Source organism: Balaenoptera physalus (genome assembly GCF_965194825.1).
Source record: "Balaenoptera physalus genome assembly, chromosome: X".
NCBI lineage: Eukaryota > Metazoa > Chordata > Mammalia > Artiodactyla > Balaenopteridae > Balaenoptera > Balaenoptera physalus.
The window spans coordinates 123,522,407-123,594,495 of record NC_138903.1 but is presented as its reverse complement, the minus strand read 5'-3'; the positions used below and the strand labels follow the sequence as shown (position 1 = coordinate 123,594,495).

The window sequence follows — 72,089 nt, the reverse complement described above, 5'->3', positions numbered from 1 at the left end:
AAAATGGGCAGAAGAGCTAGAGACATTTCTTCAAAGAAGAAATACATGAAAAGATGCTCAACATCACCAATTATTAGAGAAATGCAAATCAAAACTAAAATGAGGTACCACTTCATGCCAGTCAGAATGGTCATCATTTAAAAATTCTGCAAATAACAAATGCTGGAGAGGGTGTGGAGAGGGTGTGGAGAAAAGGGAACCCTCCTACACTGTTGGTGGGAATGTAAGTTGGTGCAGCCAATATGGAAAACAGTATGGAGGTTCCTCAGAGAACTAAAAATAGAGTTGCCATATGATCCAGCAATCCCACTCCTGGGCATCTATCCAGACAAAACTATAATTCACAAAGATACATGCACCTCTATGTTCATAGCAGCACTGTTTACAATAGCCAGGATATGGAAACAATCTAAATGCCTATCGACAAATGAATGGATAAAGAAGATATGGTACATATATACAATGGAACACTATTCAGCCATAAAAAAGAATGAAATAATGCCATTTGCAGCAACATGGATGCAACTAGAGATTATCATACTAAGTGAAGTAAGTCAGACAGAGAAAGACAAATACCATATGATATCACTTATATGTGGAATGTAAAATATGACACAAATGAACCTATCTATGAAACAGAAACAGAATCAGGGACATAGAGAATAGACTGGTTGTTACCAAGAGTGAGGGATGGGGGAGGGATGGATTGGGAGTTTGGGATTAGCAGATGCAAACTATTATATACAGGATGGATAAACAACAAGGTCTTACTATATAGCACAGGGAACTATGTTCAATATCCTGTGATAAAGCATAATGGTAAAGAATATGAAAAAGAATGTCTATATATGTATAGCTGAGTCACTTTGCTGTACAGCAGTAATTAACACAACATTGTAATTCAACTATACATCAATAAAAAATAAATAAATAAACATTGTTTTTGTTTTAGGCCGTCAGTGTCACTTGAAATTTACCTACACATTTAATGATTTCTTTGTTCAATTAATTGTTTTCCACTTCTGTTTCTTTCCTCCTTCCCTACCTTCCACTGGAAACATCAAATGTTTTTTTTGCTGGTTTAAAAATTATAGATTCTCTTTTGAAATTTTAGTGGTTATTCCTAACTTACTAAGATGCATGCTAGTATTTTTTCCCATAAGCTTATTAACCTTATTTATAGTTGTGTCTACCTGGTGACCTTGGCATGCTCTCAGTTTCCTCTAAGCCCAGAATCTAACATAAATGTCATGCACATGAGAAGGGCTCAGTATTTGTTGGAATCATGTGTAATCTCTCCTCTAGTGTCTGAGTAAGTACTTGGCAAATTAACTCAGTATAGTTTAGAATGAGACAACACAATGGAAAGGGATTATTTGCCAAATACTTATTAGGAATTCTAGTATCGTTGCATCCTGACCCAGGCATCCTAGTGACCCTGTCTTCCAAAGACATCAAACATAACCCATCCTCAATATCCCTATCCTCATGGCACAATGGTCAGCTTTCTTACTGCCCTGTATTGGATACTAAATGGTCAAAGCCAAATGAGGCAAGCACATCACCATTACAGACATGGGTCCCGTCTAACATGGCAGAGGGGAGAAACCCACCTACTAAGGAATGTAATCCAAGTACTTTGCTCATGTAATGAATTCCAGCTGAATAGTTCTTGGAAAATTTTTGAAAAGACTGGATTAGATAGTATCAGTGGACAGTATGAAAGTTCCCCATGAGAAGATCTCAATGGGAAGTTAAAGGAAATGGGGAAAGTTAGTTTATCTCATCCTCAGGAAATCTGGACTGAGATTCAAGGATATTAGGATTCCTTCCTTCTCTCTCTCTCTTTTTCTTTCTTTCTGTGCCTGCATTCTCTCTCTTTCTTTCCCTCCCTCTCTCTTGGATTTTTACTTCTTCAGTTTTTAATCAATAATGCTTGCCTCATATCTATGCCACAGAAAGATTAAGATTAATAAGTCATATTCAGCTACAAAAAGCACTTTCTGAGCCCTGAAAGATTGATTTTCACCACTCCTCACCTCCAGGATCCTTTGTTGATTGCAGCCTTGGACACAGTCTGAGTGAACACTCACGTGCCCCATAGCCAAGCAGCAAGGGAACTGCCAAAGCAAGAGACTTCCCCCTGGGGCACTGCATACCCCGTGACCTAAGGGGCTTTCAAGTGCCCCTGCTGTGCCCTTCCCCCTTTTCACACTTCAGAGGTGGACACTCTCCCATTTTCCTTGGGCCTCAGTGCTCCCTTCTACGTGTCAACAGAATAAGTTCCCCCACCATGTTTTCTTATAATTCTAGAAAATAATATTTTACATTTGTATGAACAGCTTTATAATGCTGTCATATTAGGGAAAACACTTCAAATGCTTTCGGTCACTCCATAGTCATATGCTTACTGTGCCTCTTTCCTTCTATTTTTTTCTTCTATTCATTTATTAATTTTCTTCCTCTCTCCTTCTTCCCTCTCTCTCTCCTCCTCCTCTCCCTTTCCTTCTTCTTTTCTCCCTTTGCTTCTTTTATTTTGTTCCATATATTTATTTTCTTCATAATAACAGACAATAAAATGTTAACATTTACTGCTTCTTCAGTTGTATTAACAACCATATTAGCAAAACTTCACATAGGCAGTATAAGTTAATCATCAAAAGAATTCTAGGCAGTAAATATCATTATCGTCATCATCAATCCTAATCTGCATATGTAGAAAATCAAGCTCAGAAAGTCAAATTCAAGAGAGTAAAAAAATCAAGCTAAGTAACTTGCCAAAGGTCCAAACTCGTCACCAAACCCAGGCATGTGCAACTGCGAAGTCCTTGGTCTCAACGCCGAGATATCTACTCCTGATCTCTGAATCTCTTTTCCATCATATGCCATTTGTCATGTAGGCAGTATTTTAAGAACCAACTTGTGGTAGACATTTTTAATGTCAGCATGTCAACTGCATTTTCTATTTAATGTTTGTAAGATTTCCTACAGATGGCCCCATTATTTTAGGTATCTCACACCCAACTGCAAGATAATGAGGAGGCTGATTTCAGCAAATGAATACATGTAAAATTTTTTTTCCTTAGTATGTGTCTGTCAACTACAATAAATTATTCACGGTGCTACTTATAGCCTGACTTAGATTTAAAGTCCAGTTTGGGTGCCACAATCATGATGCTACTTAGAAATAATATTTGAGGGTATGTTGTCACATGCCTCCCTGTCATTTTCCATAGAAGGTAGTCATTTCACAGAAACTATAGCCATAAGCATACACAGATTATAAGACATTCTCAGTCAGGTTTGGCTTCCTTCCATGTTGGTGCCTCCAGGATTGCATATTTTTTAAAAATTCTGTGGTGTTGGGAGACATTCTAGAATGTTCCTTCTCCCACATCTACCATATCAAGTCTAGTAGTTTTTACTTCTTAAATTCACCTTTTCCTCTATATCCGAACTGCTATCACCCCATCCTAGGCCTCCTTGTCTCTCTCCTGGAATACCAAAATAGCTGCCTAGATGGTCTCTGGGTTTCTAGAATTGGACCTCTCCAGTCTGAACTCCACCCTCTAATCTGAAGACATTTTGAAGACCAGAGCTGATCTAATCTGTCTTCTGCTTAAAAGCCATCAAGTTTTCATAACAAGTTAACAAAAATATACCCAAATTCCTAAATATGGCATACAGGGCTCTTAAAATATATCCCTGAACATTCATCTATCTCATTCCTTCCTTATATTAACTGTATGGAATGCCATCCTCAACCTCTCTCCCTGAGAGACTCCTGGAGTTTAAGCATTTTCTTTTTAAGTATTCCCTGATATTCCCAAGTTGAACTGACCACTTGCTATATTTTGTATATCCCATAACTTATAGTAAACTATTATAGTAAACACTCTACTGAATACCATTTATTTGATTAAGTCAACATGAACTGTGGCCTCCAGTGTGTCTCCTGTAGAGTTTGTCTCTAGTGTACTGTGAGCTCCTTGAGGGCAAAGTGTAACTTATTGGCCTATTTACCTAGAGTCAAGCACAGAACTTTGTATATTAGTTAACCATTAGTAATGTTTATTGAATTTAAAGAAAAAGGTAGTATAACACAGAATTTAGAATAAAATACGACCTGACCCTAGTGCAACAAATAAAACCATCCCCAGAAACTACTGAAACACTCTCACATCTTTCACTTCTCTTTTCCTCTTTATCATCACTGCTACCTTCCTAATTTAAATTCTCATCATCTCTCACTTGGGTTATTGAAATAACCTGGATACTGATCTCCATCCAATTTTTCCACTCCTCCCCCAAACCATCCTCCACACTATCAGACTGATCATACCAAAACAACTTGCTGATTATGTCAGTCTCTGGCTTTCACACACTTAGTAGCTCTCCACTAGCCTTTGGATGAAGTTCAAACTTCTTAGCTTGATCTATAAAAAGCCCTTCAAAACTTGGCCACAGTGTATATTCCATAATCTCCTGTAACTCCTCCAAATATACAAACTCTTTCATAGCTCTGACTAGTATCCATGCAATTCTCTCTCCCTGGAATATTTGTAACTATTAACATCAACGATAAAAGCTTACTCATCCTTCAAAGACCAGTATAAACACCTCCTCCTTTCTCTTACTTTCTCTTACCATCTCCATTCACTTCACCCTACTCCAGAAGAATGAATCATTTATATACACATCCATTATACCATACATTGCATCACTGTATTTGTGTATGCATCTGTCTTTCTCACTGGACTGTAATCTACTTGAGAACAAGGGCTGTGGACTACCCATTTTTGTCTTTAAGGTGAAGTGCAGTACCTAGATGACAACTGGTAATTGGAGTTTGTGGCACGTTATATGCACCCAAACTATTCAGCAATGTATACTGTAATGTGGTGAGGGTACAGGGTATGTAAATATATATATATATATATATGATATATACCATATATATATATATATATATATCTCCTGTGAAGTATCTATCTTGTACATAGAGTAAAATTAATGCTGAAATATTCCAAAGTATAGGCTATATCTTCCAATGTAGCTCAAAATTTATGATTATTAATTTCATGTAAATTGTCTTATCTAATTTATACCATATCTTGTAGACAAAGTACCATCTCAGAAAACCAGTTATGTGGCTGCTGAATGACACTGGATGGAATAAAAGTTTCATTTGTAAATGAACATTTTAATCATGAACACACTGCATATCCTGAAACATTTCTGCCTTTTTCTGTTAAAACTTGAATTAAGATGATAAATGTTGTCAATGGAATTGTAATCATTGATTTATTCAACGAGTATTTGTCAGTTACTAAATGGCAGGTACTCAGGTTTTGTGACAAAGCATAAATAAAACTACAATGGCCTCTGCCTTCTTAGAACCTATAATCCAGAGTGTAGAGTAACAATAAACAAACATACATTATTCAATAATAATTATAAAAATTTTTATGATGGAGAAGTCCAGGGTGTTATGAATGTATGTAACATCTCTGAACCTCAATTTCCTCATTTGTAAATATTCACAGTACTTTTGACATAATAATAATAATACCAATTGCTATTTATAAAAACCCCTTCTATCTGTTTACTGTTCACAAATAGTTTCACATCATTCATACATTTATTCTTGCAACAAATATTTATTGAAAGTCTACTCTGCACAAGGGATTATCCGAAGCACAGTGAATATAATGGTAAAGCCTAACTATACATGTTAAATAATCATACAAGTATGATGAGCACTATGAAGAAGAAAGTCCTGCCAACACAGAATATGCACTATTTTAAAGGATGATGGTAAGTAAAAAGGGCAGTCACCAAATAGTGTGATAATTTAACATTGGCTACTTTAATAATGAGAGGTTTAAAAATACTTTCTAATGGTAATTTTTTTTCTTTAATTAATATGTAGGCACTGCATGATTCCCTGGAAATCCTATATGCTCTAAAATCCCTTTCCCAATTAAAAGTCCCATCCCATCTGTTTACAGAACTCAGGTAGCTATTTGATAGAAAGCAATTTCATCAGATTAAACTATGGTATAAAGAAATCAATTGTCAGCCCTTCCAGAGATAACTGTATTTTAAAATGATTATTTATACTTTCAAATTCCTATATCTCTAACTGTGATAGGTGTGGCTAGGAACATTTTGGAAGTCAGGAGACTCCCTAAGAACCCCCAAACCATGCCCAGAAGAAGACAATCGCCTTTACTGCTGGCACAGGAGGGCAGTGCTTTAAAAGAAAGAGGGAAATCAATGTAAAAGAAATTCACATTATACATTTATTTTTACAAATTATTTCCAGAGTACCCTAGGTTCACCCATGAGTCCATTCTATCATCATAGTTGTGCACAATTGGAATTTATGGCATTGAAGAATGTCGCAAGATCCACAAAGAATAATGACCTTGAAGCATTTCACGATCCACAAAGAAAACGGCAGTGATAATCCCTAGGCACTATTCAGCTACTTTGGAACAATTTTCAACAACAATGGCTGAGATACAATTGGGTTTTAGAGTAACTTTCAGCTAACCAAAAAATATTAAGTCAAACACCTGATTCCCCAAGCAGTCTAGATAACTGGGGTTTTATGGTATGTTAACATAAACGTTAGACAATTATTTCCCCCATATGTTTCCCTGTTTTAAAACCCCCAGCAAAAGTCTTTGTAGGAGCTCTTGAAAATGTTCCTGAAATTTGATCCCATTTCAGTGGCTCTTATCTAAATTGTCTTTGCTGATATTGTTGTCTTATATGGCGATCTTGTGTGCCAAGTATTTTTCTCATTTCAACTGTGTCACAGTTTCTTTTTTATTTATTCAATTTAAAAACAAACTCTTCACATCATATCACAACTGATAATATCAGGTTGGCAATTAAAATATTGGCATTCTTTAACACTTAATGTGATTCATCCATTTTCGACTATTTTCAAAACTCAGCATAGTATGAGTAAGTCTTCCGTAGATACTAAAGAACAGTGTTCAATAAATTAACAGCTTAGGATGCCTCACATTTATCAGCAAATCTGGTGAGTTGTATATCTGCCAAGGAGATGCTGGGTTATGAAATCACCAACAACAGCTGTTGCAGCAATAGTACTTTTTCTTTTTTTCTAGTATATACTGAATAGCTGTTTTTCTCTTCAAAGGCAAAAACTGGACCAAAAAAATACAAGAATCGAATGAGAAAGAAAATGGTGGTTTTCAATCTGACATCTTTCACTTCTATCTTGGCATGCTTTCTTAATATTTAATATTGATGACATAATTTGTGGATATTATTAACACTGGTACCTAACCTTTTTGATTTGAGTTTCTTTCCAGAGCATAAAGGTTTTGAGAGTTTTAGACAGTTCTTAATATCAATTTGAGTATCTGGAAGCCTAACATATAAAACTTATATTTTCTATGTTTTGGCAAATTATTTTAACAAATTATTTTTAAGTAGAGTATGTATACTCTCTAGCTATTGTTATACTAATAATTAAAATTACACTAACAGCCTACCTTTTGAACTTTTAATGTCTTTTATTGCATTTTAAGATTTTGGGGAATTGGAAAGGGTTGCAAAGATGAGATTTATGGGAGGAGCTTCAAGATGGCGGAAGAGTAAGACATGGAGATCACCTTCCTCCCCACAAATACATCAGAAATACATCTACATGTGGAACAGCTCCTGCACAACACCTACTGAATGCTGGCAGAAGACCTCAGACCTCCCAAAAGGAAAGAAACTCCCCACGTACCTGGGTAGGACAAAAGAAAAAAGAAAAAACAGAGACAAAAGAATAGGGACGGGGCCTGCACCAGTGGGAGGGAGCTATGGAGGAGGAAAGGTTTCCACACACTAGGAAGCCCCTTTGCGGGTGGAGACTGCGGGCAGAGGGGGGAGCTTCGGAGCCGCAGAGGAGAGCGCAGCCACAGGGGTGCGGAGGGCAAAGCGGAGAGACTCCCGCACAGAGGCTCGGCGCCAAGCAGCACTCACCAGCCCGAGAGGCTTGTCTGCTCCCCCGCCAGGGCGGGCGGGGGCTGGGAGCTGAGGCTCGGGCTTTGGTCGGATCCCAGGGAGAGGACTGGGGTTGGCTGCGTGAACACAGCCTGAAGGGGTTATTGCACCACAGCTAGCTGGGAGGGAGTCCGGGAAGAAGTCTGGAGCTGCCGAACAGACAAGAGACTTTTTCTTGCCTCTTTGTTTCCTGGTTCGTGAGGAGAGGGGATTAAGAGCGCCGCTTAAAGGAGCTCCAGAGACGGGCGCGAGCCGCGGCTATCAGCGCGGACCCCAGAGACGGGCAGGAGACGCTAAGGCTGCTGCTGCCGCCACCAAGAAGCCTGTGTGCGAGCACAGGTCACTCTCCACACTGCCCCTCCCCGGAGCCTGTGCAGCCCGCCACTGCCAGGCTCCCGTGATCCAGGGACAACTTCCCCGGGAGAACGCACGGCGTGCCTCAGGGCGCTGCAACGTCACGCCGACCTCTGCCGCCGTAGGCTCGCCCCGCATCCGTACCCCTCCCTACCCCCGGCCTGAGTGAGCCAGAGTCCCTGAATCAGCAGCTCCTTTAACCCCATCCTGCCTGAGCAAAGAACAGACGCTCTCAGGTGACCTACACACAGAGGCGGGGCCAAATCCAAAGCTGAACCCCAGGAGCTGTGCGAACAAAGAACAGAAAGGGAAATTTCTCCCAGCAGCCTCAGAAGCAGCACATTAATCTCCACAATCAACTTGATGTACCTGCATATGTGGAATACCTGAATAGACAACGAATCATCCCAAATTGAGGTGGTGGAATTTGGGAGCAACGATATAATTTTTTTTCCTTTTTCTCTTTTTGTGAGTGTGTATGTGTATGCTTCTCTGTGTGATTTTGTCTGTATAGCTTTGCTTTTACCACTTGTCCTATGGTTCTGTCCGTCCGTTTTTGTGGGGTTTTTTTTTTGGTATACTATTTAGTGCTTGTTATAATTGGTGGATTTGCTTTACGGTTTGGTTGCTCTCTTCTTTCTTTCTTTCTTTTTTTAAATTACTTTTTAATTTTTTTAATTTTTAAATTTTTTTTATTTTAATAACTTTGTTATTTTTTCTTCTTTCTTTCTTTTTTTCTCCCTTTTATTCTGAGCCACGTGGATGACAGGGTCTTGGTGCTCCAGCCGGGCGTCAGGCCTGTGCCTCTGAGGTGGGAGAGCCGAGTTCAGGACATTGGTCCACCAGAGACCTCCCAGCCTCACATAATATCAATCAGCGGGAGCTCTCAAAGAGACCTCCATCTGAACGCTAAGACGCAGCTCCACTCAACGACCAGCAAGCTACAGTGCTGGACACCCTATACCAAACAACTAGCAAGACAGGAACACAACCCCACACATTAGAGAGAGGCTGCCTAAAGTCATAATAAGTTCACAGACACCCCAAAACACACCACTGGACGCGGCCCTGCCCACCAGAAAGACAAGATCCAGCCTCATCCACCAGAACACAGGCAAGAGTCCCCTCCACCAGGAAGCCTACACAACACACTGAACCAACCTTAGCCACTGAGGACAGACACCAAAAGACAACGGGAACTACGAGCCTGCAGCCTGTGTAAAGGAGACCCCAAACACAGTAAGTTAAGCAAAATGAGAAAACAGAGAAACACACAGCAGATGAAGGACCAAGGTAAAAACACATCACACCAAACAAATGAAGAGGAAATAGGAAGTCTACCTGAAAAAGAATTCAGAGTAATGATAGTAAAGATGATCCAAAATCTTGGAAACAGAATGGAGAAAATACAAGAAACATTTCACAAGGAACTAGAAGAACTAAAGAGCAAACAAACAATGATGAACAACACAATAAATGAAATTTAAAATTCTCTAGAAGAAATCAATAGCAGAATAACTGAGGCAGAAGAACGGATAAGTGACCTGGTGATAAAATAGTGGAAATAACTACCACAGAGCAGAATAAAGAAAAAAGAGTGAAAAGAATTGAGGACAGTCTCAGAGACCTCTGGGACAAAATTAAACGCACCAAAATTCGAATTATAGAAGTCCCAGAAGAAGAAGAGAAAAAGAAAGGGACTGAGAAAATATTCGAAGAGATTATAGTTGAAAACTTCCCTAATATGGGAAAGGAAATAGTTATTCAAGTCCACGAAGCACAGAGAGTCCCATACAGGATAAATAAAAGGAGAAACACACCAAAACATATTAATCAAACTATCAAAAATTAAATACAAAGAAAAAATATTAAAAGCAGCAAGGGAAAAACAACAAATAACATACAAGGGAATCCCCATAAGGTTACCAACTGATCTTTCAGCAGAAACTCTGCAAGCTAGAAAGGAGTGGCAGGACATATTTAAAGGGATGAAGGGTAAAAACGTACAACCAAGATTACTCTACCCAGCAAGGATCTTATTCAGATTCAATGGAGAAATCAAAACCTTTACAGACAAGCAAAAGCTAAGAGAATTCAGCACCACCAGACCAGCTTTACAACAAATGCTAAAGGAACTTCTCTAGGCAGGAAACACAAGAGAAGGAAAAGACCTACAATAACAAACCCAAAACAATTAAGAAAATGGTAATAGGAACATACATATCAACAATTACTTTAAATGTAAATGGATTAAATGCCCCACCAAAAGACATAGACTCGCTGAATGGATACAAAAACAAGACCCGTATATATGCTGTCTACAAGAGACCCACTTCAGACCTAGGGACACATACAGACAAAGTGAGGGGATGGAAAAAGATATTCCATGCAAATGGAAATCAAAGGAAAGCTGGAGTACCAATTCTCATATCAGAAAAAATAGACTTTAAAATTAAGACTATTAAAAGATACAAAAAAGGACACTATATAATGATCAAGGGATCAATCTAAGAAGCATATATAACAATTGTAAATATTTACGCACCCAACATAGGAGCACCTCAATACATAAGGCAAATGCTAACAGCCATAAAAGTGGACATCAACAGTAATGCAATCATAGTAGGGGACTTTAACACCCCACTTTCAACAACGGACAGATGATCCAAAATGAAAATAAATAAGGAAACACAAGTTTTGAATGATACATTAAACAAGATCGACTTAATTGATATTTATAGGATATTTTCATTCAAAAACAACAGAATACACTTTCTTCTCAAGTGCTCATGGAACATTCTCCAGGATAGCTCATATCTTGGGTCACAAATCAAGCCTTGGTAAATTTAAGAAAACTGAAATCATATCAAGTATCTTTTCCAACCACAACACTCACTATGAGACTAGATATCAATTACAAGAAAAAATCTGTAAAAAATACAAACACATGGAGGCTAAACAATACACTCCTTAATAACCAAGAGATCACGGAAGAATTTAAAGAGGAAATCAAAAAATACCTAGAAACAAATGACAATGAAAACACGACGACCCAAAACCTATGGGATGCAGCAAAAGCAGTTCAATAGGGAAGTTTATAGCAATACAATCCTACCTCAAGAAACAAGAAACATCTCAAATAAACAACCTAACCTTACACCTAAAGCAATTACAGAAAGAAGAACAAAAAGAACCCAAAGTCATCAGTAGGAAAGAAATCATAAAGATCAGATCTGAAATAAATGAAAAAGAAATGAAGGAAATGATAGCAAAGATCAATAAAACTAAAAGCTAGTTCTTTGAGAAGATTAACAAAATTGATAAACCATTAGCCAGACTCATCAAGAGAAAAAGGGAGAAGACTCAAATCAATAGAATTAGAAATGAAAAACGAGAAGTAACAACTGACAGTGCAGAAATACAGAGGATCATGAGAGATTACTACAAGCAACTATATGCCAATAAAATGGACAACCTGGAAGAAATGGACAAATTCTTAGAAAAGCACAACCTTCCGAGACTGAACCAGGAAGAAATAGAAAATATAAACAGACTAATCACAAGCACTGAAGTTGAAACTGTGATTAAAAATCTTCCAACAAGCAAAAGCCCAGGACCAGATGGCTTCACAGGCAAATTCTATCAAACATTTAGAGAAGAGCTAACACCTATCCTTCTCAAACTCTTCCAAAATATAGCAGAGGGAGGAACACTCCCAAACTCATTCTACAAGGACACCATCACGCAGATACCAAAAGATGTCACAAAGAAGGAAAACTGCAGACCAATATCACTGATGAACACAGATGCAAAAATCCTCAACAAAATACTAGCAAACAGAATCCAACAGCACATTAAACGGATCATACACCATGATCAAGTGGGGTTTATCCCAGGAATGCAAGGATTCTTCAATATACGCAAATCAATCAATGTGATACATCATATTAACAAATTGAAGGAGAAAAACCATATGATCATCTCAATAGATGCAGAGAAAGCTTTCGACAAAATTCAACATGCATTTATGATAAAAACCCTCCAGAAAATAGGCATAGAGGGAACTTACTTCAATATAATAAAAGCCAAATATGACAAACCTACAGCCAACATCATCCTCAATGGTGAAAACCGTGAAACCATTTCCACTAAGATCAGGAAGAAGACAAGGTTGCCCACTCTCACCACTATTATTCAACATTGTTTTGGAAGTTTTAGCTGCAGCAATCAGAGAAGAGAAAGAAATAAAAGGAATCCAAATTGGAAAAGAAGCTGTCACTGTTTGCAGATGATATGATACTATACATAGAGAATCCTAAAGATGCTACCAGAAAACTACTAGAGGTAATCAATGACTCTGGTAAAGTAGCAGGATACAAAATTAATGCACAGAAATCTCTTGCATTCCTATGCACTAATGATGAAAAATATGAAAATGAAATTAAGGAAACACTCCCATTTACCAATGCAACAAAAAGAATAAAATACCTAGCAATAAACCTACCTAAGGAGACAAAAGACCTCCATACAGAAAACTATAAGACACTGATGAAAGAAATTAAAGATGATACAAACAGATGGAGAGATATATATACCATGTTCTTGGATTGGAAGAATCAACATTGTGAAAATGACTGTTTTACCCAAAGCAATCTACAGATTCAATGCAATCCCTATCAAACTACCACTGGCACTTTTCACAGAACTAGAACCAAAAAAATCACAATTTGTATGGAAACACAAAAGACCCCGAATAGCCAAAGCAATCTTGAGAACGAAAAATGGAGCTGGAGGGATCAGGCTCCCTGACTTCAGACTATACTACAAAGCTACAGTAATCAGGACAGTATGGTACTGGCACAAAAACAGAAATATAGATCAATGGAACAGGATAGAAAGCCCAGAGATAAACCCATGCACATATGGTCACCTTATCTTTGATAAAGGAGACAAGCATATACAGTGGAGAAAAGACAGCCTCTTCAATAAGTGGTGCTGGGAAAACTGGACAGTTACATGTAAAAGTATGAAATTAGAACACTCCCTAACACCATACACAAAAATAAACTCAAAATGGATTAAAGACCTAAATGTAAGGCCAGACACCATCAAACTCTTAGAGGAAAACATAGGCAAAACACTCTATGACATAAATCACAGCAAGATCCTTTTTGACCCACCTCCTAGAGAAATGGAAATAAAAATAAAAATAAACAAATGGGACCTAATGAAACTTCAAAGCTTTTGCACAGCAAAGGAATCCATAAACAAGACGAGAAGATAAACCTCAGAATGGGAGAAAATATTTGCAAATGAAGCAACTGACAAAGGATTAATCTCCAAAATTTACAAGCAGCTCATGCAGCTCTCAATATCAAAAAACCAAACAACCCAATCCAAAAATGGGTGGAAGACCTAAATAGACATTGCTCCGAAGAAGATATACAGATTGCCAACAAACACCTGAAAGGATGGTCAACATCACTAATCATTAGAGAAATGCAAATCAAAACTACAATGAGATATCATCTCACAGCAGTCAGAATGGCCATCATCAAAAAATCTACAAACAATAAATGCTGGAGAGGGTGTGCGGAAAAGGGAACCCTCTTGTACTGTTGGTGGGAATGTAAATTGATACAGCCACTATGGAGAACAGTATGGAGGTTCCTTAAAAACCTAAAAATAGAACTACCATACAACCCAGCAATCCCACTACTGGGCATATACCCTGAGAAAACCATAATTCAAAAAGAGTCATGTACCACAAGGTTCACTGCAGCTCTATTTACAATAGCCAGGGCATGGAAGCAACCTAAGTGTCCACCGACAGATGACTGGATAAAGAAGATGTGGCACATATATACAATGGAATATTACTCAGCCATAAAAAGAAACGAAATTGAGTTATTTGTAGTGAGGTGGAAGGACCTAGAGTCTGTCATACAGAGTGAAGTAAGTCAGAAAGAGAAAAACAAATACAGTATGCTAACACATATATATGGAATCTCAGGAAAAAAGAAAAAAGAAAAAAAAAGGTCATGAAGAACCTAGGGGTAAGACGGGAATAAAGACACAGACCTACTAGAGAATGGACTTGAGGATATGGGAAAGGGGAAGGGTAAGCTGTGACAAAGTGAGAGAGTGGCATGGACATATATACACTACCAAACGTAAAATAGATAGCTAGTGGGAAGCAACCGCATAGAACAGGGAGATCAGCTCAGTGCTTTGTGACCACCTAGAGGGGTGGGATACGGAGGGTGGGAGGGAGGGAGATGCAAGAGGGAAGAGACATGGGAACATATGTATGTGTATAACTGATTCACTTTGTTATTAATCAGAAACTAACACACACACACACAAAAAAAGAGATTTATGAATACTATTATTTCTGCTAACCAAAGAATATTCATATACAATATAGCCTTTTTCAGCTTGATGTTTTTGTAATTCTGAAAGTGATATTTTATTTCCTTTTGTTCCCTGACATGCATGCATATAGGTATCCAAGAAAAAGGTTTTAACACCTATCCTTTGCAAAGTATTGCAGATAAAACAGATTAATCAGACATAGGCCCTGCCCTCAGGAAGCTTATAGTAGTCTAGTGAATCAGACCTGGAGTTTTAATTTAGATTACGTTAACTAGTATATAAATGACCTTCGATAGTTAACATCTAGGATGAGCGTTCCTGTTCCTCTATAAAATAGGAATAATAATATTTCCCTCCTCAAAGAGTTACTGTGAAAATTAAATTAGATCACAGATATGAAGCACTACTCTCCTACACAATAAATGCTCAGTAAATAAGAGCTATTTGCTATTGTTGTTTCTGTCCTCCTCCTCCTCCTCTTCCTCCTTCTGCAACGGCAGAGGAAAACAGGGAAGCCAGAGAACGGGAAATAGGGAGGAATCAGGGATAACATTTCCAAGCAGGTGGTCTATCAAAATTGTGTAGAATTTGAACGTACGAACTTTGTAGCAAAGGACATTCCAGATAGAAGAAGCATTGTGCAAAAATGCCTGGAGTTACTGATTCAAACTTTGCTCAGAAAATCAGTGTGAATTCCATCTATGAAAACCAAATATCACTTCTGTGGCAACAATTCTTCTGTGTGTTTTGTGGGAGAGGAAGTTTGCTGAACATATTTCTGTTCTCCTTTGATTCTAAGTTGAGGAACTGAGGAGAGCAGAACCAGTTACTTATAAGCAAAGACCTCCATTCCCGCAGTCATCAGTTCACTTTCTGGGAAAGAGGGTCTCCATACCTGCCAGAAACTGAGATCAGAGCAAAGGGAATGATCAACCAGATTTTGCTGTCTTCTACTTTTGGAAAATTTTTAAATTGTCAAACATCAATCACTGACGCCATTATGTGCCTTCAAACATATTCTGTAATGAAGATTATATAATTGTATCTCTGAGTATCAGCGCTGAAGTAGCATTTATCTATGTTTCACCCCTGTTCTAATCTTCAGAGCGCTAAAAGGGATTTTATGGTTGACATAACGATTTCTTTGAAGAAGGAAGTTCACTTGGCCCCGAGGCCTTGCCAACATCAAAGAGCTTCGTCCAAATGGTTCCTTCATTGTGAACATAATATGATTCATTTGTTTTCCCCATCCTTCCTCCTGATTCTCCCCAATTGCTGAAATGGGATGTGCATGTTCTTTCATAAACACACAAACTTTCTTTATAATATATTCTATCAGCAAGCACTAGTTAAACTATTGGCTTCAAGGGTCTATAGAAGTGCATGAAATATAAAATATTTAATAATGGTGATAAACTGCACAGTCTTTCTTCATAGTGATTTCAAAATTGAGGCCATGCATCTCAGACCTAAGAAGAATATTATGACAGCGATACTCAAAATAATGCACGCTATTTTTAAAATGGGAAATGCAAAAAGGTGCTGAGGTTGGAAAAGTGTCCAGTGAATTGGAAGATGAAACAAATATAGACAACTACCTGACTGGACCACAAATATACTTTCTTTCTCCTCATCACACTTTTTCCAAAGGACTATTTTTTCCTCCTCAATTTTATCACACATATACATTTACATTTTGCTGTTTCCCCAAAACCCTCATCCACTCTTTTATAAAAATAAATTTATTTATTTATTTTTGGCTGCATTGGGTCTTCATTGCCGTGCACAGGCTTTCTCTAGTTGCGGCGAGCGGGGGTACTCTTCATTGCGGTGCACGGGCTTCTCATTGCGGTGGCTTCTCTTCTTTGCAGAGCATGGGCTCTAGGTGCACAGGCTTCAGTAGTTGTGGCACGCAAGCTCAGTGGTTGTGGTGCACGGGCTTACTTGCTTCATGGCATGTGGGATCTTCCCTGACCAGAGCTCGAACCCGTGTCCCCTGCATGGGCAGGCGGATTCTTAACCACTGCGACACCAGGGAAGTCCCCCTTATCCACTCTTTACAGAAACAGAGATGTTCCAATTGTTATTCCTCATTGAGAATTGGAGTAAATTTCACTGCAGGAACTTGCCCTTGAAGGAGCTAAAACGACTTTTTTCCTTTTTTCTTTTCCGTTTTCCCTCATGAACCGCTGGGTTTATAAACTTTGAATCTAGTGTCCGTTTCTGGCCCAATGGATAATGCTTTGGTCCTTTTTCTAAACCCAGTCCAGGCTGCTCAAGTGCCTCAGATGGTTTCTGTGAATCTGGGTAGAGCTTTGCAGAACTGAGCTGAGCTCCACATTGAAAAATGGATATTTTATAATTGTGGTTGTTTTACCGTTTCAATATAACCCTATAGCTATTACCTCTTAGACATTCTAAATCTTTGAATTGACTTTGTCTTTCCTTTTTATAGTTATAATACATTTTAAACATGTAGAAACATCCAGAGGGTAATATTACAAATACCCATTTAACTATCACCCAAATGTAAAGATTTTGCAACATTTGAGTCAGAACTTTTTGTAATAAAATAAAACAATGCAGAAAGTTTAAGTCTAATTATACTCATTGTGACCTTTATATAGAAAGTACTGTATTTTATTCATATGAATAGTTTACTAATAATATTAGCATTTACTTTGGGCTTATGAGATGTCAGGCAGTATGCCTCTGTCCATCTATTGATTAACAGATTGTTTCCTTTTCCTTATTATTACAAAAATCCATATATACATAAATATACACATATATATATGTATGTATATGTCTATGTGCACGTCATATATATTGTATTAGTTTGGTAGGGCTGCAATAACAAAATACCATAGACTATGTGGCTTAAACCACAGAAATTTATTTCTCATAATTGTGGAGGCTAAAAGCCTGAGATGGAGGTGTCAGCAGGTTTGGTTTCTCCTGAGGCCTCTCTGCTTGGCTCGTATACGGCTGCCTTCTCACTGTGTCCTCACATGGCCTTTTCTCTGTGCATGCGCAGCCCTGGTGTTCTCTCTGTGTCTGTATTTCCTCTTCTTATAAGGACAACAGGCCAGACTAGATTAGGGCCTACCCTAAGGGTCTCATTATAGCATAATCACCTCTTTGAAGATCCTGTCTCCAAATACAGTTACATTCTGAAATTACGGAGGTTAGAACTGCAACATACACATTTTGGGGGAACACAATTCAGCCCATAAGAGTTGTGATACAGTAGTCTTTTTTGTTTTTGTTTTACTTGCGGCATACGGGCTCTTAGTTGCGTCATGCGGGATCTAGTTCTCTGACCCGAGATCGAACCCGGGCTCCCTGCATTGGGAGCGTGGAGTCTTAACCACTGGACCACCAGGAAAGTCCCTGTGATACACTAGTTTTTGTGGTTGGTGGTTTGTTTCTTTTAGGGACTGTACCAGGGAATGGAATGGGATTGCTGACTCTTAGGGAATATATAACTTCAACTTTGTTAGGTATTGGCAAATTGCTCTTCAGATTGCTTCTTCGAACTTGTATGCCCACCAACAGGGTAACAGAGTCTGTTTTGTCCATTTCTTTCCCAAAACTTGGCATTGTCATACTTTAATTTTTGCCACATTGGGGGTTATGAGATATATCATTTCTTAATTTTGCAGTTCTCTGTATATTAACAAATTTGCACCTGTTTCCTATGTTATTGGCCTTTCATGTTTCTTCTCCTGTGAACTACCTGTTCTTAGTCTTTAGCTATACTTCTATTTGCTTATTTGACTTTTTCTTCTTGCTTCATATTAATTCCTTTTTTTCTTCCAATTTTATTGAGATATATTTGACATACAGCACCATGTAAGTTCAAGGTGTACAGCATAATGATTTGACTCATATATCATGAAACTATGACCAGTTTAGTGAACATGTGCCATCTCACAGATATAAAAATAGAAATTTTTTCCCTTATGATGTGAGCTCTTAGTATTTATTCTGTTAACAACTTTCATATATAACATACAGCAGTGTTAATTCTATTTATCATGTTGTACATTACATCCCTAGTATTTATTTATCTTATAACTGGAAGTTTGTACCTTTTGACCACCTTCATCCCTTCATCCAATTCCCCGCCCCCACCCCCACCTACCTCTGGTACCACAACTCTGATCTCTTTTCTATGAGATTTTTTTTCTTTTTGAAATATCATTGGGACTTCCCTGGTGGCTCAGTGGTTAAGAATCTGCCTGCCAATGCAGAGGACACAGGTTCGAGCCCTGGTCCGGGAGGATCCCACATGCTGCGGAGCAACTAAGCCCATGCACCACAACTACTGAGCCTGTGCTCTAGAGCCCATGAGCCACAACTACTGAGTCCGCGTGCCACAACTACTGAAGCCTGCGTGCCTAGAGCCCGTGCTCCACAACAAGAGAAGCCATCGCAATGAGAAGCACACGTACCACAGCGAAGAGTAGCCCCCACTCACCACAACTAGAGAAAGCCCACGTGCAGCATCAAAGACCCGATGCAGCCAAAAAATAAATAAATTTATTTAAAAAAGAAATATCATTGACCTACAACACTGTTAGTTCCTGTTACACAACATAGTGATTTAATATTTCTATACATTTCAAAATGATCACCGTAAGTCGTTACAACATGTCACCAAAAATGTTACATAGTTTTTGACTATATTCCCCACACTGTACATTTCATAGCTATGACTCATTTATTTTGCAACTTGAAGTTTATACTTCTCCATCTCCCTCTCCTATTTCTTTCCTCCCCCACCCCCCTTCCCCTCTGGCAACCAACTGTTTGTTCTCTGTATCTGTAACTCTATTTCTTTTTTATTATGTTTGTTCATTTGTATTAATTCTTTATGTTATTAGGGATGTTAATTATTTTCAGTTACGTAAGTTACAAATATCTTCTCCAAGTCAGTGCTTATAACTGAGCTTAGTTTATGATGGCTTTTGTCTTATAGAAAATTCCAATTTCAATATCAAATTGTTAGTCTATTCATTTTCATTTGCGCCTTTTGTATCTTGCAAATCTTTCCCTGCTCAGGTATAACTAAGATATTCTCCTACACTTTATTCTACATTTCTTAAAATGTGTTTTTTTTTTCTCTTTAAATTTATCTAGAATGAAGAGGTTATGGTGTTATTTTTAAACTCTCATTTTATGTTTCTACATTGATTGTAAGTTGTTTCAGCATAACTTATTTTGTAATCCATCTTTTCACGACTAATTTGCAATGCCACTTCTGCCATATACCAAATGCTCATATAACAGCTAACAACTGTTATACATATGTTATTTGTTAGTCATTGTATTTGCATTATATAGTATAATCCTTGAAACACTTGCATGAAGAAGGTATTATTTCCATTCTACAATTAAGGAAACTGATGTAAAAAAAGTCTAATATTTTCTCCAATGTCACAAAACCAGCAAGTGGAGGAGCCTGGAATTGAGCCCAAGCAGTTTGATTACCACTATTCAATGACACTTCTTTTATATATACATGAAATAGTTTCTGGAGTTTACATTTTTCCACTGGTTCACTTGATTATGCATGTGACAAATCACACACTTTTAATGATTTTTCCTCTTTAATATCTTCATATTGGTAGGGCAATCTTTCCCATCTCATGTTTTCTTCACAAGTATATCAATCATTCTTACCAATCTCGTTGTATTTAAACTCAGCTTCTTAAATTCCATTAAATCCTCCCTGAATTTTGTTGTAAGCACATTATACTGAAGATCATTTTTGAGAGAATTAACATCAGCATGATATCGAGACTTTTTACACACAAACATGCTAGGATCCTTATTTTTAAGGTCAATTTTAATTTTTAGGGTGCTTTTTTTCCTAAGACTATTTTTTAGAACAGTTTTAGAGGTTTATAACACAACTGAGAGGGAGGTACAGAGATTTCCCATATACCCCCTGCCGCCCTACACCTGCATAGCCTCTACCCTTATCAATATCATTCACCAGAATGGTATATTTTTTTTAAACAAGAATGAACCCACATTTATACATCATAATCACTTAAAGTCTGTAATTTACCTTAGGGTTCACTCTTAGTGTTTTACCTTCTATTTAGTTTGGAAGGTCAAATTTTATGTCCTTCAAACTCAGCAGAGGCATATTTAAAAAATAAAATAAATGTGTGATCTGGAAGGTTTTGGAAAACTGTCATTGCTCTCTCAGACATTACACCATATTGCTAGATCAGCAATACATTATTATTGATTTCACATGATAGTGTCAAGCTGAACTAACATTACAACATGGGATAGCATTGAAATTGATATACCTGAATAATTCAAGCTGTTATTATTCTAAGTCAGCCATTTTTTAAAAGCATAAGTATTTTAAAAATAAAGTTTCTTCTAAAATACCATATGATATCACTTATATACGAATCTTAAAAAATGATACTGGGGCTTCCCTGGTGGTGCAGTGGTTGAGAATCTGCCTGCTAATGCAGGGGACACGGGTTCGCGCCCTGGTCTGGGAAGATCCCACATGCCGCAGAGCAACTAGGCCCGTGTGCCACAATTACTGAGCCTGTGCATCTGGAGCCTGTGCTCCGCAACAAGAGAGGCCGCGATAGCGAGAGGCCCGCGCACCGCGATGAAGAGTGGCCCCCAATTGCCGCAACTAGAGAAAGCCCTCGCACAGAAACGAAGACCCAACACAGCCAAAAATAAATAAATAAGTAAATAAGTTAAAAAATTTTTTAAAAAAAGGGAAAAACAAAACAAGTTTATTAAAAAAAATGATACAAATGAACTTATTTACAAAACAGAAACAGACTCATGGACACAGAAAACAAACTTATGGTTGCCAAACGGGAAAGGGGGGGATAAATTAGGAGTTTGGGATTAACAGATACACACTACTATATATAAAATAAATAAACAACAAGGACCTACTGTATAGCACAGGGAACTATACTCAATATCTTGTAATAACCTATAATGGAAAAGAATCTGAAAAAATATATATACACACACATACATGTGTAACTGAATCAATTTGCTGTACACCTGAAACATTGTAAATCAACTATACTTCAATTATATATATACATTATTATTTTTTTATTTTTTTATAAACATATGGGCTTCTAAAATTTTCAGCAATCCTCCAAATTTAAAACTTAAATTTTTATAAATACTGTATTGCATTTATGTCAAAGCCACCAGGATGATAGCTGAGAAACAAAATTTATAACCAAAAATTGGGAACATTAATTAAACAACACCTTCCATTGCTTGACCTCATCTTAGGATGATCAACTGAGGCAGCGAGAGTCTTGAACATTTTGTAAATATGTTCACTTATGAAGTGTACAGGGAGACTGAGCAAACTTGCAAGAACCAGAGTGAGAAAGTGACTCATTTTGTGAGAAAAGAAAAACATGTTTCCCTTTAGATTTTTTTTAAAACATCTTTATTAGAGTATAATTGCTTTACAATGGTGTGTCAGTTTCTGCTTTATAACAAAGTGAACCAGTTATACATACACATATGTCCCCATATCTCTTCCCTCTTGCATCTCCCTCCCTCCCACCCTCCCTATCCCACCCCTCTAGGTGGTCACAAAGCACTGAGCTGATCTCTCTGTGCTATGTGGCTGCTTCCCACTAGCTAGCTATTTTATGTTTGGTAGTGTATATATGTCCATGCCACTCTCTCACTTTGTCCCAGCTTACCCTTCCCCCTCCCCGTATCCTCAAGTCCATTCTCTAGTAGGTCTGCATCTTTACTCCCGTCTTGCCCCTAGGTTCTTCTGACCATTTTCTTTTTTTAAAAAAAAATATATTGTAGATATATTGAAAGCAGTCTTAAAGCTCTGAGAAGAAAATTCAGAATACCTGCACTTGGGAAAAAATAATCTATTATCACTTCAGAGAAGGAAGACAGTAACCAAGACACAGCAGAATGAGTAAGCTAGGCCCTAAGCAGTTTTCTGAACGAATACAAGATTGCTCTCACTACTCCCTAACATTTTTTTTTCTAATCCTCACTCAGCTACCCTTGTCCATCTTGTACCAGGTCAGCCATTCTGCCCTTCTTTTTGTAGGGTTAGAGTTGCCTATGAGTGGAAGTGAATAGCATGCCACTTCTAGGTCTGGACATTAAAACACCTCATGTGAATTTCTCTGTGCTCATTCCTCTTCCTAGGATCTAGAATACAGACATGCCTGCCATCCAACTTCAACTATGCCAACGAGGACAATGACTGGAGACAACAGTAGAAAAATAAGAAGAAAGTAGCCGAAGTCTTTAAGGGACCAAATGGAACAGAGTAGCCTGCCTATCCATTACAGACTGCTTACTAAGAGAGAAATAAACATTTTTGGTCTTTAAGCCACTATAAAATTGGGTCTCTCTGTCACAGAGGCGTAGCCTACCAAACATCATCAGAAGCCAGAAATGTGTCCAAGTTGTTTTGGACACATGAATTAAGTATAAGATCCTTAAAGCAATATCTCAAGTATTTTAAAAGCTTTCGTTTATCTCATGTCATTCTTGCCATTCACTAACAAGGAGCTCAGTTGAGTGGAATCAGAATTAGCTACATTTTAAAGATGGGGAACTGAGGCAAGAGAGGAAGCTTTTTAATCACAAAATTGTGCCAAAAGAATAAAAACTTAGAAACCCATTGTATGACTCACAGCTCTGTCCTTATATAGAAATGTTATTCTATATAAAATGCTTATACACCATTACTGATTCATCATAAAATTCTAGATTATTTTGTGACAGAGAAAACCCTTGACAAGAGGTCAAAATCACCTTGTCTTTCCTCTTACATTCACCACATGTGTGGTTCAGATGCCCCACTCAAATAAATTTTACAAATGTATCTCTGCAATTGAATACTCTTTTCCCCATTAAACAACATTGTAATTTCCAAATACAGTAATTCCTCTCGAACAGTAAGGCTCAGTTGCCTGAACACATCCAATGCAGGAACATCAAGGCTAAAGAACTTCAGATCATACAGAAAATATTCAGCCAAAGGGACCATGGTCATGACTGTAACCATGAAACCCGTTATCTTTTTGTTCAATAAAATCAATAAAGATATTATATTAATTAAAGAGAACATAAAACATATTTACATAACAAAGTAATAATAGTACCAAAAAATTTCCATTTATCACCACTTGCTTCCTAAACAGTCAGCTATGCTTTTTCCTATGAAGCTTAAAGAAATGAATTCCATCTGCCTTATTGTATATAAGGTATACAAAGACATTTTATCCAGTTTGCTTCACCATTCAAAAATATGGTGTCTTCTGTACTCCAAAAACTATAAGATGCTGATGAAAGAAATCAAAAAAGATGCAAACAGATGGAAAGATATACTGTGTTCTTGGATTAGAAGAATCCATATTGTCAAAATGACTATACTACCCAAGGCAATCTACGGATTCAATACAATCCCTGTCAAATTACCAATGGCATTTTTCACAGAACTAGAACAAAAAATTTTATAATTAGTATGTAAACACAAAAGACCCTGAATAGCCAAAGCAATCCTGAGAAAGACTGGAGGAGGAATCACACTCCCTGACTTCAGACCATACTACAAAGCTACAGTCATCGAAACAGTATGGTACTGGCACAAAAACAGAAATACAAAACAATGGAACATAATAGAGAGCCCAGAAATAAACCCACACACCTATGGTCAATTAATCTATGACAAAGCAGGCAAGAATATATATAAAGGAGAAAACACAGTCTCTTCAATAAGTGGTGCTGGGGAAACAGGACAGCTACACGTAAAAGAATGAAATTAGAACATTCTGTAACACCATATACAAAAATAAACTCAAAGTGGATTAAAGACTTAAATGTAAGGCTGGACACTATAAAACTCTTAGAGGAAAACATAGGCAGAACACTCTATGACATAAATCACAGCAAGATCCTTTTTGACCCACCTCCTAGAGAAATGGAAATAAAACCAAAAATACACAAATGGGACCTAAAAATAACAAAAGTATTCTTTGATACTCTTCTTATCACTTTGTCCTGATCTATCCTTCTCATAATTTAGTAAGTTTATGCACATTAATTAGCTGGCTCCAATTCTTAAATCATTAAACTATGCCCCACCACATCATGGTATAAAGAAATCTTAGCATAGACAAAAGGGAGCTTATTCTCTAGAACATTTTTGAGGCAATCCATACACTGGAGTCCACTACTTGAATTTCTCATCCAAGCTGCTCTTGATAGCAAATATCCTGCAGATATGCTGCACTGACTGGTTTCACCTCCTCTGCAGGTATATGCTGGTCTATGGGGAGGGTCTTGTCTGCCTATCATGTATGTGATTTCTCTAGATTGGGACACTTTGAGGGTCTTGAGTTAAGTAAGAACTTGGGTCTTGTGTTTATGTTCTTTATAAGGCAAAAACAAAGAAGATACTTTTCAATCATAAAATACTGTTCTTATAGATTACACTGTTTCAGAATTTCTGATGATTAAACTAAGTGGAAGTTTCCCTCTTGGGGAAAGTAAGTCTGTTAAGTAAATAAGTAGTTTTCAACAAATGGGAAAGACCACATTTATCATTGTTTATTGTGAAACATCATATATGACATTACTGTATCATATTAATATTACAAATTATGTATAATGTTACATATACATATATTGCATATATGTATATATTGCATATATAACAAATATAACATTAAATATTATATATTATTATTTCATATGAGCTGCCATTTTTAATTTTTACTATTTGCTAGATATATTACCTAATTTACTCTTCACAGCAATACTAGGAAGAACACAGGCTGGTACTGTAATTAACACATTATATATTTCATCTTATTCATTTGTCACAATGAACTTTCAAGGTAGGAAATATTATTATTCCCATTCTTAGGAATAAGGAATCCGAGGTTCAGGAAAGTTAAGTAAGTTTTGCAAGGATTTCAGATTCTAAGTGTATGAGTCAGATATTGTAAACTATCTGTCTGACTCCAGAGCCTCTGTGATGAACCATCACGTTACTCTGTCCCTTCCAGCTCATAAATGGGACAAGGTTCTGCAAACTACATTGGCAGCATAAACAGTAAACATGAGGAGTTGTACAGCATAGTAGTTAAGAGAACACTTAGATCTGGGTTCATATTCCAGTTATGACACTTAATAATAGTGTGATCTTGGGCAAAAGACTTTTTCAGCATTGGTTTCCTGACTGTCAAAAGTGGATATAAATGACTACTTTGGGCTTCCTTGGTGGTGCAGTGGTTATGAATCCGCCTTCCAATGCAGGGGACATGGGTTTGAGCCCTGGTCTGGGAAGATCCCACATGCCCCAGAGCAACTAAGCCCATGTGCCACAACTACTGAGCCTGCGCTCTAGAGCCCACGAGCCACAACTACTGAAGCCCGCGCACCTAGAGCCCGTGCTCCGCAACAAGAGAAGCCACCACAGTGAGAAGCCCGCGCACCGCAACAGAGTAGCCCCTGCTCACCGCAACTAGAGAAAGCCTCTGTGCAGCAACGAAGACCCAATGCAGCCAAAAATAAATAAATAAAATAAATTTATTTAAAAAAATGACTACTTTACAGGACTATTTGGAATTGTAAATAAGATAAGGCCAGTTCAGCACTAAGTGGTTTGATACAGAGTGTACTAAGAGGTGGCTGTTAGTATTCCCGAGGTTCCCTTTTTGAGGACAAGGCAAATCAGCACTAAAGTGACAATACACAATCACTACTTTACCCTCATTTATTCAGCTATTCATCAGCTATTTCTCATAGACTTTCAGCAAATGAAAAGCAATGAAGTAGTGGTAACCAGAGCCCAGAACTAGCGAGTGTCCATTCCACTAACCAGCACAGCCTCTTGACCCTCTGTATTGGCTACATACTCAGCACACTATGTGTTCATTTCCCCAGCAATTTACTCTGTACCATGGACTGTGATATGTGTTGGAATGCAAAACTGAGGAGCATGCAGCCCCATCACTGAGGAACTCACAGATTAGCAGCAGGGCAAGACATACATATGAACAACTACACCTGATAGAGAACTGTTTTAACAGGAACATAATTCAATAAGAGCACAAAGGAGGGAGTGGTTAATTTGGGGAGACAGGGTAAAAAAGTCTTCAAGAAGAATTTATGAAGGGAACCCTCCTACACTGTTGGTGGGAATGTAAATTGGTGCAGCCACTATGGCAAACGGTATGGAGGTACCTCAAAAAACTAAAAATAGAGTTGCTGTATGATCCCACTATTGGGAGCAATCCCACTGCTGGGCATATATCCAGACAAGATGAAACTATAATTCGAAAAGATACATGCACCCCTATGTTCATAGCAGCACTATTTACAATAGCCAAGACATGGAAACAACCTAAATGTCTATGGACAGATGAATAAAGATGTGGTACACACACACACACACACAGACACACACACACAGTGGAATATTACTCTTTCATAAAAAAGAATGGGGACTTCCCTGGTGGTGCAGTGGTTGGGAGTCCGCCTGCCAGTGCAGGGGATGCGAGTTTGAGCCCTGGTCCAGGAGGATCCCGCGTGCCGCGGAGCGGCTGGGCCCGTGCGCCATGGCTGCTGAGCCTGTGCTCTGGAGCCCGTGAGCCACAGCTGCTGAGCCTGTGTGCCACAATTACCGAGGGCCGCACACCTGGAGCCCGTGCTCTGCGGCAGGAGAGGCCACCACAGTGAGAGGCCCGCGCACCTCGACGAGGAGTGGCCCCCTCTCGCCGCAGCTGGAGGGAGTCCACGCACAGCAATGAAGACCCAACGCAGCCAAAAATAAATACATAAATAAATTTTTTAAAAAAAGAATGAAATAATGCCATTTGCAGCAACATGGATGGGCCTAGAGACTGTCATACTAAGTGAAGTAAGTCAGAAAGAGAAAGACAAGTACCATATCACTTATATGTGGAATGTAAAATAGGACACAAATGAACCTGTCTATGAAACAGACTCACAGACATAGAGAACAGACTTGTGGTTGCCAAGGGGGTGGCAGGCAGGGGAGGGAAGGATTGGGAGTTTGGGATTAGCAGATGTAAGCTATTATATATAGGATGGATAAACAATAAGGTCCTATAGTATAGCTATATTCAATATCCTGTGATAAACCATAATGGAAAAGAATATGAAATATATCAATATATATATGTGTATATATATGTATAACTGAATCACTTTGCTGTACAGCAGAAATTAACACAACATAGTATCAACTATACTTCAATGAAATTTAAGAAAAAAGAATTTATATATGAAAAGGATTCTAGAAGAGAGAAAAGTAAGGAAGGGGCATTGCAAGGAGAAGGGGGGCACTATAAGTGTAAGAACAGAGAAAAGAATGAGAATGAAATTCAAGGGGGAGATTATGAACAGTTGAGTGAACTTAAAACAACAAACTAAACTCTCCTGAACATATACGAAAATCAGAGGCAAGCAATAAGGTCCTTTAAATGGACAGCATGGATATCCTGAGCTTTACTCACCGAAGACCACCTCAGACTTTACTCATAGTCTGGCTTCAATCACTCTCCTCTCTTTTCTTTTTTCTCTCTTCTCACATCTATCACCTTTAACCATCTTCTCACTATTGATAGTAACTTAGAAGGAGAAAACTAGCTGGGAGAAACCTGTGCCCACAACTGGTCATTGAGAGAAAAGGTCAAACCAGCTATTAAGAACAGATACAATGAAGAATCTTGAGATGGGGAGATGCTCTTGCATTATCCAGGAGGGCCCACTCCTTATAAGAGGGAGGCAAGAGTGTCAATCTGAGAAAAATAAGTGATGGAAGCAGAGGTCAGAAGAGAGGGATATTTGAAGAGTCTATGCTGCTGGACTTGAGGATGCAGGAAGAGAGGCATTAGCTAAGGATTGTGAGAAGCTTCTAGAAGCTGGAGAGGGCAAGGAAACAGAACTTCCCCTAGATCCTCTAGAAAGGAAGGTGGCCCTGTCCACGTCATGATTTTAACCCAGTGAAACCTCTGTGGGATTTCTGATCTACATAACAGGAAGTTAATAAATTTGTATTGGTTAAACCTCCAGGTTTGTGGTAATTTGTTGCAATACCAATAGAAAACTAGTACAGGCAGTATTTAATGCCACTGATAATGACTCTGAGGCACCGGAAAAATTTGAACACACATTTTTTTCTGAGAAGGCAGAAATGTTTAGGATACCTACCAGCTGAAATATAGCTTAACTTTATGAAAAGAATCAACTTCGTGAAATTCAAGTATTCAGAAAATTTCACCTCTGAAATTAACAGAAAATTTCAGTAGGTAGACAACACTGTGCACTGGATAACTACTTCTACCTTGCCTCCAACATTTAGATTCTCCTGAGACCCAGGAAAAGAAAACGTTGAAATGACTGATGCATTTTAGACTATCTAAACATCTTTCCATTGCCCTATAATGGGCCAAGGAAAGTAGTCATTTCTAGAGTGCCAACTTCTTCCAGGCAGAGGAAGTTATTGAGCATCTACTTTGGGAGACAGAATACCATGGCAGATAGTGCTCTGTGGGATTCAGAATCCTCTGCACAAAGTATACAATAAATCTGGTGAGATGTCAGGCTTTACAGGCTCTATGGAGCAACATGTCAACAAATTTGATTTAATATAGGGAAAACATTCACATACCTTAGTGCTGAATGGACGCTCTAGCTAAACTGATATTCCTCTATAAAAAGCTTTTACATTATATATTAAAGTGTTTAGCCCACTAGTAATGCTGCCAGGGACCTTCATAACTGGCGACCTCTGAAAATGGCAACAGGAGTAAATGAATGTTGCATCCCAGCTTGTTAAAAATAATGTAGTTGTGTTCTTAATAAATACTGAGCTTTATAACATCACCCAAAAGATTTTTATGTTAATGTACTACATGTTTATCTTTCTTTGTGACTGCTTCATTAGAAGTGAAAAATACTAAACGATTCCAAGCAAAAACTCAGAGTTACGGTATTTTGTCTAGGTGCCTGGAAGCAGGATATAATATTAAGTCCACAAAGAAAATAGTCTACAAAAATTGAGACAAGTATTTTAGCAGAAAGCTTTGACTCCCTGAATTACGTCTCTTTAATGACTCTTCATGACCTTCAGCATATTGTTCAAATGTCTCCGCAGGAAATACACAACCCTCCTTCATCTAATCATTGCTTAGCTGTCAAGCTTTGACGCACAAAAGTAGGTGGAAAACTACAGCTAGATGCAGGGCTTCACTCCTGTCTCATCTCAGGGAAGGGCTGGTGGTCTTGCCTTCTCCTTGCTGTCTCTCCCAACGCAATGTCTCCTATATTTGTCTTCCTAGCCCTATTCCTGGAACCGAGTGTCCTGTATCCACACTGACTTTCTACTTTCTACCCAACTTACATTTTGGCCTCTCTTTTGCAGTTGTTTCTGCCTCTTCAATAATGTCTTGGTATAAAATCAATCCATTTATTCAAACCTAGAATCTTTACTTTTTAATGATCTAATGCCCCTTCGTAGCTAGCTCATTTCAACATAGCTTCAACCCTCCCTTTCGACTCCTATCACCACTACTTTGTTTCCTAGACTTTTAGCTAGGGCTCTGAAGACCTCTGGCCTTTCTCTTGGCTGAAATTTGATAAATAACATTTATAAAATTACATGATGCCTTTAATGGAATTGGACAGGGTAACCTAGGAATCCGAGAAATGTTTATAAGATTGCTTCTAGGGAAATAGTGCTTCCATTTCCAGACAACCAATTATGTCCGGAGAAATAGATCTTTTTTTTCCCAGAGAACCAATTAAGACACAGTGAATTTTAGAATAGAAAAGTGTTTCATAAATTGGTCAAAGTTTGTGATAAGATGAAAAAGATGATGAGGAGAACTAAGCATTACTGAGTGCTTGCCATACACCAGACGCTGTGCTAAGTGTTTTGGATACATTATCACATTTAGTACTAACAACTATATAAGATAGATACATTTTTTTCCATTTTGGGATTATGTAACTTATACAGACCACACAAATGGGAAGTTTTGAGGCTGCAATGCGAACTCGGATATGTTTTGTACCAATGTTGTGTAATGCAACTATCAGGGTAAAGACTAGTCTGATATACAGATGAAGGAAGGAAGGAAGGAAGGAAGGGAGGGAGGGAGGGAGGGAGGGAGGAATAGATGGACTGATGTAAGAATAGATGAATAAAATAATCTGAGCATTATATAACATCCTTTAAAATACAAATTTTTATTGCTTGTAGGGTTTTTCTGTAACTCCCTTCCCCTTCCCAAGATACATCAAGTCCTGCCTAAAATGTATCAACCACAATAGAAATCGCTAGTCTTAAATATATCATTTCACCAGCTAAAGTAACTGGATGTCTGGTTACAATTAGCTCTTTTGTTCACAGTGCAATGACTGCTTCTGAAGTGCTTGAAGCCGTATGTTTTCAATAGTGTTTTATGATATAAAGCATGCAGTTTTGGAGTTAGCTATTTTTGAGGAAAACTCCAAACTCCAGCACTTCCAGGCTGTAACCATGAACATGCTACTTGGCTCTTCTGGTACTCAGTGTTCTCATCTGTGGAAAAGTACTTACTTCCCAGATTTAGAGTTTTTAAAAAGGTCTTTAAAGTTGTCTTTTGTTTTGCTTTGTTTTTTAGCTAACATATAAAAGTTTTTGGCTCAGTGCCTGGTACATTAAAATTGTTAGCTATATATATTAATAGTGTTAATAGAGCTTCTTTCATTTATCTTGTGACTTATAATTTTCAAAGTGTTTTCACTGAAATTATCTCAATTGATCACCTAAGAAGCCTGGACAAAAGACTTAAAAATAGCAAACTTGATCTTCTAAGAAAATTAATAATATGTCCCAGGCTTTGTATTGCTTCTTTTAATTCTTACTACAAACTTGACAGGTAGGTACTAGTTTACGTATGAGAAAATGAAGTTAACAAATAATAACTAACTTGCTCAAAGGTATTCATCTAATCTGTAGGAGAACTCTGAATCAGATACACTTTATTTCTCAAGCTCAGTTGGGGTGCTTTCCCAACTTTGATCATGTGATAAGTTTATTCTTGAGAAAATGAAGCATAGGCATAGGGACTCTAGAGCCAGTGTGCATGGGTACAAATTCTGGCTCATTTACCTACCACCTGTGTTAACACAGGGCTGCAGTTCCTCATCTTTAAAATGGAGCTTATAATATACCTCATATGGACGTGAGGAGGATTAAATGAGATAATATATACAAAGCAATTAGAATAGTACTGGACACACATTAATCACTCAGTAAATCTTTTTTAATTATTTTCTGAGGCAGATGGTTAGGCATCTCCTATATAATTATTTAACACTTACAACTCAGTCCTCTTTTAGTATACTTTATTCTGAGATTAATGGAAAAAAATAACTAAAAAAATCTAAATCCTTTATTAAAAGGATTGATCAATGCAGTATCCCAGCACTACCATCTACTTCCAAATAACATTTTGGTGATAGGGTTAAGGTACCCATTTTATGGGTGGGGAGAATAAGATACCCACAGATCTAATGCCATTCTAAAAATAGGTATTAGAAGATGACTATCAGTGGGCCAGACTTCAATCTCAGTATAGGATCACTAGCACTTACTAAATAGATAATTTTGAAGCCACATTGTTCAATCACTCCCTCATCCCCCCAACATAATGTAGACCCTTGGTTGTAGTAGAGCTTATGTTCTCTACGTAGAAATACTTCTATGAGGTGTTTTCAATTATCAGTTAGCTTGGGAAATAATCAAAATAATAAATAGCTACCATTTAATAAGCATCTACAATGCTTCCAGATATGAACTAGGCCCTTTATTATACATGAGATGTAAAGATAATCTGAAAACCCAAATGTGAAATAGAAATTTCTTTGTCTTTCCATGACTTGACCTAATTTACTTTGTGGCCCATACCTAGCAGGGTAGCAGAAATGGACTCACTCTCATGGAAGGATTTTCTCCTGCCTGTTTCCCCAGCCTTGTGTCTAAGTTGCTCAGGGCTTACAATACACCAAAGAGTCGGTCACGAATGGGGTAGGCGTGCGGGAGTACTGGGCCATCTGTTTCCTGGTGCCATCAGTCCACTCAGGCAATCTGACTCTTGCAAGAAAGCACTGAGGCATCCCTCATTTTTGCCTCATTGCCCACTCAGGTGACTCTTGCCTCTATTTCTGCACCATACTCAAGGATATGGGAACCCTTGTGTTATTGGTCATTCCATGCTGGGACTGTGGGATCACTGCAGGCCTGTTTATGCTCCATCTATTGAACCATTACCTCTATGGGATCTTGCTGTCTTCTTATGTCTCCCACCTAGTAATCAGAGTAAAGATGCCCCTGATGTCTCAGCACCATTTTCCTTCCTTGAGCTCTGAGACGAGACCACAAGTGACATCATGATGACAGCCTCATGAGAGACCCTGAGCCAGAGGATCCAGCAGATTACTGACTCACAGATGTTGTAAAATAATGTTTGTTGTTGTAAGATCCTAAGTTTTGGGGTAATTTGTTATGCAGCAATAGGTAACACATACAATAGAAATAAATTAAAATTTGTTTGTCCTTTCAATATTTCTCTGTCTTTTCCTAAAGCCCTTATTTGGCAACCAAATTCAAGAATTCTTCCTTTTGGGAAATGATTTCTGTACTGTCACATCCTTCTACTATGGCAAAATATAGCACAGTTCTTGAGTTGAGGTGAGGGGAAGAAGCATGGGAGCTTATAAACTATGAGGGGAAAATGGCTAGTATTTCAAGAACACCATTTCATCTTACACTACTATTCTAGGAGATAGTTATTATACCCATTTTGTAAGAGAGAAAAGTAAAGCTTCAGAGATGTTAAGTAATTTTCCAAAGATCACATAATCAGGTATCAATTATCAACCTTCATTTATCTTTATTACATTTCACCACCACTAGGAAAACGTTTGAGCCAATATTAAAAAAAGAAAAAAATCAACCTTGCTATTTAAATCTGGCATGCAAGTTTCTACATATGAAGAGTTGTATGCTAAATGAAAAAGGTTAATTTAGTGTAATATGAGATAACACGATAACAATGGTACAAGTTGACTTTGGACTTTCTGGACTCTGCTTCATTATGAAGAGCTAACACAGAGCACAGTAATTTCTGCAAATTATGATGAAGTACAGAGGAAAATATCAGATACTAGACCAACATTTTCACTTTCTTAAGTTGTCACACTTACTCAATTCCCATCCTACATAGTCCTTTGGAAAGACATGATTTAATATTGCTTTCACCTATGAAACCATTCATAACATTTGGTTCTCATCACATTTTTCTTCTCATTTATAATGAGTATACATGATGGCACCTGTCTTCATCGACCCTACAAAATTGAAATCAAAGCCAAGAAAATATATTCTCCTTTCTCCACATTGATGTATTGAATCTATGACTATCTTGGCAATGCAACAAAAATTAGTGTGCTCTGTACACAAATATGTATTTCTTCAGTTATTCTGTATTACACACAGTAAGATTGTTTGTGTTCCTTATCTATTCCATCATGTGGAGAATTTAATCAACTGATTTAATTTAATCAACTTTCTTCACTACAGCCTGAAGAATCTAGACTGCTCTAGGATATTTAACTCATGAAAGCTCTTTCTTTAAATACAGAGGTAGGAGGGGAAGTGGGGCACAGTTAGATGCTTCTGAGTTTTCTATAAAAAGATACACTCGAGTCAGCTCTACCCACCACCAGAGCCTCCCATCAAGCCTCTTAGATAGCCTCAACCACCAGAGGGCAGACAACAGAAGCAAGAAAAACTACAATCCTGCAGCCTGCGGACCAAAAACCACAGTTACAGAAAGATAGAGAAGATGAAAAGGCAGAGGGCTATGTACCAGATGAAGGAACAAGAAAAAACCCCAGAAAAACAACTAAATGAAGTGGAGATAGGCAACCTTCCAGAGAAAGAATTCAGAATAATGATAGTGAAGATGATCCAGGACCTCGGAATAAGAATGGAGGCAAAGATTGAGAAGATGCAAGAAATGATTAACAAAGACCTAGAAGAATTAAAGAACAAACAAACAGAGATGACCAATACAATAACTGAAATGAAAACTACACTAGAAGGAATCAATAGCAGAATAACTGAGGCAGAAGAACGGATAAGTGACCTGGAAGACAGAATGGTGGAATTCACTGCTGCGGAACAGACTAAAGAAAAAAGAATGAAAAGAAATGAAGACAGCCTAAGAGACCTCTGGGACAACATTAAACGCAACAACATTCGCATTATAGGGGTCCCAGAAGGAGAAGAGAGAGAGAAAGGACCAGAGAAAATATTTGAAGAGATTATAGTCGAAAACTTCCCTAACATGGGAAAGGAAATAGCCACCCAAGTCCAGGAAGCGCAGAGAGTCCCATACAGAATAAACCCAAGGAGAAACACGCCGAGACACATAGTAATCAAAGTGGCAAAAATTAAAGACAAAGAAAAATTATTGAAAGCAGCAAGGGAAAAACGACAAATAACATACAAGGGAACTCCCATAAGGTTAACAGCTGATTTCTCAGCAGAAACTCTGCAAGCCAGAAGGGAGTGGCATGATATACTTAAAGTGATGAAAGGGAAGAACCTACAACCAAGATTACTCTACCCGGCAAGGATCTCATTTAGATTTGATGGAGAAATCAAAAGCTTTACAGACAAGCAAAAGCTAAGAGAATTCAGCACCACCAAACCAGCTCTACAACAAATGCTAAAGGAACTTCTCTAAGTGGGAAACACAAGAGAAGAAAAGGACCTACAAAAACAAACCCAAAACAATTAAGAAAATGGTCATAGGAACATACATATCGATAATTACCTTAAACGTGAATGGATTAAACGCCCCAACCAAAAGACATAGACTGGCTGAATGGATACAAAAACAAGACCCATATATATGCTGTCTACAAGAGACCCACTTTAGACCTAGGGACACATACAGACTGAAAGTGAGGGGATGGAAAAAGATATTCCATGCAAATGGAAATCAAAAGAAAGCTGGAGTAGCTATACTCATATCAGATAAAATAGACTTTAAAATAAAAAATGTTACAAGAGACAAGGAAGGACACTACATAATGATCCAGGGATCAATCCAAGAAGAAGATATAACAATTATAAATATATATGCACTCAACATAGGAGCACCTCAATACATAAGGCAACTGCTAACAGCTATAAAAGAGGAAATCGACAGTAACACAATAATAGTGGGGGACTTTAACACTTCACTTACACCAATGGACAGATCATCCAAAATGAAAATAAATAAGGAAACAGAAGCTTTAAATGACACAATAGACCAGATAGATTTAATTGATATATATAGGACATTCCATCCAAAAACAGCAGATTACACGTTCTTCTCAAGTGCGCACGGAACATTCTCCAGGATAGATCACATCTTGGGTCACAAATCAAGCCTCAGTAAATTTAAGAAAACTGAAATCATACCAAGCATTTCTGACCACAACGCTATGAGATTAGAAATGAATTACAGGGAAAAAAACGTAAAAAAGACAAACACATGGAGGCTAAACAATACGTTACTAAATAACCAAGAGATCACTGCAGAAATCAAAGAGGAAATAAAAAAATACCTAGAGACAAATGACAATGAAAACACGACGACCCAAAACCTATGGGATGCAGCAAAAGCGGTTCTAAGAGGGAAGTTTATAGCTATACAAGCCTACCTAAAGAAACAAGAAAAATCTCAAGTAAACAATCTAACCTTACACCTAAAGAAACTAGAGAAAGAAGAACAAACAAAACCCAAAGTTAGCAGAAGGAAAGAAATCATAAAGATCAGAGCAGAAATAAATGAAATAGAAACAAAGAAAACAATAGCAAAGATCAATAAAACTAAAAGTTGGTTCTTTGAGAAGATAAATAAAATTGATAAGCCATTAGCCAGACGCATCAAGAAAAAGAGGGAGAGGACTCAAATCAATAAAATCAGAAATGAAAAAGGAGAAGTTACAACAGACACCGCAGAAATACAAAACATCCTAAGAGACTACTATAAGCAACTTTATGCCAATAAAATGGACAACCTGGAAGAAATGGACAAATTCTTAGAAAGGTATAACCTTCCAAGACTGAATCAGGAAGAAACAGAAAATATGAACAGACCAATCACAAGTAATGAAATTGAAACTGTGATTAAAAATCTTCCAACAAACAAAAGTCCAGGACCAGATGGCTTCACAGGTGAATTCTATCAAACATTTAGAGAAGAGCTAACACCCATCCTTCTCAAACTCTTCCAAAAAATTGCAGAGGAAGGAACACTCCCAAACTCATTCTATGAGGCCACCATCACCCTGATACCAAAACCAGACAAAGACACTACAAAAAAAGAAAATTACAGACCAATATCACTGATGAATATAGATGCAAAAATCCTCAACAAAATACTAGCAAACAGAATCCAACAACACATTAAAAGGATCATACACCACGATCAAGTGGGATTTATCCCAGGGATGCAAGGATTCTTCAATATACGCAAATCAATCAATGTGATACACCATATTAACAAATTGAAGAATAAAAACCATATGATCATCTCAATAGATGCAGGAAAAGCTTTTGACAAAATTCAACACCCATTCCTGATAAAAACTCTCCAGAAAGTGGGCATAGAGGGAACCTACCTCAACATAATAAAGGCCATATATGACAAACCCACAGCAAACATCATTCTCAATGGTGAAAAACTGAAAGCATTTCCTCTAAGATCAGGAACGAGACAAGGATGTCCACTCTCACCACTATTATTCAACATAGTTCTGGAAGTCCTAGCCACGGCAATCAGAGAAGAAAAAGAAATAAAAGGAATACAAATTGGAAAAGAGGAAGTAAAACTGTCACTGTTTGCGGATGACATGATACTATACATAGAGAATCCTAAAACTGCCACCAGAAAACTGCTAGAGCTAATTAATGAATATGGTAAAGTTGCAGGATACAAAATTAATGCACAGAAATCTCTTGCATTCCTATACACTAATGATGAAAAATCTGAAAGAGAAATTATGGAAACACTCCCATTTACCATTGCAACAAAAAGAATAAAATACCTAGGAATAAACCTACCTAGGGAGACAAAAGACCTGTATGCAGAAAACTATAAGACACTGATGAAAGAAATTAAAGATGATACCAACAGATGGAGAGATATACCGTGTTCTTGGATTGGAAGAATCAACATTGTGAAAATGAGTATACTACCCAAAGCAATCTACAGATTCAGTGCAATCCCTATCAAATTACCAATGGCATTTTTTATGGAGCTAGAACAAATCATCTTAAAATTTGTATGGAGACACAAAAGACCCCGAATAGCCAAAGCAGTCTTGAGGCAAAAAAATGGAGCTGGAGGAATCAGACTCCCTGACTTCAGACTATACTACAAAGCTACAGTAATCAAGACAATATGGTACTGGCACAAAAACAGAAACATAGATCAATGGAACAAGATAGAAAGCCCAGAGATTAACCCACGCACCTATGGTCAACTAATCTATGACAAAGGAGGCAAAGATATACAATGGAGAAAAGACAGTCTCTTCAATAAGTGGTGCTGGGAAAACTGGACAGCTACATGTAAAAGAATGAAATTAGAATACTCCCTAACACCATACACAAAAATAAATTCAAAATGGATTAGAGACCTAAATATAAGACTGGACACTATAAAACTCTTAGAGGAAAACATAGGAAGAACACTCTTTGACATAAATCACAGCAAGATCTTTTTTGATCCACCTCCTAGAGTAATGGAAATAAAAACAAAAATAAACAAGTGGGACCTAATGAAACTTCAAAGCTTTTGCACAGCAAAGGAAACCATAAACAAGACGAAAAGACAACCCTCAGAATGGGAGAAAATATTTGCAAACGAATCAACGGACAAAGGATTAATCTCCAAAATATATAAACAGCTCATTCAGCTCAATATCAAAGAAACAAACACCCCAATCCAAAAATGGGCAGAAGACCTAAATAGACATTTCTCCAAAGAAGACATACAGACGGCCACGAAGCACATGAAAAGATGCTCAACATCACTAATTATTAGAGAAATGCAAATCAAAACTATAATGAGGTATCACCTCACTCCTGTTAGAATGGGCATCATCAGAAAATCTACAAACAACAAATGCTGGAGAGGGTGTGGAGAAAAGGGAACCCTCTTGCACTGTTGGTAGGAATGTAAATTGATACAGCCACTATGGAGAACAATATGGAGGTTCCTTAAAAAACTAAAAATAGAATTACCATATGACCCAGCAATCCCACTACTGGGCATATACCCAGAGAAAACCGTACTTCAAAAAGACACATGCACCCGAATGTTCATTGCAGCACTATTTACAATAGCCAGGTCATGGAAGCAACCTAAATGCCCATCAACAGACGAATGGATAAGGAAGATGTGGTACATATATACAATGGAATATTACTCAGCCAAAAAAAGGAACGAAATTGAGTCATTTGTTGAGACGTGGATGGATCTAGAGACTGTCATACAGAGTGAAGTAAGTCAGAAAGAGAAAAACAAATATCATATATTAATGCATGTATGTGGAACCTAGAAAAATGGTACAGATGAGCCAGTTTGCAGGGCAGAAGTTGAGACACAGATGTAGAGAATGGACATATGGACACCAAGGGGGGAAAACTGCGGTGAGGTGGGGATGGTGGTGTGCTGAATTGGGCGATTGGGATTGACATGTATACACTGATGTGTATAAAATTGATGCCTAATAAGAACCTGCAGTATAAAAAAACAAACAAAACAACTAATACTAAACTTTCATTGGGTTATATGTATGGAAATATGTTAATATAAATGTTTCAGACATTACATGAAATTTCTAAAAATCTTATATTTGTATTTGTATGGAAATATGTTAATATAAATGTTTCAGACATTACATGAAATTTCTAAAAATCTTGTATTTGTATGGAAATATGTATGGAAATATGTTAATATAAACGTTTCAGACATTAAAAAAAAAAAAAGATACACTCAAAGGCCTTTAAAACATTTCTTTATTATACACATTTAACAAACACATATTATATTTTCTTGGTACCTGACACTATTCTAAAAATTTTGTAAACATCAATAGTAACTCATTTAATTTTCATGGCAACTAGGTAAAGTAAGTACTCTATAGTAATTGTAAAACTGAGGAAACCGAGGCACAAAGATGTTAAATAAATTGTCCAAGGTTGGACAGCCACTAAGCAGCAGAGCCAGAATACAAAATTTGTCCTTTTGGCTAGAAGATCCATGCCCTCAATCACTACATTGTGCCATATAAAGAAAATGAATCATTTTAAAGATGTCTGAGAAATAGCATGAATTCCTTTAGTAGTATATCAATAAAAATGTATACATATTTTATATCCACATATATATTATGCATATTTCATGCCTATGTGGCCAATGCTACTGAACAGTCTCAACGATGACCTCTCAAAGTAAGAATGCATAGATGTGTAATATTTACATATGGATATAATGGACAAAAGCATTGCTTTATTGTCAGAAGACATTGTCTTGAGTCTTGACTATGACTCATTGATTATAATTTCAGTAAAGTACATTAACCTGTAACAGCCTTAATTTATGTTTTGCTCACTATTCTATCTGTAGTTCCCTGCACACTGTGCTTGGCAAACCAGAAGTATTCCATAATTTTGTTGAATTGAATTGATAATGGATACTGCTTGATTATTTGGGGATTACCTGTTATGTCACCTGATAAGTTTTGTAACAGGGGTTGCTTGCCCATATTTAAACAAGACCTAAATAGTACTTGCTTAGTGTGCCTTATCCAAAAATAAATATTTTGCATAGAGGAACCTGAAAGAAACACGTTTTATAGGAAAGTCAAATGCTCATCAAGTCATAGACTAGATTTCACATACCTTCTTGCGTTTTGGAATAACAGACTAGCCCATTCTGTGCTGGAGATAAAGTACTTTATGACTACCCAGGAAATTGAAATGGAAAAAGGCAAAACAACCAACTGTGTCAAATTATTATCTTGGAAAGTTTGAAGATTGGGCCTACAGCTCCAAAATACTATGTTCTGAGAGAATTCCAATACTCTCTTCATCAAAGAACCAAGAAAGAGAAAAAACTTTCTCTTACTTTTCCTTTTAAAGTGCTGTTTTCCTTTTGCTATCTGACCTTACCTCCATTTCCAGATGTTTTTTAAGTCACAACTGTAGATATTTGTTTGCTTCAAGCGGTGCTTTAAAAATACTTATACGAGCAGTGCATTTTCTGTTTAAACCCAAACCCAAGTTAAGAAAAGGACACTATCATGGAAACAGCTGGTTTCTTGTTGTCATTGCTATTATTGTTGTTGTTCTTCTCCTCCTCGTCCTCCCCTCCCCCTCCTTCCCCTTCCCCTCTCCTCTTCTTCCTTTTCTTCTTTCTTCTTCTTCAAACTAAGTAAAATTACAAAGTCAATAAAGCTAACCTAAGCTAAACTTGCAAAATTGATGTAGGGCCTCTTGAAATGTCTGCCAAAAAATGGAAATATTTAGAGAATATGGCCCCCAAATCACAAAAATTTTGTTGTAAGTTTGAACACAGATGAAGTTTCTTGCTCTCATACTCAGATGGATGGTAGAATCTGCTTTAACTAGGAATTAATTTAAAAATTGAACTCAGGCCCAGTTGATGTTTATTCCACATTTCATACATCTACCAATAAAAAAAAATTAGTATAACTAGCAAATTGTTTTCAAGCATTTAGAAATTATTCTCTTAGAAAGCATTGGGATGCTCTTGACAGTCATTAAACTCTTCCTATCTTTAGCCCCACTTTGTTAGCCTAGATTTCATTTGTTTGCAAAAAAGAAAAAGAACTGAATTTCTTTCAAGTCTCAAAAACTTTATCCCTCTCTAAATCGTTTCAACATGGTTTAGATAACTGGCCTTACTTGCATGTGTTTCTTTTGCACATTCACTGATGTATTGGAGAAGATACCCTTTAACTTATTTTCTTCATCTTCAATTTAGAATTCTATTCAAAAATCCAAGCTTGTTAGAACTGCTAAATATATTGTTTTTGGAGATGGTAAAGTTTCCAAGGTTCTAAACTATTTATTTCTATATAAACAGTTACACTATAATAAATACAGCCTAGATAAGAAAATTGGAAAGAAAATCCTATGGGATTTTCCATGTTTCCCAAAAGTTGTGTGACTTTCAATGTTCTCATTTATCATTCACATGAATATTCCCACTATACAGAACAAACTCCTTTAAAAGGAGACAGGATTGGGAAGGACTTCTACAAATCACTTAGGTGCAGTTCTTATCACAGTTCACTCATGTATGGATTAAATGAGAACACTAGAACAAAGACTGTCTCCTTTTCAAGGTCTTTTCTTACAGTAAATTTAAGCAAACATGAATTAGATTTCCCCGTGGTGAGGCTGCAAACAGAGACATGCTTTTCCCTGAGACTTCTTCTTTTGTTCTTAAGTAAATGTTCAAAAAGTACCTTTTTTTTTTCTCTTTAACAGACTGTTCATAATGGCTCAATGGAAAGGTTAATGTGATTTATTTTCCCTTGTCTCATCACTGTTGTCAGTGCTACTGACAACGCGTTTAATAGTACAACATGTATGCTGCCAACATGGAACTGCAAACCCAAATAGCTGATGATATAAAGCATTTGTCGATTTGGCAAGATGATCTATGGCTCTTAATGAAAAATGAGAAATCAATTAAAAATGTTCATTAACAATATTCTTTTGAGTTTGTTGACTAAGATCACACACAAAATATATATGACCCTTCTTTATTTCTTCCTGACGTATTCAGGCTCCAAAAGTTTGAATAATTTTAACATTGGGAAAAGTGGCCTATATATGAACCAGTCTAGTAGTATGCTGTGACATCATTTTATATGACTGTCTCCAAAATACTGAATATTTATTGAAATGAATTATATTTGATGTCAGCTGAATGCATAGCATACATTAGGTGTATGGGATGGTAGATTAAACATTCATATTTGAGGTCTGATAAGGACCAATACCTTTTATCTGTTAAAAATAAAACAAAAGATTCAATGTTCATTAAAAAATAAAGTCATTTTCAACAAGTGTGCCAAGACCATTCAAATAGGGGAAAGACAGACTTTTCAACAAATGGTACTGGGAAAACTGGATATCCACCCACCCAGGAAACTTGCAGGAGACACACCTGTCCAAGGCCCCCATGACAGGTCTGCTGACTTCATTCCTGAGTATGGACCCTGAAAGGAGCCCTGTGACCTGGATCCAGCCCACTCTACAATGGTCCTGGAGGCAGTTCTGTCCATCCAGGGACCCACTCTGGAACCATGTAGGAGCTCTCTCAGACCTAGTGGGAGCCAAACCTGTCTGTGTACCTGGTAACAGGCCCACTGTCTATGGACTTGACTGCAGACCTAGAAGTGGCCCCATGAACTGCCTCCCACTCTGCTCCAGCGTGGTCCCAGAGCTGTCCCATCCACCTAGGGATCGGGGAGGAACCACACATGCTTGTGCCCCTGGTGACAGGCCTGCCAATCGCAGACTCGACAACAGCCATGTAACTCAGCTCCAGCTCCACTGGACTGAGATCCCGGAGACAGTCCCATCCATCTGGGAACCCAGCGCTGGTAAAGGTAAGCATATAGTCAAATTCAGAAAACTCTAATGCTGTGATGGTAGTGGTGTGTAAATCACTTTTAACTTTAGTATAAAAGTGAAAAGACAGAATTATTAAAATAAATACAGCTACAATAATTTGTTAATAGATACACAATATAAAAATATTGAAATCGTGACACAAAAACAAAATGTGTGTGGAGGGTGAGAAAAAGTGTGGAATTTTTACATGCAATTGAAATAAGTTATCAACTTAAAATAGACTGCTCTAAGATAGTTTATGTATCACTTCAAGGCATATAGGTGCTGCTAATAAAGAGATATGCACGTGCAGAAATTTGTTATCTTCTTTTTTAATTCCAAAGTATCATTTGCTGTCAAAGAACTACTTAGTGTTAAGTAGCAAGTTTATATCCCTATGAGAATGTAGCTTTCCCATCTGAAACTCTGAAATCATTTAGTTTATATTGGTTTTGATCAAATCAAGAGACGGAAAAAATAAGGAAATGACGGCAAACAATAATCCTACTTTATTCCTAAGACTGGGATATTTTATGGATGACAGCTAAATTAAATTGGAGTAAGAATTGCTCACAATGATTAATGCTGCTGTTCATTCATAGTAACTAGAAAAGAGAAAGAAAGTAATTTTTCTTTAAAGGAAAAATCAATAGGTTGAAGGAACGATCAATTACTGAAGACAGACTCCTGAGAAAACTCATCACTAGTTTCAGCTTCATTATCCTCTTTGAGCTCATAAGGCCTTTGCCCAGAGTGTGGATAAAAGATTCTCCAGAAACCTCTGCCCCACTCACTACTAAATTTGACCCTGAAAGCAGCTGGGAAATCATGGGTGTAGCTGTCATTAACTGTTGAGCTTCAGGTTGTGGTTCTGTTTCCCTTGGTCCTTAACAGCTAATACTCAACAAGCCAGCCAGCCAACCAACCATTCATTCATTCATTCATTCAAGAAATGCATTTTGAGCATGCACTATAAGTTAAACAACAGGGTGAGAGAATCTAATCAGAAATAAAAAAAAAAAAGAAAGAACACTAAAGAAGACAACACTCATCCTAATTAAAGCTATACCCACTATATACTGGGGATCAATGAATACCAAGGCCTAAGGATTTTGGCAGCCTTCCTAAGTCTGCATATCACCCTATTGCTGCCTGCCCAGAATCAGAGGCATTCCTGGCTTTGTGCAAGTCTTCTTCCTCTTTTGCCTGCTGTCTTGGCCCCATGCCTTCATGCAGAAAGCAAAATCTATAAATATGAACTAGCTCTCATGCAGCTGAGAAAATCTTCAATGGAGACGGTGGTGCTAATAATGATAAATGTTCTTTTCCCTCTGATTCATACAATCATTTTATTTTAAAAGATTGGTTTTCTTTCTTTTTTAACACTGACAGAATATGCAACCAGGGGTGTATGCAGAAGCCTGGGCCCATAATAGAAGTGAAGTGCCATTGTTAAGTGGCCCACAAAGGGAGGGGCAGGACCCACCACAGCAGCCTCTTTCTCAGCTCACTAGCCGCTGCCTTGGCAGGCTCCAGCCACCGCCCCGCCAGGCTCAGGGAACAAGCTCCAGTGGGTTGGCCACACACAAGGCAGGGCTGAAATCACAGGTGAGCCCCAGGGACCATGTCACTTAGGTAGGAAGCAGGGCTGAAATCTCTCCCCATGGTTGTGCAAGCCACCACCAGCTTTGTAAACTCAGCACCTGCCAGACATCAGAGTGGACAATGGGTGCTCCTGCAGCTGGGACGGGCCTGGCCTTAGCAACTGTGGGCTTTATGGGCACATGCATGTGGGGGCTGGGCCACGCCAGTATCTGGGCTGCCTCCACAGCTCCCAGAGCAGGTCCAGGTGTGCGGGGACTGTGGTCCTGAGACCTGACATCAGTGGATCTGTGCTGATGGCCTTGTGAAAACAGCCCCTGAGGGACACCAGGGCTGACTGCCAGGCCTTCCCACTGTTGAGGCGGGGCCAAGGGCAGTGCTAACAACAGTGTACTTTGTGAGCCTGTGCAATGGGTGACAAATGACACAACAGAGTGCACTCCTAGGTGGACAGCTCCAGCAAAGGAATACTTAGTGGCTCCTCTCCCAGTGGAAGCGCTCCAATCCCACCTACCTCACACCGCAGCTCAGAAATGTAGCACAGAAACAGATCTGGGGGCTTCTACTCCAACAACTAGGGAATAGACCCTGCCCCCAACAGGGCTGTGACAACCACACAGCAAAGAGGAGGTCCTGCTCAACATCCGGTGCAGACTCTGGTCACCACAACATCAGTCATACGCCCTCTCAAGGGGATAAGAGCCAGGACACACAGGAAACAGGCAGCAGGCACCCATACTAAAAACAGCCCTCACACCAAAAATATTAAACCCACGCCAGCTACAAGGGATGCTCCCACATAAAAACAGGCCTCCAAGACCACAGTAGATAACTGTTTCTCCTAAACTCACAGAGTAAGAGAAATCTAATTAAAATGAGGAAGCAGGGGAACCACTCCCAGTTAAAAGATCAAGAGAACTCCCCTGAAAAAACAATGAAACAGACCTCTTCAGCCTGATAGATACCAAGTTCAAAAAGGAGATAATGAAAATACTGAAGAAATTAAGAAAGGCCATTGATAGAAATGCAGATTACTGTAAAAAGGAACTAGAAACTATAAAGAGGAGCCAAGAAAAATTAGAAACCTCATTTGCTGAGATGAAAGGCGAGCTAAAGGCAATGAATAGCAGAATGAATAATGCAGAAGAATGAATAAGTGATCTGGAAGATAGAATAATGGAAATTACCCAATCAGAACGGCAGACAGAAAGCCAAATGAAAAAAAACGAAAGGAATATGAGACCTATGGGATAATATAAAGCATGCCAATCTACGTACAGTAGGAATTACAGAAGGAGAAGAAAGAGAAAAGTGGATTGAAAATGTATTTGAAGATATTATGGCTGAAAACTTCCCAAGCCTAAAGAAGGAAACAGATATCCAGGAATAGGAAGCACAGAGGGTCACAAACAAGATGAACACAAACAGACCTACAGTGAGATATATTATAATTAAAATGGCAAAAGTTAAATATAAAGAGAGGATTCTAAAGGCAGCAAGAGAAAAACAAGGTGTTAATTATAAGGGAACCCCCATAAGGCTTTTAGCTGATTTCTCTTCAGAAACATTCCAGGCCAGAAGGGAGTGGCAAGACATATTCAAAGTTCTGAAAGGGAAAAATCTGCAACTTAGGGTACTCTACCCAGCAAGATTATCATTTAGAATAGAAGGAGAGATAAAGAATTTCTTAGACAAGCAAAAACTAAAAGATTACAGCAATACTAAACCTATTGTAAAAGAAATATTGAAAGGTCTTCTCTAAATAGAAAAGAAGAAACTATAGGAAAGAGAAAATTGCAACTGGAAAGTGAATCACTTAAATAAGCTAGTAAACAGATTAAAAGAAAAACAATTTTTTTTAATTCTTGTGAAAACAATGATAACCACAATGAACAGCAAAAAGGAAAAGAAGAAGATGTAAAGGAGGACATCAAAATCATAACATGTAGAGGAGGAGAGTAATAAAATGTAGAGTTTTTTCTTTTATTTGGAATGTGTTTGAGTCTAATTGACTATCAGTCTAAAGCAAGTAGATATAGGAAAGGGTTAACATACTTGAAAAACAGGGTAACCACAAATCAAAAACATACAATAGATTCACAAAAACCAAAAAAGGAGAACACAAGCATAATATAAAAGGAATTCATCAAACCACAAAAGGAAAAACAAGAAGAAAAAGAAAGGAACAAAGAAGAAATACAGAATCAACTGGAAAACAAGGTTTAAAAGGGCAATAAACACATATCTATCAAAAATTACCTTAATGTCCATGGACCAAACGCTCCAATCAAAAGACATAGGGTGGCAGATTGGATTTTAAAAAAAAAGAGCCTACAATATGCTGCCTACAAGAGATCCACTTTTAGGGCAAAGGGCACACATAAATTGAAAGTGAGAGGATGGAAAAAGATATTTCATGCAAATGGAAATGACAAGAAAACAGGAGTAGCAATACTCATATCAGACAGAACAGACTTTAAGACAAAGTCCATAAAGAAGGATAAAGAAGGACACAATATAATGATAAAAGGATCAATACAAGAAGAGGATATTACACTTGTCAACATATATGCACCCAATATAGAAGCACCCAATACATAAAACAAATAATAACAGACATAAAGGGAGAAATTGATGGGAATACAATAATAATAGGAGACTTTAACACCCCACTCACATCAATGGACAGATCTTCCGGACAGAAAATCACTAAGGCAACAGAGATCCTAAATGACACAATAGAACAGTTAGACTTAATTGATATTTTCAGGGCATTACATCAAAAAAAAAACCCAAACAAAACATAATACATATTCTTTTCAAGTGCACATAGGTCATTCTCTAGGATTGACCACATGCTATGGCACAAAACAAGCTTCAACAAATTCAAGAGCACAGAAATTATTTCAAGCATCTTTTCTGGCCACAGTGGCATGAAACTAGAAATCAACCACAGAAAAAAGAAATGAGAAAAAAATGATTACGTGGAGATTAAACAACATGCTGCTAAAAAACTAATGGGTCAGTGATGAAATCAAAGAGGAAATTAAAAAATATATTGAGATAAATGACAATGAAAACAGAACCATACACATCTATGGGATGCAGCAAAAGCAGTTCTTAGAGGGAAGTTCATAGTGATACAGGCCTTCCTCCACAAACAAGAAAACTCGCAAACAACCTAACCTATCATCTAAAAGAACTAGAAACAGAAGAACAAAACCTAAAGTCAGAAAAGGAAGGAAATAATAAAGATCAGAGAAGAAATAAAATAGAGATTAAAGCACTATTCACAATAGCCAAGATATAGAAACAACATAAATGTCCATTGACATATGAATGTATAAAGATGTGTTATGTATACACAATGGAACACTACGCAGCAATAAAAAAGAACAAAATAATGCCATTTGCAGCAACATGGATGGACCTAGAGATTATCATACTAAGTGAAGTAAGTCAGAAAGACAAATACCATATGATATCACTTATATGTGGAATATAAAATATGACACAAATGAACCTATCTACAAAACAGAAACAATCTCACAGACATAGAGAACAGACTTGTGGTTGCTAAGGGAGAAGAGGGGTGCGGGAGGGATGGATTGGGAGTTTGGGGTTATCAGATGCAAACTATTATATACAGAATATTTAAACAACAAGGTCCTACTATATAGCACAGGGAAGTATATTCAATATCTGGTGATAAACCATAATGGAAAAGAATATAAAAAAAGAATGTATACATATGTATAACTGAATCACTTTGTTTTACAGCATAAACTAACACAACATTGTAAATCAACTATACTTCAATAAAAATAACTCAATAAATAAAAATAAACAGAAAGACAAAGAATGACTTAGGAACTGTCACAGATTGGAGGAGAGTAAGGAGACGTGACAACTAAATAAAATGTGGTGTCCTGCAATGCATCCTGGAACAGAAAAGGGACATTAGGTGAAAAACCGATGAAATCCAAATTAATTCTGTAGGTTAGTTAATAGCAATGTTCTAATGTTAATTTCTTGGTTTTGATAACTGTACTATGGTTATGTGAGATGTTAACATTAGGGGAAACTGAGTTAAGCACCAGCATGGGGGGGAGCTTTGTGCTATTTTTGCAACTTTTCTATAATTCTAAAATTACTTTAAAATAAAAAATTATGAAAATAAGCATACACATTGGATCCAACATCACATCAGTTGGAGGCTGGTATTTTCCAAATGAGAATTTGATACAACCCTCTTCATTTCATTGTTTGTATTATTTCTTTTCCTTTCTCTTAGCTACCATTTGTTTTGTGCATCACTTTTCAAGTACATATGAAAAAATTTTTTCTCTTTTTATAAAACATTAAATATAAGAGGCAATTTGTTTATCTAAAAGAGGAGAAAGTTAACCCTTCTAACTATTCAATATATAGTATATAATACCTCAGAATTACTTTAATTCCTAGCTTGATTATCAAAGATATAGTTTGGAAATGAAAACAGGTAACCTGAACTGTTATCCAAATTCATCTTGAAAAAGGTGAGATGCTTTATTCTAGTCTGTATTTTAAGTGCAGCAATAGATTTATCTCTTAATCAAGCTCTTTAAAAATTGGCTGCCGCAGAGGACTTCTATTTGGTAGTATGACCACAGAAGGCAGTCATGACCCATGCAGCTTAAATAACGATAATAACATAATAATATCAACAAACATTGTGTGCCAGATGCTTTGATAAATGATCTACATGCATTATTTATTAATAATAAAAATTATGAATTGTTAATAGGTATTAAGTATACTCTATGTGTCAGACTCTGCTGAATACTTTACAAAATGTATTTAATTTGATCTTCATCAGAAATCTGAGACAGGTAACCTTGCCCTTCTTATTTTAAAGATGAGGAAACTGAAGCTTAGTCAGGTTCAGTAATTTATATAAAGTGACATATATATGACTGGTAGACTGGAAGCTCCGACTTCAACAGTCAAAATTCAGAACATGTACTCTTAAACCTTATAAAATGCTGCCTCCATATAGTTAACAAGGCTCAACATGGAAGTGGTGGAATGATCCAAGAAATCGCCTAACTAGAACACAGGTTCCCAAACTTGGCTGTGCACTGAAATCAACCAGACCACATCACATACCAGTTCAACCAGAATCTCTAGGTGTGAGATCAGGACAACAGTTATTTCTTTATAGCTTTCCTACATGATTCCAATGTGCCACCAAGTTTAAGAATCTATGCTCTAGAAATTGATTTTTGCATAACTTTACAAAATGCCAGTGAGAAAGGACGTGGTTAGGCAAGCTAAGCACACAAAACATAGAAACTAGAAGTTAATGACACCAATGTTACTGTACAGAAGTTCTAATTGTTAATGAGAAAAAGTGTTTCTTTTTTGCTTATCTCAGTATTTCAATAAACACATATTCCTCTGATGAAGAAACAGATTACATATTCCACTGTGACGATATTTTTCCATAGTCTTTTAAGAATGAAAAATAATTTTAACTTTAAAATAATTGAGAAAGAAGAATTACTAATGTTGTTAATCATGCAGGGTTCCCCCCCCCCCCGGTGTCTTTAATATTCTATTTATTTTCCACTCAGCAGTTAGTAAATGGAATTGCACCATGTTCTCTTTTATGTTTGATTTCCTCTAAAGAATATAAATATCACTAAATAAAATACAGATAATTTTCTCCTTTGGCTTATATATTGGTGTGCTCTTATTATTGTTACATATCTATGATATACTTATTAATTTATTATTATTTTTTAAAAATATACTCTATTTCTGAACAGTTTAGTGAGAAGTTGAAATGGTTATCTAAATCATTCAAGGAAAAAAAAAGGAATTTTAACCAAAATTCACTGTATTCAACTTAGGTCGAAAACAACTTGAATTCTGGAAATAAAGCCCCTCACATTTCTTGTTAATATGTAAAGACAGTATGCATTCATTCTGTGAATGCCTATGGCAAGTATATCCTTTATGTTTTTTACTCAAAGAGATGCATGTTGATGGAGATGGGAAATGAAAATATTAAGTGTTCTTGTTTGGTTGCATAAAATTGTGATATATAAATTTGAAGGAGTTAAAGGGACAACGTTCCTGAGATAATCTCTGAGACTCTGGACTTGAACAGTATCACTTCAGGGCCCAGGTGACAAAATGAGATGGAAATCCATAGCAAGGGCAAATCTTCCCAGCTCTGCAGAGAATCAAGCACCACTCAGACTTCTTGTGAACTCTGGGATAAAGCACTCTTGTTACCAATGATGTCTCTAGGAAGACACTATGGTCCTGGCAGTACTGAGTTTCTTTAGGTGATGTCCTAAAATAGTGGCCACTGGCTAAGAGTCATGAGAACAGGAAAGGAAGAACACTGTAGATGAGCTGTGAACATATGCATGATAATTCTTTGTAGTTCACCAAAAACAATTGGGTGTACTTTGTTTGGGGGATTCCTCCATTGGAGTCAGTAGAGGATTTAGCTCTTGTAAATTAAGCATTAAAATAAGAAAAGAAAGGCAATATGACCTCTTTTATACTCACAGCCTAGTGAAGCTTAGATATGCAAATTGTAGACATAAAACAAATCTGGTGAATGTACATGGAAATAATGTGTTGATTGAAACCTCTACCCCTGATTTCTACCCCCTAACTTCCAACAAAATGAAGCAATAGCTGCACAATACTTTATGGAAGTTTCAGAGACTAATTAGAATCTGTTCATCATATATTTGTGGAATAGCTATTGTTTATAAGACCTTATTCTAGAAAGATGCTACAGAATGATTCTGAAATTGTCCAGTCTGTAAGAAATCCATGTGAACAAGTTTTAGATTTAAAAGTGAGGTCTCAAAAATGTTGCTTCTGATTTAACCAAATGATGTACTCTCAATAAACCCCTAGTGTGCATCGGGTGCTTGAGGAGCTGCTGACGCCCAAAGATTGAGAGGCATAAGAAAACTCAATCTGTAGTTATCACTGACCAGACACCACTTCCACAATGCCAGAAGAAGGCATAAGCACCCCCTACCACCACTGCTTAGCAATTCGGATCACACAAGGGAGAAAGGCTGACAAAGGGAGGGAAGTAAACCATTAAGGGCTGAGGTTTTACCCCAAATAATTAAGCTATGAAAGAGACAGCGGCAAGGTTACATTACTTGATTTCGGCTTTCAAATTACTGAATGATACTGAATATTATAGAAAAGCATAGATCTGTCCATTTGCAAATGTGGAAGCTTGAAAGCCAAAATGAGTTCCATTATATGTATATATAAGTAACATTTTACATGCCCTGGTTTGTGACTATTCAATTTATTGCCAACCAAATTGCTTCCAAAATAACCAGTTATTTGACCAATTTAATCAATTTCTTTCTAACAGGGTGTGTCTAAATTAGTAGATTATTCAAATGGGATGCACGCAAGTAGAATCCTGCTCAATTGTCGTATTACCCTGAAAATCCAGCCATCACAATGAGGTGGGGAAGATGTTGGTCATAGGGCACAAACCTGCAACTAGAAGATAAGTTCTGGAGATCTAATGTACAGCACTGTGGTCACAGTCAACAATACTGTATTATATACTTCAAAGATGCTAAGAGACTAGATCTTAAATGTTCTCACTACAAAAAAGATAATTATGTGATGTGATAGGTATTAGCTAATGCTACTGTGGTAATCATGGCAATATATAAATGTATGAAATCAACACACTGTACACCTTAAGTATGCACAATGTTATATGCCAATTATATATCAATTAAAAAAAAAGAATAGAGGCAGGGGTTTCTGCAGCCACTCAGGTGCCTGTAGTAGTGTCCTAGTAGTTCCCCACCTCTTCTGTCCTTTTCTAATGTTTTCCACAATTGTTTATCAGTTTAGAAACAAAACAAGTCTTTGCATGGCATCCACCTAAAGCCCATCCACTGCTTTCCATTACTCTTCTGATTGAAAAAAAATAACTTCCACCATAACCTATCAATTCGTAAGTCTTATGTGAGCAGAGTTATGGCCACTACCAAAGTCTCCTACCTTGTGTTACACCCCTCTATTCATTGTCTTCTTACTCCACCCGTGCTGGTTTTATTTCATTTACTCAACTGGGTACATTCCCTACCATCTCAAAGCTTTCTCACAAATTATTCCTTCTGCTTAAGACACTCTCCCACTGCCCCACCCCCAAATATGCCACAGTTTGCCTATTTAATGACTACCCATTCTTTCAGGTCTCAAGTCCCTAACTTCATGGTTATCTTGGGTTCTCCTGTGTGGACTCTCCTACACAGCATCTATCACAGTTTGTAATGGTGTGCTTTAGTGAGTATAGGTCAGCCAGTATGCTTGTATCTATAATATGTTGCTCACCATCATATCCCTAAGGTTAGCATACTGCTTGCTCATAAGACATCCTTAACAAATGTTAGTTGAATGAAGGAATTAGTGTATGAATGATGGCATAACCAAGGGGCTGGTCCAGTCCAGGGGGTCTTGCATGGAAAATAGGCATTGGCAGATTACTAGTAATGACAGGCACTGGAGAGAGCTTGGTGGTTCAGTGCATGACCTTTGGTTCACAGCTCAGACTGACCATGTAATAGATATGTGATTATGAGTAAGTTACTTTTCCATGTCTCAATTTCCTCATCCTAAAATAGGGACAAGAGTAGTTTTCTACAAACAATCCAATCAAAAAATGGGCAGAAGACCTAAATAGACATTTCTCCAAAGAAGACGTACAGATGACCAACAGACACATGAAAGAATGCTCAACATCACTAATCATTAGAGAAATGCAAATCAAAACTACAATGAGACATCACTTCACACCAGTCAGAATGGCCATCATCAAAAAATCTACAAACAATAAATGCTGGAGAGGGTGTGGAGGAAAGGGAACCCTCCTACACTGTTGGTGGGAATATAAATTGGTGCAACCACTATGGAGAAAAGTATGAAGGTTCCTTTAAAAACTAAAAATAGAACTAACATATGATCCAGCAATCCCATTCCTGGGCATATATCTGGAGAAAAACATGGTTTGAAAGGATACCTGCACCCCAATGTTCATTGCAGCACTATTTACAATAGCCAAGACATGGAAGTCATCTAAATGTCCATTGACAGATGAATGGATAAAGAAGGTGTGGAACATATATACAATGGAATATTACTCAGCCATTAAAAAGAATGAAGTAATGCCATTTGCAGCAACATGGATGGACCTGGAGATTATCATACTAAGTGAAGTCAGACAGACAAAGACAAATATCATATGATATCGCTTACAAGCAGAATCTTTTTTTAAAAATGATACAAATAAACTTATTTACAAAACAGAAACAGACTCACAGACTTAAGAAAACAAACTTATGGTTACCAAAGGGGAAAGGTGGGAGGGAGGGATAAATTGGGAGTTTGGGATTGACATGTACACACTGCTATATTTAAAATAGACAACCAACAAGGACATACTGTAAAAAACTTTTTTTAAATAATAAAAGGTTTATCTCAAAAAAAAAAAAAAAGAACAGTTTTCTACCTCAAAGAGTTATGGTAGGATTAAATTGAATATCGTATATAAAGTGCTTAGTACAGTGCCTGTTCCTTAGAAAGTGCTATTAATGAGAATGATTATTGTCCTCATCATTGTTTTATTGTTAAGTTTCATTAAGAGATGAACATTGAGGGATGGACACATGCTTCAGCAGGGGTATTTAACTATAGGCCAGCAACTCAAGTGATGAGAACATTCTGACACAATGCTAAAACTTAAATCCCAAAAGGAGGTCTAAATAAAGCACCTACGTAGGGAGGAAGCATCAAATGATGGACTAATGTCCAGATAGTATGCAACTAGTGGAAATGAAAGAGGAGGAGAGCAATGATCCTCAGATTTCTTACACAATCTTTGAGCAACTGAGACTTTGGAATAAAAACACCATCAATGGAAGACAAGACAAGAACCTAATCCCTGGTGATTGGTAATAGACACATATTTACTGTAGAGATGCTATTAATGCTGTTGAAATGTGTCATCTTTTCAAGTCCCCTTATGAAAAATTTGTCTCGGTCCTAGAAATAGTTATGCTTCCTTTGTAATGAATTGCTTCATACAAGCAATCATACTTCTTGTTTGCTTTGGCTACTAGGAAGCTCACAGGGAAACGTAGGGCTCACAGATAGCAAAGTACAGCATTCAATTAGTCATTCAATGAATAGCATAACTTCCGAAGCAAAAAAGCTATTTATTTTTGTTTCTAAAATTACACATTCCTCCATATTACTTATCACAGATGTACATTTTCATTCATTTGTATGTTTACTTGATGAATACCTGCCTCCCCACTAAAGAGTAAGTTCTTTTAAGACAGGAAAAGTATTTATCTTCTTTACCTCTATACCCCCTAGTTCATAGCACAGTTCCTAACAAATGGTAGGTGAACAAAAATATTTGTCAAATAAATGAATGCAAGTTCACAGTGACTCGTGGAATTTATTTTGTGTATTAACCTCAACCCTGGCTTCATTTTTCTTCTTCAATTTTCATTTGCACAAGTTTCTTCCTTCCTTTTAAAAAATCAGTTGTATTTTATTATATAATACCTGTTAGTTGCATAAAACATTATAAAATATAAATAGTAGGTATAAAAATAACTCATAACCACTCTAACTAAAGAACTTTTAATGAGGGGTATTACCTTGTAGAACTTGATTAAATATATATGAATGCATGTATATATGCATGTATATATGAATTTTTTTCATGTTTCTGATGTATTAATCCACAACAAAGCATTTTGTAGGATTTAACTTGTTTTGGATGTACTATACTTTTGTAAAATACTATCAATCCTTTTTGGAATAAGGATGGCTATAACCATGTAAGCACTGGAAATAGGGGTAAGCAAGTCAGTGTGGGTCAGACACAAGATGTACTAGACACTTATGCACTGGGCTCCTGACCCCAGACTTTTTATTCTTCCTACCTAAGCCTGGTGTCAGTCTATGATCCTAGACTACAATCTGAGGATCAAGTACCCTAAACTTTCAGAGTCAGCAAGATATGGGAGGGAATCACACTGTATTTTCTGGGCTAAGTAACAGTTCAAGGATGGAACATAACTGACATCCTAGGTAACAGAGTGACATTAGGAGTACTGGCCATGGACATAGTCTTTCTTCCCCACCTCCCCACCCACCAAATCTTGAGATCACGTAATTTTAAGTCAGCAAAATATGGTGTTGTTTTATTTTTATGTTTCTGTATACCCTCTCTCGGGGTGAAGCTCTCCCCTCAACCCTGGGGTTATAGAAACAAGTAAGAGAAAGTGAGGGGGTATGCTCCAAGATGGCAGCCCACGTGGTGCGGCACGGGATCCTCCGGGCGCGGAAAGTGTCGCTGCCTCAGCTCTCCCTGACAGGCAAAAGATGCCTGCTTTCTGCAGCATATGTGGACAGCCACAAATGAGAAGCAAGAGAAAAAGTAGATTGTCACCTCGCACTTTGTACCTTCATTATGCAATGTGATGTGGTGAAGAGTCTGCACTTGGAGGGGAAGACAGCTGGCTGTGAACCCCAGCTCTGCCAGCTTTCAGAAACTATGTCCCTTAACTCGGTTCCTATACCTATAAATTAGGGATGATAATGCCCGCCCCAGGTAATACCCTGACATATAGTAGGTGCTCCAGAAATATGTGAAAGGAACAAGTCCCTAGGCCCCTTGATTTTACTCCTATATAAAACATTAGATTGTGAGGTGAGATGAGGTTTTGAAACTCAAACTGCTTGGAAGAAAAAGAGGCTGTTTGAGACAATATTTTTTTTCTGCTGTGTAAGAGAATGTAATTAAAACTTGCGTTCATACGTGAAAAAAAAAAAAAGAAAGAAAGTGAGGATGATTATTTCTTTTTCACCTCTGCATGGTACTCATGACTAAACATGTGAAAACCAGATGTTTTCTTTTTTTATTCTATTGTTTATTTTTTAAAATTTATTTTATTGAAGTATAGTTGATTTACAATGTTGTGTTAGTTTCTGGTGTACAACAAAGTGACTCAGTTATACATATATATAAAATAGTTAACATCTGCTAATCCCAAACTCCCAATCCATCCTTCTCTCCCCCTTGGCAACCACAAGTCTGTTCTCTATGTGAGTCTGTTTCTGTTTCATAGATAAGTTCATTTGTGTCATATTATAGATTCCACATATAAATGATAAAACCTGAACACCAACATTAACACCACCGAAGAGCTGGGTTTCCCTTTTCTTTCCTATCTAATTTTTTAAATTGAAGTGTATTTGACATACAATATTGTTAGTTTCAGGTGTACAACACTGTGATTCGACATTTACATACATTATGAGTTGGTCACCACAAGTGTAGTAACCATACAAAATTTTTACAATATTATTGACTATATTCACTATGTTGTATGTTGCATCCCTGTAACTTATAACTGAAAGTTTGTAGCTCTTAATCTCCTTCACTTATTTCACCCAACACCCCAACTCCTTCCCCTCTGGCAACTACTTGTTAGTTCTCTGTTATCTATGAGTCTGTTTCATCTTGTTTGTTCATTTGTTTTGTTTCATATATTCAGCATATAAGTGAAATCGTATGGTATTTGTATTTCTCTGTCGGACTTATTTTACTTAGCATAATACCCTCTAGGTCCATCCATGTCGTCACAAATGGCAAGGTTTCATTTTTTATGGCTGTGTAATATTCCATTGTATATGCACATAAACCACATTTTCTTTATCCATTCATCTATCAAAGGATACTTAGGTTGCTTCCATATCTTGGCTATAGTAAATAGTGTTTCCATGAACATAGGGGTGTGTATGTATTTTCAAATTAGTGTTTTTTTTCTTTGGACAAATACCCAGAAGTGGAATTGCTGGATAATACAGTAGTACTATTTTTAATTTTTTGAGGACCCTCCATACTGTTTTCCATAGTAGCCACATCAATTTACACTCCCACCAGCAGTGTACTAGGGCTCCCTTATCTCCACATCTTGCCAACAGTTGTTATTTGGGGTCTTTTTAATGTTAGCCATTTCGACAGGTATGAGGTTATATCTCATTGTGATTTTGATTTGTATTTCCCTGATTAGTGATGTTGAGCATCTTTTCAAGTGTCTGTTGGCCATCTGTATGTGTTCCTTGAAAAATGTCTAATCAAGTCCTCTGCCCATTTTTAATAGAACTGTTTTTTTGATATTGAGTTGTGAGAATTCTTTATGTATTTTGAATATTAACCAATTATCAGATATATTGTTTGAAAATATCTTCTCTCATTCAGTAGGCTGCCTTTTTGTTCTGTTGATAGTTTCCTTCTCTGGGCAAAAGCTTTTTAGCTTGCTGTAGTCTCAATTGTTTATTTTTGCTTTTTTGCCCTTGCCTGTGGAAACAGATGCATGCCAAAGGGCACAGTGCCTATGTTTTCTTCTAGGAGTTTTAGGGATTCAGTTCTTATATTTAAGTCTTTAATCCATTTTGAGTTTATTTTTGTATATGGTGTAAGAAAGGTGTCTAATTTCATTCTTTTGCATGTAGCTGTCCAGTTTTCTCAACACCATTTATTGAAGAGACTATCTTTTCCCAAATGTATAATCTTGGCTTCTTTGTCATAGATTAATTGACCACAGGTGACTGGGTTTAATCTGAACTCTCTATTCTGTTCCATTGATCTATGTGTTTTCTGTGCTAGTATCATACTGTTTTGATTACTATAGCTTTGTCGTATACAGTTGACCCTTGAACGATGCACGACCCCCCATGCAATCAAAAATCTGACTATAACTTATAGTTAGCCTTTCAAATCTGTGCTTTCTCATTCGTGGATTCAACCAACCAAGAGTGTGTGCTACTGTAGTATGTACTTATTGAAACAAATTTGCATTTAATTGGACCTGTGCAGTTCAAACCTATGTTGTTCCAAGGTCAATTGTAGTTTGAAATCAGGGAGCATGGTACCTCCAGCTTTGTTCTTATTTCTCAGGATTGTTTTGGCTATTTGGGGTGTTTTGCAGTTCTATACAGATTTTAGGATTTTTTATTCTAGTTCTGTGAAAAATGCCATTGATATTTTGATGGGAATTGCATTGAATCTGTAGATTGATTTGGGTAGTATGGATATTTTAACAGTATAAATTCTTCCAATCCATTAGCACAGTATATCTTTCCATTTATTTATGCTGTCTTTAATTCGTTTCATCAGTGTTTTATAGTTTTCAGAGTACCGGTCTTTTACCTCCTTGGTTAAGTTTATTACTAGGTATTTTATTCTTTTGTTGCAATTATAACTGGGGTTGCACTCAATTTATCTTTCTGATAACTTGTTATTAGTGTATAGAAACAAATTTCTGCATATTAATTTTGATTCCTACCACTTGACTGAATTCATTTATTAGTTCTATCGTTTCTTTTGTGGACTCTTTAGGGTTTTCTATATACAGTGTCATGTCATCTACAGACAATGACAGTTTTACTTCTTTCTTTCCAATTTGAATGCCTTTTATCTCATTTTCTTGTCTGATTTCTGTGGCTAGGACTTCCAGTACTATGTTGAATAAAAGTGGCAATGGTCATCCTTGTCTTGCTTCTGATATTAGAGAAAAAGCTTTTGGCTTTTCAACATTGAGTATTATGTTAGTTGTGGGTTTGTTACATGTGTCCTTTATTATGTTATGTTTCCGTTATACCCACTTTGTTGAGAGTTTAATCATAAACGGATGTTGGTTTGCAAAATGATTTTTCTGCATCTGTTGAGGTGATCATATGACTTTATTTTTTAAACATCTTTATTGGAGTATAATTGCTTTACAATGGTGTGTTAGTTTCTGCCATATAACAAAGTGAATCAGCTATATGTATACATATATCCCCATTTCTCCTCCCTCTTGTGTCTCCCTCCCACCCTCCCTATGCCACCCCTCTAGGTGGACACAAAGCACTGGGCTGATCTCCCTGTGCTATGAGGCTGCTTCCCACTAGCTATCTATTTTACATTTGGTAGTGTATATATGTCTATGTCACTCTCACTTCATCCCGGCTACAAATAGATATCACCTCACACCAGTCAGAATGACCATCATCAAAAAATCTACAAACAATAAATGCTGGAGAGGGTGTGGAGAAAAAGGAACCCTCTTGCACTGTTGGTGGGAATGTAAATTGATATAGCTACTATGGAGAACAGAATGGAGGTTCCTTAAAAAACTAAAAATGGAACTACCATACGACCCAGTGATCATATGACTTTTTACGGCTTGAGAATTGTTTTAAAATTTTTATTGGAATATAGTTGATTTACAAGATCATATGACTTTTATCCTTAGTTTTGTTAATGTAGCATATGATGTTGATTGCTCTGCAGATGTTGAACCATCCTTGCATCCCTGGAATAAATCCTGCTTGATCATGGTGTATGATCCTTTTAATGTATTTTTAAATTTGATTTGCTATTATTTTGTTGAGTATTTTTGCAGCTACCTTCAGAGATAGTGGCCTGTAATTTTCTTTCTTTCTTTCTTTTTTTTTTTAGTGTCTTTATCGGATTTTAGTATGAGGGAAATGCTGGCCTTGTAGAATGAGCTTGGAAGCATTCCTTCTTCAAATTTTTTTGGAGTAGATTGAAAAGATAGGTATTAACTCTTCCTTAAATGGTAGTATTCCCCTGTGAAGCCTTCTGGCCCTAGACTTTTGTGTCTTGGCAGTTTAGTGATTACTGACTAAATTTCATTACTAGTGATTGGTCTGTTGAGATTTTCTATATATTCTTTTGTTTTATTTTTTTACATCTTTATTGAAGTATAATTGCTTTACAATGTTGTGTTAGTTTCTGCTGTATAACAAAGAGAATCAGCTATATGTATACATATTTCCCCATATCCTCTCCATCTTGCGTCTCCCTCCCACCATCCCTATCCTGCCCCTCTAGGTGGTCACAAAGCACTGAGCTGATCTCCCTGTTCTATGCAGCTGCTTCCCACTAGCTATCTATTTTACATTTGATAGTGTATATATGTCCATGCTACTCTCTCACTTCATCTCAGCTTACATTACCCCCTCCCCGTGTCCTCAAGTCCATTCTCCACGTCTGCGTCTTTATTCCTGTCATGCCCCTAGGTTCATCAGAACCATTTTTTTTTAGATCCCTTATATATGTGTTAGCATACAGTATTTGTTTTTCTTTCTGACTTACTTCACTCTGTATGACAGACTCTAGGTCCATCCACTTCACTACAAATAACTTAATTTCATTCCTTTTTATGGCTAATATTCCATTGTATATATGTGCCACATCTTCTTTATCCATTCATCTGTCGATGGACACTTAGGTTGCTTCCATGTCCTGGCTACTGTAAATAGAGCTGCAATGAACATTGTGGTACATGTCTCCTTTTGAATTATGCTTTTCTCAGGGTACATGCCCAGTAGTGGGATTGCTGGGTCATATGGTAGTTCTATCTTCAGTTTTTTAAGGAACCTCTATACTGTTCTCCACAGTGGCTGTATCAATTTACATACCCACCAACAGTGCAAGAGGGTTCCCTTTTCTCCACACACTCTCCAGCATTTATTGTTTGTAGATTTTTTGATGATGACCATTCTGACTGGGGTGAGGTGATACCTCATTGTGGTTTTGATTTGCATTTCTCTAATGATTAGTGATGTTGAGCATCCTTTCATGCGTTTGTTGGCAATCTGCATATCTTCTTTGGAGAAATGTCTATTTAGGTCTTCTACCCATTTTTGGATTGGGTTGTTTGTTTTTTTGATATTGAGCTGCATGAGCTGCTTGTATATTTTGGAGATTAATCCTTTGTCAGTTGCTTCGTTTGCAAATATTTTCTCCCATTCTGAGGGTTGTCTTTTCATCTTGTTTATGGTTTCCTTTGCTGTACAAAAGCTTTTAAGTTTCATTAGGTCCCATTTGTTTATTTTTGTTCTTATTTCCATTTCTCTAGGAGGTGGGTCAAAAAGGATCTTGCTATGATTTATGTCATAGAGTGTTCTGCCTATGTTTTCCTCTAAGAGTTTATAGTGTCTGGCCTTACATTTAGGTCTTTAATCCATTTTGAGTTTATTTTTGTGTATGGTGTTAGGGAATGTTCTAATTTCATTCTTTTACATGTAGCTGTCCAGTTTTCCCAGCACCACTTATTGAAGAGGCTGTCTTTTCTCCATTGTATATTCTTGCCTCCTTTGTCACAGATAAGGTGACCATATGTGTGTGGGTTTATCTCTGGGCTTTCTATCCTGTTTCACTGATCTATATTTCTCTTCTTTCATCTCTTATTTTATTTATTTAGGCCCCCTCTCTTTTTTTCCTGATGAGTCTGGCTAAGTGTTTATCATTTTTTTTTTATCTCTTCAAAGAACCAGCTCTTAGTTTCATTGATCTTCTCTATTTCTTTGTCTCTGTTTATTTCTGCTCTTGATTATTTCCTTCCTTCTACTAACTTTGGGGTTTTCTTGTTGTTTTCCTAGTTCCTTTGGGTGTAAGGTTAGATTGTTTGAGATTTTTCTTGTTTCCTGAGGTAGGCTTTTATCACTATAAACTTACCTCTTAAAACTGCTTTTGCTCTGTGTACCACAGATTTTGGAACGTTATGTTTCCCTTTTCCTTTGTCTCAAGGTATTTTTTTATTTCCTCTTTGATTTATTGATCATTGGTTATTTGGAAGCATGTTCTTTATCCTCTATGTATTTGTGTTTTCTCCGTTTTCTTCTTGTAATGTTTAGTTTCATACCATTGTGGTTAGAAATGATGCTTGATATGATTTCAATTGTCTTAAATTTATTGAGACTTGTTTTCTGGCTTAACATGTGAGTTATCCTGGAGAATGTTCCATGCGCACTTGAAAAGAATGTGTATTCTGTTGATTTGGGTCAAATTTATTGTATATATCTATTAAGTCCACCTAGTTTAATGTGGCATTTAGGCTAGAGTTTCCTTATTGATTTTCTCTCTGGGTAATTTGTCCATTGATGTAAGTGGGGTGTTTAAGTTTCCTATAATTATTGTGTTACTGTCAATTTTCCCTTTATATCTTTTAATATTTGGTTATATATTTAAGTGCTGAGAGGTCCAGCTGTGACTGCTGCAGGCATGCAAATATGTAGGGCTGGCTCCTGGCATGACTGGCTGTGAGGCCTGGCTACAACTATTTACAGGCATGTTGGTGTGCAGGACTGGCCTCTGGAGTGGGAGCTGCTTTCAAGGGGCACTGGTGCCAGCTGAGGCAGCCCACTAGGTGGGGTGGTGTGGGAGCTGCTTTGGAGGGGTGCTGGATGTTCCTTTTCTTAGTGAATGCCATAATATGTGGTAAGTAAGATTGCTTCAGAAAGTGGGTTTAAAAGTGGTGTGGTTACAAATATCTTAACGGATTCACAGATTGCTCCTCAAATGCAAGGCTTTCAGCAGTGCCTGCCTCTATAGAATGCTGAGAAACCATTAATTGACAACTGAATAAAATGTTATATAGTATTCCAAGTCATTTAAATGACCCACATCTATGTCACCACCACTCCTTTGAATTGATTGCTCAGGCAGTTTTTAACAGGCGTACTTATCTTCTAAATGCAGTGATGAGTAGGATTCAGCCTACAGTAACAATGCAGTGAAGTCCCATGGTTACATTGTAACATGGAGCTCTCACTGAAACGTGGAATTCCAGCTTCTCATCATGCCACTCCCCTAGCCAAGCCCAACCAGAAGGATTACCAGCTTTTTTGTGCTGAAACCCAGAAAGCCTAGATTTCTTCCCTCCTATACAGGAAAATTAAACACGCACACATATACAGAAAGAGAGAGAAAGTGGGCTTCTTATCCTGTGCAGTTGCTCTGAGCTAAAGGAATTTTTTTCTTCAAAATGAAAACTATTATGAAATCTGCAAGTCAAGCTATTTGTATAAGTTTTCTTTTGAAACATATGACTCTCGTAAAAATTAAACTTTTCCATCCCTGTGAACATTGTGGAGTACATTCAACAATGATAAGACCATAGGCAAATCTTCTAAGTTATTTTCTGGATAAGGCAGCCCTGATCTGTTGAATGGTGTGCCAATAGCTCCACAATAGTGATGAATGGAGAAAAGAAGAGAGCTATGACTCTAAAATATAGTAGAGTATAGAATAAAAATGAGAACTGGGGCTAAAAAGAATACCCATGTGGAAGACTTTGAATTATAGATTTGAAGTTCAAGGGTTTCCTAGGCCAGTGATAAGGTGTGAAAGAAAGTATTTCCATGTCAAAATTCAAACTCCTGAGCATGGAAACAAGGGCCTTTATAACTTGGCACCTGCCTACTTCTCCAATCATGCCTAAAATTTCCTCTTCCAACACTGTATGTTCCAAGCATTCTCCAAATTTCCTGCTTAGGAGCTGCGCATGTACAGTTTTTCTCATCTCAAATGTCATTCACACCCTCTCTTTACCTAAATAAGCTGAATTTCATCTTCAGACGCAGTTATAAGTGTCACTTTCTCTGGGAAAGCATCCCTGACACCACTTCCAGTTACCTACTGAATTGCCTTGCTTCTGTTATTTTGCAACAGACAGACAATTAATATGGGTGCTACTTCTCTCACCTCAATATTCTGTGAGCTCCTACATATATATATAATGTCTTCATCCCTAGTCCTAGTAGATATTCAGTTACATATTTAACTAATGACTGAATGAATGTAGTCAAACAGGTAACAGCTTTTGTGACTGTGAATGATCAAATCATTTGGAGCAGGACCCCTAGAAAGCAACAATCAATATCAGAGATTAGGCCTGCTATCCAGAGAAAAGAGATTGATAAGAGCCATCATCTAGGGCTCCAGAAAAGCAGTCTAAGCTTCAGAATAGGATTCTAGGTAGGAGCCCAGCTTTTCAAACTATTCCAGCATAATTAAGGTCACAGACAAAGCTCAGCTTGGTGGAAATATGAGTGACTATGACATTGGCCAGGTCAATAAAAACACAAGCAATTTCAGACACCCCTTGCTGTTGGGGTTCAGACACCTGAAGACTCTGAGAAAGGGCCAGGAGTACATACGTTAACTGGTGGAGCTAAACTTGTAGGCCAGTCTTCATGACTACAAGCTTTGTGACTAAAGAGGAAAAGCCAATAATGGAGGTGAATGCAGCACCAAGTATTGGGTTGGCCAAAAAGTTCATTCAGATTTTCTGTAAGATGTTACTTTTTGGCCAACCTAATAAATCTCAGGCAGACTCCTGAAGAGAAACTCAAACAGATCAAAAAATATTGTCAGTAATTTAAGCTTTACTTTCCTCATCTAAAAAATGGAAATTAGACCTAGGAGGGACAAGACGGCATAGTAGAATGACCTTGAGCTCACCCCCTCTCAGGAGCACACCAGAATCACAACTAACTGCTGAAAAACCATCGATTAAAAAAGAAAAAAACCCCTGGAACGTACCAAAAAAGATATTCTACATCCAAAGACACAAAGAAGAAACCTCAAGAAGACAGTAGGAGGGGGCATACTCACAATATAATCAAATCCCATACCACCAGGGTGGGTGACCCACAAACTGGAGAACAATTATATCACAGAAGTTCTCCCACAGGAGTGAGAATTCTGAGCCCCATATCAGGCTCCCCAGCCTACGGGTCTGGCATCAGGAGGAGGAGCCCCCAGAGTATTTGGCTTTGAAGGCCAGTGGGGCTTGAGTGCAGGAACTCCAGAGGACTGGGGTAAACAAACTCCACTCATGGAGGGTGCACTCAAGGTCTCACACGCACGAGGACCCAGGGCAAAAGCAGTGACTTCATAGGAGCCTGGGCCAGTCCTACTTGCTGGTCTTGGAGGGTCTTCTGGGAAGGTGGGGGGAGGCTGTAGCTCACCTTGGGGATATGGACACCAGTGGCAGAAATATCAGAGTGTCATCTACATGAACTCTCACTGAAGCCAGACATTTTGCCTGGGTCATAAGCACCAAGACCTGGCCCACCCAAAAGCCTGTAGGCTCCAGTGCTGGGATGCCTCAGGCCAGACAACCAACAGGGTGGGAACACAGCCCCACTCATCAGCAGACAGGCTGCCTAAAGACTTCCTGAGGTCACAGCTACCTCTAGACATGTCCCTTAACACAGCCCTACCCACCAGAGGGCCAAGACCCTGCTCCACCCACCAGTGAGCAAGCACTAGCCCCTCCCACCAGGAAGCCAGCACAAGTCTCTAGACCAGCCTCACCCACCAGGGGACAGATACCAGAAGCAAGAAAACTATGATCCTGCAGTCTATGGAATTGATTCCGTAGACTCAGGTCAGACTCTACCTTGGGAACAGCTGGTCCCTGGCCCTTGAGTGATGAGAGGGGAGTGTACTGCTGGGACACATAGGACATCCCCTACAGAGTGCCACTTCTCCAAGGTCGAGAAATGTAACTAACCTACCACAGACATAAAAATACAAATAGAAATTTAAACAAAATAAGATGGCAAAGGAATATGCTCTGGACGAAGGAACAAGATAAAACCCCAGAACAACTAAGTGAAGTGGAAAACAGGCAATCTACCTGAGAAAGAGTTCAGAGTAATGATCATAAAGATAATCCAAGAACTTGGGAAAAGAATGGATGCACAGAAGGAGAAGTTACAAGAGTTTTTAACAAAGAGTTAGAAAATATAAAGAACAACCAGAGTTGAAGAACACAATAACTGAAATGGAAATAAACTAGAAGGAATCAATAGCAGAGTAAATGAAGCAGGACGGATCAGTGAGCTGGAAGACAGAGTGGTGGAAGTCACTGCCATGGAATGGAATAAAGAAAAAAGAATGAAAAGAAGTGAGGACAGTTTAAGAGACCTCCAAGACACCATCAAATGCACTAACATTTGAATAATAGGGGTCCCAGAAGGAGAAGAGAGAGAAAAAGGACCTGAGAAAATATCTGAAAAGATAATAGCAGAAAACTTCCCTAACATGGGAAAGGAAATAGTCACCCAAGTCCAGGAAGCCCAGAGAGTCCCCTACAGGATTAACCCAAGGAGGAACATGCTAAGACACATAGTAATCAAACTGACAAAAATTAAAGATAAAGAGACAATATTAAAAGCAACAAGGGAAAAGCAACAAATAACATACAAGGGAACTCTCATAAGGCTATCTGAATTTTTCAGCAGAAACTCTGCAGGCTGGAAGGTGGTGGCACGATGTATTTAAAGTGATGAAAGGGAAAAACCTACAACCAAAATTACTCTACCCCGCAAGGCTCTCATTCAGATTTGACAGAGAAATCAAAAGCTTTCCAGACAAGCAAAAGCTAAGAGAATTCAGCATCACCAAACCAGCTTTACAGCCAATGCTAAAGGAACTTCTCTAGGCAGGAAAGAAAAGGCCACAACTAGAAACAAGAAAATTATGGAATGGGAAAGCTCACCGGTAAAGACAAACATACAGTAAAGGTAGGAAATTATCCACACACAAATATGATATCAAAACCAGTAACTGTGAGAGGAGGAGAGTACAAATTCAGGAGATATATATATATATATATATAGAGAGAGAGAGAGAGAGAGAGAGAGGGGGAGGGAGGGAGGGAGGGAGGGAGGGAGGGAGAGAGAGAGAGAGAGAGAGAGAGAGAGAGAGAGAGAGAGAGAGAGAGAGAGAGAGAGAGAGACTGCTATATGAAAACCTCATGGTAACTACAAGGCAAATTTCTATAACAGATATACACACAAAAAAGAAAAAGGAATCCAAACACCACACTAAAGATGATAGTCATCAAATCACAAGAGAACAAAAGAGGAAAGGAAAAAAAAAGTCTTCCAATATACCTAGCTAAGCACTTGTGCTTTGAGCATGCATGTTTCCTTCCGCTCAGATCCTGAGCAAGTTACTACACTAGCTACCTGACCCTCCAACCAACTGGGTCAGAATTCAAAGAACCTGGAGCAGCCCTGAGGTCCATAGGCTCACATAAGAATGATTACCTCTATAATAAACATAATAAACTACCCCTTAATTAAGCACCCTACTATTTGAGTCCTCTATTAGACCCTGGACCTGCATTTTCTTTTGCCTAGGAAGACCATCCGAGGATAAAGCTATTTAAGGTCACACAAATCCAGCTTGGATTCTAGAACCCATGTTCTTTCTATGGCACTGCTTATGAATGAGGGCATGTCCACCTGGGTCTCCAGGTTAATGCAGCAGTTTCCTTCCTTTGGGGGCTGTAGCCCTATCCTGAATGTAGGCAGTCTTGATTGAGGCTCTGACACTCCGTATCTGTCTTATTAGCCCCCTCCCTGCAATGGCTGGACCTGACTTGTGGACTCAGTCACTGGCTAGAGTCCTGTTCCTTCAGGGATGGGTTTCTGGCAACACCGGTCAGTGCCCAGACCAGTACTGCTGGCCCCACCCACCTCAGAAGCTCTGGGGTGGAGTTCACCCAGGCTGATCTACTTTCCACACCTTCTCCATAGTAAATGCTGATGAGAGATGTTTGGATGGTCACCTACTGTGAGCCAGCATTACATTAAGCACCTAAAATTTATTGTTGAGTGGTACTCATCCACCCTGGACCCTCAAGCCGCCTGTCATCCAAGCCCAGATCAGACTATGGCCAAAAGCATGAAGAAATATTCCTTTAGTATGCTGACATAGTTGAAAAGGCCTTGTGCAAGAGATATCCCAAAAAACAACAAATGTGAGACGCACGTAGAGAGACTCTGGGTTCCTGCAGAATCATGGGTTGTCGGTCATAGTTCACATTATCAGCGGGAAACTCACCCAACACAGTTCTATACAATTACATCAGTGGTGTTAAGGAAGTTGGGAAAAGTACTGATTAGTAAGGTTGAGAGTCACAATTAGTCTCAGGTGACAGCAGTTCATGCTATAGGCGCTATACCACACATCAGTTCTTTACACTGTGCATGAAAATCACCTGCGGCTCTTGTTACAACGCGGATTCTAACTCAGTACATCTGAGGTGGGGCCTGAGGCTCTGCATTTCTAACAAGCACTCCTAACATGCTGAAAGCCACCGATCCTCAGACGACACTTTGCATAGCCAGCTCATAGACCTCCTTGACACAGGTTTAAAAAGGAAAAAATATAGTTGCCTTACTTGGATCTAAGTCATGCATGTAGGTGGCATTAGAACCTTCCAGCCAAGGTGCAGGATCTTACCAGAAAAGTAATCATTCATAGAAAAAAAAAAAAAAAAAAAGCCAGCACTGAGTCTCAGAGCATGAGGACGATGGAGCCTGGAGTTGAGGGGTCTAGAAACGCGTATAGAAATCAAGAGAGGGAAAGAATGGGCAACAGTCACAGAAATAGGAACAACGTTGTTCAACTGAATAAATAATCCATGTCTGAAGGTAGCCTGGGGTATTTGAAGTCAGGCCTGGGAATGCCAGACCGAGGATACTAGACTCACTGGCACAGAAAAGGCAAACGGCAAAGTCTTAGCAACAAGCAACAGAAAGAAATCAGTGCAGGCAAACCAAAAACGCCAGAGTGAGCATACGGTCGGTCACACATGTCCAGAAGGCAACCAGGTGGATTCCCTGATGCAGGAAATGAACTTACCTGCTCATCTTCAGCTTCCAGAAGAAACTGAGCAAGGGAAATCCAAGTGTCCTAGTCCCAGAGGAAACAGCGTGTCCAGCAAGGAATCCAGGAAGGGATGAGGTACGGGAGCCGGAAAGCTCAGCAAAGGCTCACTCAGCTCTGCTACCCACGTCAAATCTGCCGTAAAGTTACGTCGTACTGAGCCAATGAAAGGCCTGTATTCCTTCCTACCTGCGTGGGGCAGAATCAGAACGTGAGTTAAGTGGCTGTAGCTGTGAAAATTGGCAAACAGTATGCGGCAGGAGGCACGCTGGTAGAGCCCGGAGTCTCAAAGTGAGGTCCCAGATCAGAAGTATCAGCATCACCTGGGAACCTGTTAGGCTATGTAACTTCTCAGCCTCGCTCCAAACCTACCAATCAGAAACTGCGGGGGTGGGGCCTGCAGCCTGGGTTTCTACAAGCCCTCCAGGTGATTGTGATGCAGGCTCACTGCAGTAGAGTCTATTGAAAGCATGGTGGAGAGACAAGGCCAGGTGTGGCAAAGGACAGTCATTTTAAGTAGGCTTCATAATGGGCTTTTAAAGAGCTAGTGAAGACTAAAGCCTGTTTACAGGGAGAAGAAAACCCAGTAGAGGTAATGTAAAATAATAAAGAATAAAACATGCTCGGTGATCAACAAAGTTGGGCAGTGAAATTCCATGGTAGTTTCATCAATGTTGAGGAATCATCTAGCCATGTGTAGGACAATGATGTTCTGATGCTGATGATGAGAGACATCATGAGAGCCAAGAGGGGTCAACTCACAATATATGTTTGAATATTCTCTCCTGACGTATTTTTTTTTTTTTAGTTTTCAACAAAGTTGTTTATTAGAATAAAAAAAAAATCTTACTACTGTGGAATAAATTATTTGTATTTCCAGGGATCCTTTCCATTGACCTTTTACTTTTGACAGCTGTTTGAAAGTAGTTTCCAATTTGCTTGCAGATGAATTGTCAAAATTCCCACCACTGGAAGTATATCTGATTTTAAAATATTCTCTTCTCTCTTCTACAGGTTTTTCAGATGTGAACTGTTGGCACCTTCGTTTCTGCTGGTCTGGGGATGCTCCTTCAGAACTCCTTTACCAGTTTCCAAAGCATTTTCTCATGTATCTTGTTTAAACCTCACGACTAACTCCATTTTCTTGAGGAATTTGTACCTTTTGTTACATCCTGTATACAGGAGACCAGAGCTCTCCCTTCCATACCACCAGTTATTTCTGGGGCTCCCCACGGCCATAGAAGAACTTCATTTGGGCTCCCAAACAGGTCCATGAGTGGCAGCCACCGCCTTGCTTTCGCCAGGGTTCTCTCTGGTTCTCATCTCCAGCCCACGAGGCCGCTTGGAGCGCCCCCTGCTGCCGCTGACGGGCACTGAGCGCCTGTCGGCGGGAAGAAAGGCCTCCTCCGGCTCCTGTTTCCGAGGCTGGTTCTCACGGGTTTCAACAGTTCCCCAGCGGCTAGGACTCGCCCCCTAACCGAGTGGTCAAAGATCCTGACTTCCCGGCTTGACTGGGAGCACCGACCTAGCTCTCTCCTCCCGTCCTCCTCCTCTCTCGCTTTGGCCTCACCCCAACGCCTTTCTTCTGCCAGCTGGGGGCGGGTTGGAGGGGCGGGGCGGCAGAGGAACACCTGGACTGATGACGCACAGGAGTCTCTCTCCTGACGTATTTTTAAGAGACTCACTGAAAAGAAGTGCTATTTATTGCCCATGCTTGTGAAGAGATCTTCTCAGAGGGGGAAAACAAACTTGAGAAACACAAACATGGTGGTCTAATGGGATCTGTTTGACAAAAACTTTGTTACAAAGCAGAAACTAACACACCATTGTAAAGCGTTTATACTCCAATAAAGATGTTAAAAAAAAAAATTGAGAAAGAATTTTGTTTTAAATATGAACATAAATATAAGAAACAAACCCCCCCAAAATACGTAGGGGCTTTATTTACAGGCACACTTTGTTTTATTGTGCTTTTGCTTTATGGGGCTTCACAGATACTGCGTTTTTTACAACTTGAATTTGTGGCAACTCTGCATCAACAAGTCTTTTGGCACCATTTTCCAACAGCATTTGCTAACTGGTGTCTCTGTGTCACATTTTGGTAATTCTTACAATATTTCAAGCTTTTCCATTATGATGGTATTTGTTATGGTGATCGTGTTCTTTGATGTTACTATTGCAAAAAGATTGCAACTCGCTGAAGGCCAGTTGTTGGTAAGCATTTTTTAGCCATAAAGTAATTTTTAATTAAAGAAAAAAACCATGTAGCTATATTTTATAATGGCGAGTAACCTTTAAGAT

General features: G+C 38.0%; 1 long non-coding RNA gene across 1 annotated transcript; it reads left to right on the top strand.

Annotated features, from left to right (window-relative positions):
* Positions 1-39,908: 39,908 nt before the first annotated feature.
* On the top strand, positions 39,909-54,346 carry LOC309652050. The gene is made up of 2 exons (XR_014258543.1): positions 39,909-40,578; positions 40,807-54,346. It is a non-coding gene; the product is annotated as an uncharacterized lncRNA (long non-coding RNA).
* Positions 54,347-72,089: the final 17,743 nt, after the last annotated feature.